The sequence below is a fragment of the Garra rufa genome, chromosome 24 (assembly GCF_049309525.1).
Source record: "Garra rufa chromosome 24, GarRuf1.0, whole genome shotgun sequence".
Taxonomy (NCBI): domain Eukaryota; kingdom Metazoa; phylum Chordata; class Actinopteri; order Cypriniformes; family Cyprinidae; genus Garra; species Garra rufa.
Window position 1 is genome coordinate 2,461,402 of NC_133384.1, and position 54,019 is coordinate 2,515,420.

The 54,019-nt window shown below is 40.2% G+C and overlaps 1 protein-coding gene across 1 annotated transcript; it reads right to left on the reverse strand.

Moving 5' to 3' along the window:
* Positions 1 to 19,772: 19,772 nt before the first annotated feature.
* On the reverse strand, positions 19,773 to 25,459 carry LOC141300949 (uncharacterized). The gene is made up of 2 exons (XM_073831227.1): positions 25,223 to 25,459; positions 19,773 to 22,226 (listed from the first exon to the last, which is right to left on the reverse strand). The coding sequence occupies exons 1-2, from the start codon at positions 25,392 to 25,394 to the stop codon at positions 21,556 to 21,558; spliced, it is 843 nt and encodes a 280-aa protein (XP_073687328.1). The 5' UTR covers positions 25,395 to 25,459; the 3' UTR covers positions 19,773 to 21,555.
* Positions 25,460 to 54,019: the final 28,560 nt, after the last annotated feature.

Sequence of the window (54,019 nt, forward strand, 5' to 3'; positions counted from 1 at the left end):
TCTGTGTAGTTGCCCACAACGCTTCGGTAACAGGACTTTGAAATAACAAACAGGAAAAATGATAAATCATGAATTACATCGCATCTAGCAAGCAAACTCCATCCAAGCTCCATGATCCATATTTTTATATATTTTTTTTTCTTCATTTGAACGGCTTGTGAACGTTTTTTTAAAAAGAAAAAATCGATTTTACTTTCATCTCGGAAAAGATATTGCACATGTTTGACAGTCGAGAATGGTCCAATCACATGAGGCCAAAATGTTTAAAAACAATATTGATTGGCTAAAATCTGAAGTTGGAGGGTCTGAGGTGCTGTGGTCGGTCCCCCGAGGAAAATTTAAGCAAGTTTTTGCTTAAAGGGGCACGCCACTGGAAGAGAATAAATATATATATTTATTATACAATTCTCAATATAATAAATATATATATAATTTTTTTTTTTTTTTTTTTTTTTTTTTTTTTCTCATAGCTTCATAAAATTCAGGTTGAACCACTGATGTCACGTGGACTATTTTAACAACGTCCTTACTAACTTTCTGGGCCTTAATCGTGGTAGTTGTGTAGCTGTCTATATAGTCAGAAAGCTCTCAGATTTCATCAAAATATCTTAATTTGTGTTCTGAAAATGAACAAAGTTCTTACAGGTTTGGATTGACACGAGGATGCGTAATTAATGACAAAATTTACATTTTTGGATTAACTAACACTTTAAAAGATAACAATGGTATCGTAGGGCTATTTACACTTGGCCTCATTTTGCGTTTTCTTTGATTGGACAGCTATCAGATCATGAAAAGAGCAGGTACAAATACTCTTCCTGTAACTACTGTAAATGTAAACTTTAATCATCATCTATTGAACCGGTTTCACAAATTCTTTCACCAGTGCTGATGATGCTTTCTCAACTGTTTCAGCCTTTGATTTTTAATTCAGCTAATGATAAATAAAATGCAGCACATATCTGTTGCTTTCAGTGACATTAATCAGTTGCTTTAATTCTTTTGAATTTATAATTTATAAGAAAAAAATTTCCAAGACATTTCTGGCAGGGTTAAATGGAACATTTTTAACAAAACAAACAGCTGTCTAATTTGAGTAAAGACAAGAAGTATAAATAAGCCCATAAATTATCCCCCCCTTACACTGGTTTCCTCACACTGGTGTTCACACTCATAAGTAAATGAACCAACCCAGTCTCATAAAAATACATGCCTTTATGTACAATTCTGCAACACCAAAATTACGCACCTAACTGCACATTTCGCGGCAGTTTCAAAGTGAAATATCCAGAGTGTGGCGCTAAAACACACGATCAATACGTGACCGTGGCATGTTTTTATTACGTTGGTACAGGCACCTATTGCTGCATATTTATTATGTTGCTTGATGTACGTATTGCAGCTGTTCAGAATTTGAATATCCAGGGAGTGTCACTAAAGGTTAATGCCCTATCGTGTTGAAATATCCCTTATGCCAAACCCATTCCCTACATGCCGAATTAAAAAAGAATTAACAAATGCAAAAGTGATATAAAAACACATTTGTTGATGCAGCCGTGCTATTTTAACTTCCTTATCCGAATATGAGCTGTTTTGTCGAATCGTAGTGTTTAATATGATGCATTTATCCCTTTAACCCTATGATTATTCAGGTAGGGTAAGGACAGTCAAATCTAGCCAAAACCAAAAGTTACTCACCTGCCCGCAGGTTGCAGTCCTTCAGGAATGACGTAGAAGACTCCCCTTGTGGTTGTTCGTGGTTAAGGTTTATTTAATAGTTATAAGTAAAATCTCACGAGAGGCACTAGTAACAATAAAATTATTATTTATTGGTTACAATACAAAGCAGTTAAATGCAAAAATAAAATAAAAAATCAGCTAAGCCATTTGTTATATAATCAAACTTTTCAACAGCAATATTGGAGATGCTGTTAAGCGTCCCTCGTTAGGGTATCAGGTGTCCTCTACGCTTAATGCAGTCAGCATCTGAAGAGTAGTTTACTCCTCAGACCTTTTATACAACTTTTTGGGTAATTACCATTACACATCAATTAATCATCATATTAGTCATCAATTCCTCAATATCCTGTATGTTCCAATCTTCCTGCTGTAGGCGTATCAGTCTCTGCAAGTCATTCTTAATGAGACGGTGGTCCTTCCTTTGTCTCTTACGTTGTTGTCTGCGTCTAGCACTCATCCGTTTCCTCTTCAAGGTCTTCATCAGCTTCAGCTCTACTTGGGGTTGCAACATGCTCTCTTCACCCCTGTGTACCCTCTTGTTAACCTTTGTGGTTGATTACACAGTAATAACTCATAAGCATGTCTTACACAATTGTTTCTTACTCATCCTTAACACAACAAATTTTGCAATTGCAAGCATCCTTATCTCTAAGCATATGGCATCAACTTAAAATAAGCAAATAACATAACTTTGAAACAGGTAAATAGCAATCTTATTATCAAAATCCAAAACAGTAGTTTCACAGGGTTCGTACCGGAGCTCTTCATCACTCACTGTGCAACGGCGTATCGCATGAGCTACCGAGCAACCTACACTGTAAAGAGTTTTCACCAGTTTCAACTTAAAAACTTAAGTTTAGCAGCTGCCTTAAAATTTTAAGTTAAATCAACTTAAGTCATTTCAACTCACAAGTTAAATCAACTCATTTTATTTTATTTGAGTTAAAATGACTTGTAGTTTTAAGCTGATTTAACTTCAAATTTTAAGGCAGCTGCTGAACCTAAGTTTTTCAGTTGAATCTGGTGAAAACTTTTTATAGTGTACTGAGTAAAAAAAACCTCATACTTATAAAGCTGTATATGTGACGACAGCATTCAAAAGTATATATATTTTTTAAATTGCGCAGGATGTTAAAATAGTTTTGACATAATAACATAATATTCTGCAAGTAATTATGAAAATTAGGCTTTATTAATCAAAACTCTCTACTCTGTAAATCATACTTTGTTTGAGAAGGAATAAAAGTTGTTGTGAGTTTTCCTGCCTCTAGTGTTCATTTCAAATGGAAACTGCAGTGATTCGTACATATAGGTATGTTTTTTCAGTTTTGCAGAAATGTACATGGGGCATGTATTTGTCAGAGTCATGTCTGTGTATTGTCCTGTTCTGTTCTGTTTTCCAAGTGTTTTTCCCCCCATGTTTCTAGTTCATTTGGTTTAGTCCTTGTTTCTCCCCCTTTTGGTTAGTCTTTTTGGTTCCTTCTATGCCCATATTTGTATTTCCCCCTCGTCATCCTGTTATCTTGTTAGTGACCACACCCCCGTTTCAGTGTATTTAAGAGTCTGTGTGTTCACTCCCCATTTGTCCGTCAATGATTTCTGTTACCTCAGTTTGCTTGTGTTCATGTGCTCATCTTTTACTCCCGGTTTTTGTTTGTTTATGTTAGTTTCAGTGTTTCATTTACTCCGGTTTCTCCTTCTCATTCTCCACTCCTCAACCCCGCCTGGATCGTGACAGTATTTCCATTGAGCATATTTTTTTAGGCTTATGCCTCTGGCAAAAAGGCAGTTAGCTGTGTGGCTTCCATTTCAGTTTTGTACAACAACAGTTGTGGCGATGAGAAGTTTCAAAAAATGACAAAACACAATAAAAATATGCCATATGGCATTCATGTTCTGCAGTGATACAGTATTGTTGCTTTGCAATTTCAGAATGCAAAGTAGACAGTGCCATTTGAGAACTGCAATGAAGGGAAATATTATTAGTGAATGACTTCTTCAGTTTCCTGTTCTGTTTCTGTTGCTATTATATGATTTCAGAAGACTTAGAATAATGCACACAAATCATGAGAAAAAAAAATAACGGCATGTAAGTTTATAACAACATAAAGTTTCATTTTTGGTTGAACTATAGACCTATTTATTTAGTTTATCCAAATTTCTGTCTATTTTAATATAAACACAGTACTGCAACATGCAGCACTGCAGTGTCTTGATGTTGTAACACCTGCTACTCTAATGTGCCCATAGAGTTTTTTTTTTCCCTTGAGGTTTGATAGCAAATAGATAAATAGGGTGTTATATCGATAGAATGTAACATGTACAGTATGCACACAGTTTGCCCTCAGGCTCCTTAAACTCTCCGTTGGAGTTCCCAAATGATCCGCAGTGCTTTGGGAATTCTCTGTTTCTTTAGCATTCCAAGAACTATCTGACTGTAAATTTGGTTTGATGATGCAACTGGATGATGAGTGATTGAAGCAAACTTTTATTGGATCCCACTTTTGTTAGACATGGCTATAAGTGTGCAACAATTCTCATCTTTCATTCTTTCTTATCGATTGATGCAGTTCTAGTTAAAGCCGAAATTCTGTTATGAGCACTGCAGTGCAGAATAAGGTATGTGTTTATTGATCTTGATCTTTCCTGCGCTGACTACCCTTTCTGTTCTAGTAGCTTTAATGCTGATCACAAAACTGCTAAACGCCCTCAACCAACACATTTTGTACTAGTGCTGCTTCCTCAAACAGATATAGTATCAATAAGCTTATATAAATTAATTTATTTAAATGCTGCAGAGTCACCAGCATTGCTTATTAATTTGGATACATTGGCATATGCTCTGAAAGGTCACTGATTGAAGGGGAGTATGTGAAATGTGCGCTGTCTGATACTAAGAGAGACTCTGTCATGTTTTATTTGGATCAACCTGATAAGTGAGTGTGTGTTTGTGACATTTTCTCTGCCAGTATTATAATAATGAGCATTGGGAGCGACAGTTTGGAGGTAATCATGACATCTTGGTTCTGAAGTCAAATGTTAAAAATATGACGTCATATTAAAATACTTTCTGACAGTTTTAAGTAGTTTTAGGAACATTTTAAAAATTCTGTTGATTTTAAGTTTTGTAAGCAGTTCAGTGGAAACGAGATTAGAACAGTATGGAAGCCCTCTCCAGCCATTGAATTAAAGAAAAGGGAACTGGAACTTTTTTTATCTCGCAATTCTGAGAAAAAAAGTCAGAATTGCATGAAAAAAAGTCAGAATTCTGAGATATAAACTCGCAATTGCAAGAAAAAAATTGTGAGTCTTTATCTTGCAATTCTGACTATTCTCGCAATTGTGAGTTAATATCACAAAATACTGAAAAAAACTTTTACGAGTTTATATCATTCAATTCTGACTTTATACTTGCAATTGTGAGTTTATATCTTACAATTCTGAGAAAAAAGTCAGAATTGCTTGAAAAAAAGTCAGAATTGTGAGATATAAACTCGCAATTGCAAGAAAAAATTGTGAGTCTTTATCTTGCAATTCTGACTATTTCTCGCAAACGTGAGTTTACATTACACAATTCTGAAGAATTTTTTTTTACGAGTTTATATTATGCAATTCTGACTTAACTTGCAATTGCGATTTTATATCTCAATTCTGAGAAAAAAGTCAGAATTGTGTGAAAAAAGTCAGAATTGTGAGATATTAACTCGCAATTGCAAGAAAAATTTTTTTCTTTATCTTGCAATTCTGATTATTTCTCGTAATTGTGAATTAATATTACACAATTCTAAAAAAAAAAAACTTTTACGAGTTTATATCATGCAATTCTGACTTAATAACTTGCATTTGCAAGTTTATATCTCACAATCTTGAGAAAAAAAGTCATAATTGTGTGAAAAAAAAAATCTGAATTGTGAAATAAAGGTTGAAATAACCTTTACAAAAAAATATTCAGACGTGGAAACAGGCTTCCAAAAAAAAAAGATTGAATCCATGTGAATGTCTTTCTGAAGAGGTGCATTGCAAGCCATTTATTTAAATTGAAGTGTTTGTCTCACACTAACAGAATATCTTGCAATTCTGACTTTATAACTCACAATTGCACGTTTATATCTCACAATTCTGTGAAAAGAAGTCTAAATTACGAGATAAAATGTCACAATATCCTTTTTTTTTCTTCTATTCAACGACAGAAACAGGCTTCCATAGAACACCTCTCTTAAAAAAAATGTTGGATGTAACCCATGTGAATGTCATTCTGAACGGATGCATTATCAGCCATTTATTCAAATTAAAGTCTCACACTAACAGAATATATCTCAATTCTGACTTTATAACACGTAATTGCAAGTTTTTAGGTCAGAATTGTAAGATATAAACTCGTAATTCTGAGAACATGTCAGTCTTTTTCCCCTCAGAACTGATCTTTGTAAGTTTATTTGCAAGTTTATATCTCAATTCGGAGAAAAAAAGTCAGAACTGCGTAAAAAAAAGTCAGAATTGTGAGATATAAACTTGCAATTGCGAGAAAAAAAAAGAATTGTGAGTTTTTATCTTGCAATTCTGACTTTATTTCTCGCAATTAAATGTTCACTTAATATCACACAATTCTGAAAAAAAAAAACTTTTGCGAGTTTATCTCAAGCAATTCTGACTTTATAACTCACAATTTCGAGATTATATCTCAGAGTTCTGTGAAAAGAAGTCAGAATTGCATGAAAAAAGTCAGAATTGTCGGCGCTGATAGCCTTGAGGTTAGTGCGCCGACATATAGCGCAGCTGTGCTTATGGCGACCGGAGTTCGATTCCCGCCTCGAGGTCCTTTGCCAGTCCTGCTCCCCTCTCTCTGCCCATTGATTTCCTGTCATCTCTCTACTGTTCTATCCATTAAAGGCATAAAAAGCCCAAAAAATATAACTTTAAAAAAAAGAAGTCAGATTTGTGAGATATAACCTCGCAATTGCAAGAAAAAGAGAATTGTGAGTTTTTATCTTGCAATTCTGACTTTATTTCTCGCAATTGTGAGTTAATATCACACAATTCTGAGAACAAAAACTTTTGCGAGTTTATATCATGCAATTCTGACTTTATAACTCACAGTTGCGAGTTTATATCTCACAATTCTAAGAAAAAAAGGCAAAATTGTGAGATACTTTTTATTTAAAGGTATGCAAACAAGCAAACAAACAGTCCTGCACATCTTCTTGGATGCTCCCTTCAGCATCGCTTGAAATCAGTGATGTCTTTTCCTTACCTAAACTACTCTATTCAGATCCTTTCACAACAATTCTATTGGTTTAGGTCAGACTTTGACTTTTAAAACATTACATTTATTCTGCTTTAACCATTCAGTGGTAGATCTATTTGTATGTGTAGGGTTTTTCTGTAGGATCAGCTTTCTTATGTGCTTCAGAACACATTCAGTTGACATTTTCCTCTATTTTCTGGTATAATGTAGAGTTCATTATAGTTCCATCTGTCATTAGAGTTCAATATAATTTCAAACTTTTCTGGTTCAGAGGCAGCAAAGCAGCCTCAAACCATTATACTTCTGATGTGTAGAGGGTGTTTGCAAAATGTTTCATTTAACGAAAAAATAAGAAAAATATAAATATATATTTTGGACTTGCTGTTACACAACAGTATTACAGTTGTCTTCTAACACAGTCTTTGGCATGTTTTTTTTCTTATAGAGAACAGTAAATGTCTTAAGTGTGTTAAGAATTTAACATTATTTTTTTGAAAATACTCTTATGATTTGAAGTACACTACTTGAAGTTCACATTCAGTTCAATTAAGCACTTTTTCCTGAAAAATATTACAATTGATTTTACAATTTACAAATAAATCTCATTGTTGTTTAATTCAGTTTATATGCTAATTTTTTTAACATAAATGATAGTTTTGAAAAAAAGGAAGAAGCTGCATGGCTTTTTGCTAATGACAGAGTATGAATGAGAAACAAATGCTGTGTGTTTTGATAGATATGCTTACTGAATGCATTTGTATGAAACCAATTAAAAAGATCCACTGCTGACAGACATTGCTGTTCAGCTGACTATTTGATGAGTTTTGAAGATGTGCCATAGGTATTAAGATCGTTGGTGAGTGAAAGACAATGTCGCTTTTTGGAGGCTTTACAGTTTCAGCCTTAAATCAAGTTCTAGTCTTCTTCCACCTGAAACCTGAGGTCTACAGGGCTGTTTAGGTCTGTCAGTGCTGTGGTCATTGCATTCAGATGTTGATGGTAGCCTTGACCACTGTTCCTCACAGTGTAATGAGGCATATGTAAGGACAACACCATCAGTTTTGTCCTTAAGGCAGGACACACATCATGGTATTATTATCTTTATGACAAGCTGTGACAATGGCAGCAACGCAGAGGTGTGAAGGGAAACCTGTATTATCTCCGAAGCCTTTGAGGATTCAGTGTATCCTGCGGACAGAAGTGGAGAGTGTCACATTGTGTGGATTTTATGTCCATTCAGCTGAGGCTCAAGAAGAGTTTGACGAATTGTTCTGTAGGAAACATGTCATGACACTATACTGGAGCAGAGAGCAACTTTACAAAGGAGAAGTAGGATTAATGCAGAGTATTTGACACATGCAGCAGTAAGGCCCTTGTTTGTCTGCAAAAAACAGCAGGCTATACTGTATAGAAGCTTATATGAAATATATTACACTTTGATTACACATACAGTATGATTTAACCCATATCAATTTTATAGTTTTGTTCATATAAAGTAATATATTTAAGTAGGTTGGTTAAGCAGTATTAAATAGTTTTGACTCTATTTAGATGTTGAATTTGTTTTTCAGTGTATATTGTATTTAGCAGTCCACTAATATAGGTTTGACAGCACTTTTAAAGTGAGACGAATGGTACTAAAAGCGCACTCAATTTTCTTCAAAATGATGAATGTGAATGTGGCAACATTATATTACGCTGGTTGTTGTATGTATCATGGCAGTTCAGAAATAAAATGTCCATTGAGTGGTGCTAAAAGGTTAACACTCTGTTGAATTTGAAAGTAACTTAGACTACCCTAAACATAACAGTGTAAACAAAAGCAAACTCAAGATAAAATGTTATTATTGAAGCACTCATGTTGTCAAGTCTTTGTGCTCTTTTATCATGACTTGTTTCACTGGACTTGTACACTGGACTCGTGCAACGCTGTACCGGGTTAGCTATCGAGCAAGTTTACAGAGCAAGTTGCAAATGTAAAAATGCTCCATGGCTAAAATGCTTTAAGGTCATAACATAGTATTGTGAAATGTGAATCCTATGTAAAAATAAGCCATTGGTCAATAATCTGACTCTGTAAGTGTAATTTGTGTTTGGGGTTTTACAGCCAATAGTGTTCATTTCAGCTGGAAACTGCAGTGAATTGTATGTATAGATACACTATATTGCCAAAAGTATTGGTACACCCCCTTCTAATTAAAAGGTTTGACTACTTTAGTAATTTCAATGAGTATAAATCTTAATATTTAAGCATGTAATGATGTTCTATGGAATTGTGTGCTTCTAATTTTATAGCAACAGTTTGGACAGGACCCTTTCTATTCTAACATGACAACGCCTTTGTGTATAAGGCAAGGTTCATGGAGAAATTATTGATTTAGTCAGTGTGGATGAACTTGACTGGTCTGCGTAACGCCAAATCCTAAGCCCAACTCCTCTGGTGTGACTTCAAATGCAGACCTTAAGCCAAAATCTCATTGCCAAACACCACTGATTTGTACACTATGGACAAAAGTATTGGGACACCTCCTTCTTTAAAACAGAAAAAGGCACTTCCAATATTGTGGCAACAAAGATGAAAGCATAATTCATGAATTTAAAAATTGCATTTCCATCTCTGTTGCACCAGTTTTGGAAGTATCTAAAAATGACTGTACCCATATGTACAAGTCATTGGTGTTTGGTAATGAGTTCTTGGCTCAAGGTCTGCATTTAAAGTCACACCAGAGGACCACTGGCTCACCCGTGAGTTTAGCCTATTTAAGTATAGCAGAAAGAAGGAATCACTGGTGATTTTATAAAGTATTTGTGAAAGAGACCTAGTTTTATAGCGTGTTTGCATTAAGGTCTGGATCAATTGAGTTCATTTTTCATGCTGTGTGGTTTTTTCACCATCAATACTTTCAGCACTGCAGAGATTCATAAAAACCTTTAAATATAAGGGAACATAGATTTTTCAAGCCTGGACAAGTCATTAAAACTTTTTTCCAAGTGTACATTTATGTTCCAAAATATTTCATGTGCTATTTGTGTATGCAATAATAAATATTATCCTGTATATGGTTGGAAAAGTTTATGTACAGTTGAGGTCAAAAGTAAAGTAAGAAAAATAAGAGGTATCATAAAAAATGCATGTTATTTTTTTTTAATTAGTACTGACCTAAATAAGATATTTCACATAAAAGATGTCTACATATAGTCCACAAAAGAAAATAATAGTTGAATTTATAATGATTTCCCTGTTCAAAAGTTTGCATACACTTGATTCTTAATAGTGTGTTGTTACCTGAATAATACACAGCTTTTCTGTTTAGAGATAGTTATCATAAGTCCCTTGTTTGTCCTGAAAATCCTTCAGGTCTTACACTATGTTTATTTATGTATCTATGTATTATTATTATTATTATTATTATTATTATTATTATTATTATTATTATTATTATTATTATTATTATTATTATTATGATGATGATGATGATGATGATGATGGAGAAATTAAATGTGTGTTCAGTCACATTTGCCTGCCTGGAAAGAAGGTTCTTAAGATCTGGATTTTAAGATTTTATCCATTTTTCCTTCTGGCAAACTGTAGCAGCAGTTAACCACTAGAGGTCCCTATTGTAATACATTCATATAAGGAAAGGTTTAGTAATGTACATTTGGGACATGAATCTGCAACATATGCTGATTTTGCTAATCCGACGTGACAGTTTAATAAGAAAATGGTTGTGAGTGTATGCCATCTATTGAGCATGATGTACATAAAAATACAGATAAAGAGCTGTAGATGCTTATTTGATTATGTGGAGGCAGATTTACTGCCGTTCGCTGAAGTAAACATTGTACATGTCTGTGCATATATTGAGCTATATTACTAAACGTAAGCTTGACTTTTAGTAGGGCTAAAGAAGAACATGTTTAAATGCCATCAGAGCAAAGGAAATTCATCTCAGCAAATTAGCATAACAGGAGTGGATAGAGAAAACAGTGTCTTTTCTGTGGCTCTGTGGTTATGTCTAGACAGTTTCCTCTGAAAATAAAACCAAGAACAAACATCACCCGCTGTGATGAGGACGAAGTGGCCCCAAATGCTCTCCAAACTTTTCCGAAACTTTTAAAACTAGCACTAAAGAACACCTGCTCGAAGGAATCTGAGTCTCTCATGACTTTCCCAACATCTGCTAAATGATTGCGGTTGTAAACCTGAGCGGTTCCTGCTTTACTCTCTATGGAAAGACTGTCAGTTTCATTCTTAGTTTTACCTGGAGGCAAGATCACAAGAGTTGTATATTCACCGTGAGGCTATGTCATAGTTTCTGGTTGCATTCAGTCATTGGAAACTTAAGCACGCTTCACTGCTTACAGGATATAAGTATAAGTATAAGAATTTGCTGTTTCTACAGGCTAAATTTAATTATGATTAGAATAACACCTGATCTCATGTGGCTTGTTGAGATGTGACCTATTACTTTTCTAATGCAGATGATTTTGCACAAGAAAACAGACACAAATCCCATAGAGGTACATTGATACACTGAATTGAGGGTTAACTCTTTTACTTGGGCTAGAAAGTAACCACCTAGTTACCACCCAGAATACACAACAAATACATATCAGTGCCATGGCATTGTGACAGTGGTTTCTGCATGAGAAAATAGCATTTGGATTTCCTTTTGTAAACATTTAGTACTGACTTTATTGCTAGGACATTGATGTAGGTTTTTGCACGACGCTGTCCATGGTGCTGAAGTGCTGGACAGCTCCTGATCTAAATAGCACACCTAATTTCTTTTGGTTTCCACACCTTTCTTTTGGAGACTCACCGTACAGATTGTGTTCACTGAGGTTTTGCATCAGAACTGGAAGGCTTTTACCCCAACAAAAATATACCTAGATTTTTGCATTTTCTAAAGAAAATGTTAGTGGTGGTCTGCTCCACAGTTGCTAATTTATTCTGAGTGGTTGTTAGTGTTTTGATATGCAGTTGCTAGAGTGTTTTGAGTGGTTTCTATGGTTGAGAGCCTAACTTTAAGTTTCTATGAAATTCTGGTTTCTATATATGACTCAGGTTCTTACTTCAGTGTAAACATATGGGATTCCTGTGCTTATTATATTGTTGAGAGTCTTATTTGTAATATCTTTATATCTAGTTTCTTTTAAAAGACAACATGTGCTCAACAACCACATGGTATGAGGAATCATTTATGCCTGTAGCAGAAATGGTGTAGAATATTTGTTCATATCACCATGAACTGTATGAGCAATAGTTCCCTTTCAGTCGGTTCCTTCGACGTCTCGTCGATAGACCGACGAATTGGGATCTCGCCTAGAGAGACCAATCCACTTCATGTGTGTACAAACGAGCCAATGAATATTGGCATGCATGATTGCAGCCAGCTGCGGCTGATCACAGCGTGAGCATATAATGCGCAGCAGGTGCATGCATCATCAAGCTTTCGCTTTGGAGCTGGACCAGTCTATGCAGACGAGTCATCAAAGCAGTCCTCTTCAGCAAGTCTCTTCTTTTGTGTTGGTGGCACGGCGCTTCAGCGGCGGTGGTCTTCCGTGTCGAGTGGAGCACACAGCTGGTTTGCACCACCCACCTTCTGTGTTGCTGCGGCCATCTCCCCTGTGCGCTTCAGCACTAAAAGAGTGAATTTCTCTAAAAGAGCAAATTTCAAGCGGGTGAACGTCTTTATAAAGACGAGGCGATTACATCATGCCTTTTTCCCCGTGTGTTTCTGGATGCGGCCGTTACCTGGCGCCGGGCGATGGCCACGATCACTGCCTCACGTGTCTGGGCACTCAACACGCTGAGGCAGCGTTCGTGGATGAGTCATGCCCGCACTGCGGGAGAATGACTATCGCGGAGCTGCGAACCAGACTCCGCTTCCTGCAAAGGGGCGGGGTTCCAGTCCCGCTGCCCAGATCGAACGTTCCTCCCGGCAAACGCCGGGCGGGCGTGACGTCTGGAAGCAGGGGGCTGGCCGGTCTGTCGGTGACGGTGAGGAATTCCCCGCCGGGGGTTCCCCCTTCCGCCGACGCTCCGCTGCCAGTGGAGCTTCCGAGAGAGCGGGCGGGCTCTCCCCTGGGGGCACCGCCCGTTACTTTCGGGGCTCCCCCCGACGAACAGATGTCGGTCGCGGCATCGGAGGGAGAGCCGGATTTCTCCGGGGAGGAGGAAAGCACGCTGTCGTCCGCTGGGCGGTCAGCAGTGCCGGATACCGACCCAGAAATGATGGCTATGCTTGCCCGGGCCGCCGAGAGGGTAGGGCTTGAATGGAATCCTCCATCACGTCCCGAGCCCTCCCGGCTGGATGATTGGTATCTCGGGGTGGCTCGCGCTGGTTCTCAGCGTCCCACCCCAGTGCCTTTCTTCCCGGAAGTGCATGAGGAACTCACTTCGACGTGGAGGGCACCTTTCACTGCCCGAAACCGTTCGAGTGGGACCTCCTCCCTCACCACCCTTGATGGCGGAGCAGCGCGGGGATATACGGGCGTCCCGCCGGTGGAGCGTGCGGTCGCGATGCAACTGTGTCCGGGCGCCGCTTCCACTTGGCGGGGCGATAACCCGTCACTCCCGTCCCGGGCCTGTAGGCACTCGTCGGCACTGATCGGTAGTGCCTATACGGCCTGTGGCTCCGCTGCCTCCGCCTTGCACGCTATGGCGTTGCTACAGGTGCATCAGGCTCAGGCACTGAAGGACCTGTACGAGGGTGGTCACGACCCGGAAGTTCTCCGTGAACTCCGTATCGCCACGGACCTCGCGCTACGTGCGACGAAGGTGACCGCGCGGTCTCTGGGTCGTGCCATGTCCACCATGGTGGTCCAGGAACGCCATCTCTGGCTGTGTCTGGCAGACATGAGGGACTCTGAGAAGACCAGGTTCCTCGACGCCCCGGTGTCCCAGACCGGCCTCTTCGGCGACGCAGTGGAGAGCTTTGCCCAGCAGTTCTCCGCTGCCAAGAAGCAGACTGAGGCCATTAGTCACATCTTGCCCCGGCGTGCAGCTGCTGCCTCCACCCGGCCGCCGGCGGCACCTCAGTCTGCTCGTCGCCGAGGGCGGCCCTCGGCTTCCGCCTCCGCTCCACAGCAGCCACCGCAGCAGCCTTCACAACGGCGCCGTGGAGCCGGTCGTCGAGCCGCCGCCCAGCCCGTCCAGGCTCCCAAAAAGACCACTGGGAAGCGCAAGAACAAGAGACCCTGAGACGGGCGACCCAGAGATGGAGGATGCTGCTCTTCGGGAGATGGTGATCGCACCACTCCCTCCCCCGGAGGAGGGCCGGGCGGAGAATCTTTTGTTTGTTTTTTTCCCGCCGCCGACCGTCAGGTCGGTGGTACCCAAATTCTCGACAAAAGAGCAGATTTCTCTATCTCTGGGTCCCTTCGGGGGCCCACGGGGAGTGCGCGGGTCACCCCAGCGCCTCACCCGTCCCCCCCCCTCGCCAGTGAGCAACGATGGGCGGTTCGAGAGCACGGCAAGACGGACTACTCACGCACCATCGGCTCCTGCGCAGGTAAGCGTCTCGCACACACTACATACAGACGCTGTGATCCCGCTTCGGACCGGCTACGAGACGCCCGGGCGGGGTCCCTGCGCCCCCTATCGCTGCTCCCCCGCGGGTACGTCGGTGGTCCCCCTGGTGCCACTTGCTCATTATCTGGGAGCCTGGAAAGAGCTTCCCAGCCCATCTTGCTGGCTCCTTCGGACCGTCAGACTCGGCTATGCGATTCAGTTCGCCCGGCGCCCTCCCAAATTCAGAGGTGTCCATTTCACCTCAGTCAGGGCCGCAGATGCTTCCATCTTGCGTGCAGAAATTGCAACCTTGCTGGCGAAGGAAGCAATTCAGCCGGTCCCTCCAGCCGATATGAGGTCGGGCTTCTACAGCCCGTACTTCATAGTACCCAAGAAAAGCGGCGGGCTTCGGCCGATCTTGGATCTGCGCGTCTTGAACCGGGCCCTTCACAGGCTACCGTTCAAGATGCTCACACAGAAGCACATCTTCAGATGTGTCCGTCCCCAAGATTGGTTTGCAGCGATCGACCTGAAGGACGCGTACTTTCATGTGTCTATCCTTCCACGCCACAGACCTTTTCTGCGGTTCGCGTTCGAAGGCAGAGCATATCAGTACACAGTCCTGCCCTTCGGGCTGTCCCTCTCCCCCCGTGTCTTCACGAAAGTCGCGGAGGCGGCCCTCGTTCCCCTCAGAGAACAGGGCGTTCGCATTCTCAATTACCTCGACGACTGGCTCATTCTAGCACAGTCTCGGGACCAATTGTGCGAACACAGGGACTTGGTGCTCACACACCTCAGCCGGTTGGGTCTTCGGGTCAACTGGGAAAAGAGCAAACTCACTCCAACTCAGAGGATCTCTTTTCTCGGTATGGAACTGGACTCGGTCACTCAGACAGCACGCCTCACGCAGGAACGTGCTCAGTCTGTGTTGAACTGCCTGAATATGTTCAAGAGCAGGACAGCGGTCCCACTGAAACAATTTCAGAGGCTCCTGGGGCATATGGCGGCAGCAGCAGCGGTTACTCCGCTAGGGCTGCTCCATATGAGACCGCTTCAACACTGGCTTCATGGCCGAGTCCCGAGGAGAGCGTGGCTACGCGGCTCTTACCGGGTTCAAGTGACACCGGCCTGCCGCCACACCTTCAGCCCGTGGTCAGACCCCTCGTTCCTACGGGCAGGAGTACCCTTGGAACAGGTCTCCAGGCATGCTGTGGTATACACAGATGCCTCCACCACCGGTTGGGGAGCCACGTACGACGGACAGGCAGTTTCAGGGGTTTGGACGGGCCCCCAGCTAACTTGGCACATCAACTGCCTCGAGTTGCTTGCAGTACGTCTCGCCCTGCTCCGACTCAAGGGGCACCTACGGGGCAAGCACGTGTTGGTCCGCACGGACAACATTGCGACCGTTGCGTACATCAACCGACAAGGTGGTCTACGCTCCCGTCGCATGTCGCAACTCGCCCGTCATCTCCTCTTGTGGAGTCAGAAGCATCTGAGGTCGCTTCGTGCCATTCACATTCCCGGGTCGCTCAACCGTGCGGCCGACGAGCTCTCACGAGCTGCGCTTCCCGGAGAGTGGAGACTCCACCCCCAGTCGGTCCAGCTGATTTGGAGACGTTTCGGCGAGGCTCAGGTAGACCTGTTCGCCTCCCAGCAGACGTCCCACTGCCGGCTATTCTTCTCCCTGACCGAAGGAACACTCGGCACGGATGCGCTGGCTTGCAGCTGGCCGCGGGGCCTTCGCAAATATGCGTTTCCCCCAGTGAGCCTTCTTGCACAGACACTGTGCAAGATCAGGGAGGACGAGGAGCAGGTCCTTCTGGTAGCCCCCTATTGGCCCACCCGGACCTGGTTCCCCGAACTTGTGCTCCTCGCGACAGCCCCTCCCTGGCAAATTCCTCTGAGGAAGGATCTACTGACTCAGAGACGGGGCACCCTATGGCACCCGCGTCCAGACCTCTGGAAACTACATGTCTGGTCCCTGGACGGGACGCGGAGGTTCTAAGTGACCTACCCCAAGGGGTAGTTGACACTATTACTTCGGCACGAGCGCAGTCTACTAGACATGCCTACGCCCTAAAATGGAACCTGTTCGTTGATTGGTGTTCCTCCCATGGAGAGGACCCCCGAAGTTGCCCGATCAGAGCCGTGCTTTCCTTCCTGCAGCAAGGGTTGGAGCGTAGGCTGTCCCCCTCAACCCTTAAAGTCTATGTGGCTGCTATTTCCGCTAACCATGACCTCGTAGAGGGAAGGTCGGTAGGGAAGCACGACCTGGTCACCAGGTTTCTTAGGGGCGCCAGAAGGTTAAATCCTACTAGGCCCCCCTCTGTACCCTCTTGGGACCTGTCTCTAGTCCTTACAGCGCTACAGCAGGCTCCCTTTGAGCCCTTGCATTCAGTCGAGCTGAAGTTTCTCTCAATGAAAACTCTGCTCCTGCTTGCATTGGCTTCCATCAAGAGGGTAGGAGACCTGCACGCATTTTCGGTCAACGATTCGTGCCTAGACTTCGGCCCGGCGGATTCCCAGGTAACACTGAGGCCCCGGCCGGGTTATGTGCCCAAGGTTCCCACTACTCCCTTCAGGGACCAAGTGGTGAGCCTGCAAGCGCTGCCCTCGGAGGAGGCAGACCCAGCCCTGGCTTTGCTTTGTCCCGTCCGAGCACTAAGATGCTACGTTGACCGGACACAAAGCTTCAGGACCTCAGACCAGCTCTTCGTGTGTCATGGAGGCAGGCAGAAGGGGAATGCCGTCTCCAAGCAGAGGATGCCCCACTGGATAGTTGATGCCATTACCCTGGCCTATCAGGTTCAGGGTGTGCCCTGCCCCCTCAGGCTGAGAGCACACTCAACGAGGAGTGTTGCATCCTCCTGGGCGGTGGCTCGTGGCGCCTCGCTGAATGACATTTGTAGAGCGGCGGGCTGGGCGACCCCTAACACGTTCACAAGGTTCTATAGCCTTCGTGTAGACACAGTCCCCTCCTGCGTTCTCACCTCAAACGGGTAGAGACATAGAGAGGCCTTGGGTCGGCTTGTTATATTGCTCCAGAGTAACCCAAGAGTAGCTCTGTTGAGTTCCTCCGCTGAGCGGACACCCGACGTAGCGGAACGTCAGGCGTCAGGCCCTTATTCGATGAATCCTGCAGAACCGGTAAAGGGCTAGGCTCTACGTAGAGACTTAATTGCATCTCTTACGTTCTCCACATTGCGCCCTAGAGGCTGTGTGTTTCCCCGGTAGGTCCTCTACCACTATACGAGGGTTCAATCACCTCCAATCTTCCATATACCCTGAGTTGAGTCATATGTGTATTGCTCCGAACCTCCGATCGGAAGGACGTGAGCTCCGCATATCCCCAGTGTTCCAGCTTCACTGAGATGGTGGTGCTATGTTATATGGTGACTGGTTCTTCTTGATGCAAGCCCCTGGCCAAAGCCAGTAATAGGACCCAGGAGGCCCGCTCAGGACACTGGAAGGGGCAGCAGCCACGGCGCTTTGTTAGGGATCCCAATTCGTCGGTCTATCGACGAGACGTCGAAGGAACCGACTGAAAGGGAACGTCTCGGTTACGTATTGTAACCCTCGTTCCCTGAAGGAGGGAACGGAGACGTCTCGTCCCGTCGCCGTGGCTCCTGTACCGCCGCTGTGGGCCGGGCCTGTCCCAGCTCCTCAGCGAAATCTTGATGATGCATGCACCTGCTGCGCATTATATGCTCACGCTGTGATCAGCCGCAGCTGGCTGCAATCATGCATGCCAATATTCATTGGCTCGTTTGTACACACATGAAGTGGATTGGTCTCTCTAGGCGAGATCCCAATTCGTCGGTCTATCGACGAGACGTCTCCGTTCCCTCCTTCAGGGAACGAGGGTTACAATACGTAACCGAGACGTTCCCCTTCTATATAAGGTTAAAAACTATTTTTGGAAGTGGAAAAAGAACAATTTACAGTGAATGACCGTAAATTGACAATCCCAGAATTCTCTGTGTTTCATTTTTCTTTATTTGATGTTTTTTTTGTTAAAATAACTTTTTCTTAGTTTTTTCTTGGAAGTTTTGTACATTAGGGTTGTATGTTACATCTAATGTTGTTAAATTAATGTTTTTTTGCATTATTTCAGTTTTATGTGTGTTACCACGATGGTGTTTAGTGTTTGTGTGAATGACACTGTGCACCTTCTATATGTGTTATTATTTAAAATCATCACATATTGTCATCACCACCTGCTTTTGGTGGTTATCAGTGTATTACAAAGGTACAAAATAGATTTCAGTACTTCAAAAGGTTGGTACATTACCATCATATCAGTGTAATTACGGTTTTTACCTGTAAATTTAACTGAAAACTGTAAAACACTGCTACCATATTTTTTACGCTAAAATTCTGGCAACCACAGCTGCCATTTTTGTATGGCTTTTTTTTACAGTGTACCTTTGATACAGATAAACCAGACTGAAGTTGTGAACATTTAGATTTCCTACCTGATAATAAACTGTAATTATCCCCAGAGACCGATCTGTTCATAATGGACATAGACCATTTTCTTCTGCAATTAACCAACTAATAAAACTGCTTTGTGACTAACATTCAGTTGATTATTAGTGGGGCAGACCTAGTCAGGTGAAAGTGACTGTTATCGAGTTTATTTTGTATATGTCAGCATTACATCAAAGCAAGATGGACCACATTTATCTGAACTTTTCACAATTAGTTGTGGCAGCTGTAAAAGAGCATTTTTAAAAGACTTCCACATTATTTATTTTATATGCAAAATATTTACTCAGTTTTAACAGTGGCCATTTACATTGAATAATTAAATGAGACAGAAAAAAAGAAAACTTACTTTTTTGTTTTTAGGAAAGATTTTGATGTGTAGCTATGTCAACTCTTTTAATGGTGTGATTCTAATAAACAATATAGTATGCTTTGAATTAATGTATGTACCTCTCATTGTCTTTTGTTCTTATTCTGCCTTTGCATTTGTATTTGTTATTCTTTTGTTGCATAATAAAAAATAAAGAGTTGCTGTCTAATTGAGTGCTGAAAGTCTGTAGCACATATAATATGTGAGACTCTGTCTAAAACCTGGTAAGGTCTAGTAACTGTGTTCAGTTGGGGTTGGAGCTAAACTCTGCAGGACACCGGCCCTCTATGACCGAGTTTGGGCACCCCTGACCTAAAGGCATGTTTGATATTGAATTTTAAAGTTCACTAATCAAATAAAAAAACGAGTATTCATACTTTTATTTCCAATTTATGTAATACACCCATTTACGTCATGCATTGATTAATTTATACATGAATCTAATTTCCATGTTCCAGCAGGCACACAGTGTCATTAGACATTTGGTATAGTTTTGGTTACAATGTAGTGCAAACAAAATCCATTGTCAGTTATACATTTAATGTCGGTTTTGATGTTTTTAGGTCGTGTTGTAAAGTAAGCAAATTCCAACATCCATTTGACTTCAAATACTGACATTTAGTAACAAATTACTGTCACCAAATTCCAACATTTTCTAAACAGCATAATAATAGAGAACAAAACTGAACAAATTCGTAAAATAATATATCCTACAAGACCCTGAGAAGGTGATGAACATGCAAGTAGAAAATACGACACAGTAGGGGGAGAGTGGGGTAAGATGAGCCATTTTTTACTGCAAAAAAGCACAAGTACATTGAAAGTATCTATAGTAATTTTCGGGATGTTTCCTATCAATCCGAATAATCAAAATGTTTCTATAACAAAGGGTTCTCTGTGTTCCTGTGGCTCAAAACCAACCAAATTTAGAATTTCAGTCTTTGTTTGCATTTCTGAAACAATATGTTGAACACCAAAGTTGAAACCTTCTCAAAAACAGACTAAACAGAGTTTGTAGTGTAAATGTTAACATTTTTGCTTTAAATGTGACCAATATCAGATTTCTAGTGTGAACAGATCATGGTTCTGAACTAGCCCTCGTGTGAACGTATGATACAAACAGGGTTTCCAGGTTATTACACCAAAATCTACCTAACTGCTTCTCAAAACTACTACAAAACTAGCCCAACCGTGTTCAGGGGGTAAATTCCACGTTAGAGTGGTTGGGTCAACCCACAAATTTGGAAAACAACCAGAGGAAACAGTGGAAAAAGTAGCCCAATTCCGCGAAGATATGGTGTATACGGATTTGGCAACGCTTACACAGCACACCGTCATACAGAAGTAAAAATGGAGGATATAAAGTAAATGATTATGTGTTTAATAATAATCTGATCTGCTGCAGAAGACAGCGAAATTATGCACAGGTAATATGAAAAATAAAAGACAAGGATGTGACAAAAGACAGAGTTTTGAAAATGTCATGATATGATCCCTCATGTTTTGCTCGTATATAGAGTTGTAACTGTAATGCTTGTAGTTCTTACGCAACTGATAACATTGAGTAGCATGTAAAATCTTTTAAGTGACTGTTCACTCAGCGGTCACATTGCAAAACATCTGAAGGCTAAAAGTAGGCGATTTAGGAGAAAATCTTAAAAATAATGGGCATGTTAGTCCTAAATTTAGGACTCCTAAATGTTTGCTCTAAGAGTTTTCACAAACCTTTCTGTGGAAAGAAAAAAATATCACAGAAATTAGAATTGTTTCCACTGCAAATACCATTAAAAATATTACAAACCATCAACCTTTAAGCATTAAAATCATTAACAAATGGTTTCCTATTACGTTTTTTGGACATATTCCATTAGGATTTAGTGGTCACCAATAGACAATGACCAGTTATCAGCAGAGATTAACAGGCACTATAACAGTTACCATTAAAACCAATACAATTTCTATTAACCAGTAAAAATTTAGTTAGTTTCCATTTTATTTATTTATTATTTATTTATTTTTTTTCTTTAGTAGCAAGGCTAAAATGACTGTTTCGGCTATATCTGCCTCCAAATTTCCCTTTGATTATTTCCTTGTTTTCATTAACAGTTTGGGTAAGAAGCTGTTCGCATGTCTTACTATCAGCATGAGTTTTCATGTGGACATCAAGGCAATATTTTGATAATTTCAATATTTTCATTGAGAACACATGAAAGTTTTTCCTCCACTGTGAATGTTTGTGTGTTTATTAAGGTTTGATTTATGATTGAAGCTCTTTCCACATAGTTTGCAGGTGTAAGGCTTTTCTCCAGTGTGAATCATCATGTGGGCATTAAGGCATTGTTTATGTGCAAAACTCCTTTCACATTGAGAGCATGCGTAAGGCTTCTCTCCAGTGTGAGATTTCATGTGGTATTGAAGTTTGCATTTTTGACTGAAACTTTTTCCACACTGTTGACAGGTGAAAGGTCTTTCTCCAGAGTGGATTCTCATGTGAACACTAAGGTTTCGTCTTTCAATAAATCTCTTTCCACACTGTTGACAGACAAAGGGTCTCTTTCCAGTGTGAACTCTCATATGGATAGTAAGGGTTCCTTTTTGAATGAAACTCTTTCCACACTGTTGACAGGTGAAAGGTCTTTCTCCAGTATGAACTCTCATGTGGACTTTAAGGTTTTCCTTTCTGTTGTAAGTTTTTCCACATTGCTGGCAGGTAAAAACACTTCTTTTTGCTGTCGTTTGTGCTTTTGTTTTAGTATGTGAGCAACTATATGAATTTTCTCCAGCCATGAAATCATGTTTCTCAAGCTGGAGATCATCTTCCTTTTCGTTGAGTTCTTGACTCTCCTCTTTCAGTGTCATCAGGTCTAATGCAAAAAAGACAAATCCAAATTAACACCATTTTTAATTGCTCAAAGCAAACATTAAACCCAGCAACATTAAGATCTTATACAGACTAAGCTATTAAAGCAGAAGTTAAATGTAATCTCAAAACCTATTCCCATTATTCAAAGTGATAATGATAAAAAGAGCAATTGTATAATCTTATAATAAAACTACTTATTACAACATATATATTACAATATATATATATGTTTATCATGTCTGTGAGGCATGCATTTAGCTTTATTTTTTTAAGCACTCCTGTTCAAGAATGAGACGACAGAAAGCGCATCATTTTTGTTTTCTTTATTTTATAAAAACACTGCAACATTTTTTGGTGTATTACTTTTTCCTTTGTGAGCAAAAATGACGGATAATTTTAAATTGCTTCCACTGAAAAAATGCAAATGATTGAGCTGGTGCCTCGATGACCTGCAAAGCGGCTTTATCTTCCACTCTCCACTCTGTCACTGTGTCAGTCACCGCTCTTTCGAGAATGAACCCAGCACAACTATGCAGACGTAATTCCCAAAACATAAGAAAAACGAAAGTTTCATACAAATTGTGAATGGATTATGGCATGGAAAGTGCAAAGCGCGCTCCCTTTATTATCACTAAAAGCGTCACAAATCTTAGTTCATAGAGATCTCACAACGTTCCGTTATAATCAATAAAGCTTTCTAAACTACACAATGAATCTTTTATTTACATCGCGTCTACACTTAGTCAGGAGATGAACAACGCTGGATTGTTTGCCAGATCTTCAATTGGTTTGCTTTCGTTTGAGGGTATATAGCACCGTCTAAGAACAGTCCAGTAGAACCGGGCCTATATGGCTAACCACTCCAGTTGCAGAGGGGCTGTTGCCCAGGCTTATACTTGTTAACTGTACCATCTTCATTCTTTTTATATTTGAATCCGTCCATAGGCTCACCTTGCTCCATCTCTCCTCTAGCTCCCCAACCACTTTCCTGACAAATAATTCGTCACATTGCGCATGCGTGAAATGCGTTAAAAAATTTGACGTAATTAACAACAACAAAATAATTAACGCCGTTAACGCGTTATTTTTGACAGCCCTAATATATATATATATATATATATATATATATATATATATTTTAAGAGCTGGACATTTTTATGTGGATCAAATGAGTGAGTTCAGCTTTGAGAATGAAAACCAACCTGTTTGTTCCTCAGTATCAATTTTTCTATCATATTTTTATTCTATCGTCTTCTTTTTAGTCCCTGTTATTCAGTCGCAGGATAAGCTCATATTTTGGGCTTAAATATGAAAAGTAATATTTCTCTGTAAAGAAATTTAAAGTAAACATATAATCAATGATTTTCGCCAGTGCAGTGTTTTTCCCCTAAAGTGAAAGCATTTCATATTAAAAGACATGGATTTTTGGTTTTACATACTTCCTAATAAAAAAATTAAGATTTAAATCATTTTAAGAATTACATAACGTATCATATGATGTTCAGTTATAGGTTACTTGTGTGTTAACTAACCCTGCCTACTTAAAATTTGGTATTATCTTATTATTTTATCTAATTATCAGCGAACAGCTATAGAGAAATTAAACAGAATTAAATGTAAAATAAAACAGCATAGTCTTCACTGTAAGAATTAAACTTGATTTGTTTAATATTACAGCTACAAATGCTTTTATCTTTTGTAGTTTAACCGTACAGACGGCAGAGGGAATAGTGTGAGCTGTTGTCGTTTTAGGAGCTGCATGGATCCAATATACTGTTACACACATATTTTCATGCTCAGCTGTTTTTGTTCACTTAAGACATAACTGATGATGGTTTATGTGAAAAATCATTATCAATAATCAAGTGCAGCATTTTGATCACATAATTTGACTGATTTGCACAGTAAGTTTTATGGAGTGAAACCACACCACTGGAAAGGGAATGGGCAGAATGGTGCACACTAATGGTTTTATCTTGATTATTGTATTTTCATAATCGTTGGAAGTTGACATTGTATTTCAATTAATTGCCCAAATTTCTTGCAAGTAAATAACTAAATACTTTCTGCCTCTTGACTTATTGGAACAGAAAATTGGCACAACAGAGACTGCTGCATAATTAAGTGATAAAAATTAATGCTTTTAATTTTAGAAGCAGATATTGGGTTTAATGTTATAGAACTAAAATGTTCGGGCTAATTATTTATTAATAGGTGCGTTCGACTTCATTTTCTTAAAAAAGTTCAGGTGTGTAATCAATCTTTATATCGAATATCTGATATTCAAACAAAACATTATTGATAAAAATGAAGACTAGGCGATATGGTAAATATATATTCTTATTGTATAAGAGTAAAAAAAAAAAACTGGTCAACCAGAGGCCGTTTTTTAATGGATGTTGTGAGAGGCTTCACTACACTGAATAAACTGCTTATAAAAATTGAAAAATGTCCTATAGCTAACTACAAAACCAAGATACAAATAATAAGCGTCATATTTCATTACATTAAAGTAACTCACATACTTGAAATGATCAACACAAAAGCAAAACGATTGTAGCATATAGAATAAATGATAGGGTAATTTTTTTTCTTTTATTTATTTATCTTATGTAGTTTCATTTCTTCTTTTTCTTTATTCCTTTTTTTTTGTGTATGTTTGAAATACAGTCTCATCGTCTATAAGTGTCCGACTTGACGGCCGTCTCTTCACTCCTCCCCCGACTGCAAGCGGCTGCTCTCGCCAGCCGGCGGCAGGCTAGTGTAGTGCATCTCGAACGCACCTATTGCTACAACCTAAAAGCATGATGCCATAATAACAAATGTCCAATGTGAACGCAGGATTTTATTATTTGTCTGGTCATGTGATCTCAACATGTCTGTCCACAAACCGCTTTAATTACGACGCTCTTAAACATTCTCACAAATATCATTCATTTCTGTAGAGCTAGACATTTTAAGGATCAAGTCAGTTCAGCTTTGAGAATAAAAACCAACCTGTTTGTTCCTCAGTTTCTTCTTGTTTGACTCTGAATGTTTCTTCAAACTTTGCGTCTTCACTCTCCTCTTTAATGAAATCCATCTTTGTTTGTTCCTCAATATCGTCATGTTTGACTCTGAATGTCTCTTCAATCTTCATGTCTTCAGTCTCCTCTTTAATAAACACCATCTTTATAATAGTGTGTCACGTGGATCTCAGTTGATTCAGGAGGGTTTTCTCTGTGTGCTTGGACACTTTTGTCCTGTTTAAGATTAGAGTAATTAACAGAAAGTAAATTATTCTCAAAAATAAATGCAAAAAAAAAAAAATCTCTATGTGTTCACTACAGCGGTCAGTGCACTGGTAAGAGACTCAGACTAATAGTTAATGGGAAATGACCAGACTAAAATAGATATTAGGCATTTATTATTATTATTTAGTTCTCTTCCCTCTATCGAAGACATATACACAACACGCTGCATCCGCAAAGCCACCAGCATCGTGGCTGACCGGACACACCCATCACATTCACTCTTCACACTACTGCCATCTGGAAAAAGGTACCGAAGCATTCGGGCACGCACATCCAGATTTTGTAACAGTTTCTATCCACAAGCCATCCGACTCCTTAACACAAGGGGACTGGACTGACACACACACACACACACACACACACACACACACACACACACACACACACACACACACACACACACACACACACACACACAATTTACTCAGACGTACTAAGTAACATCAGGACTGAACTGATTAACACACATGCACAATCATCTCAAAACTGTTCATACATGCCTACCTGTATGCATATATTTGCACATTGCACAACTACTGCAACGTATCACATTGTTTTGTTGTTTCTAGCTCTTGTTGCACATTGCTCGTTTGCACACCTGCAATTGCACATGCACTTTGTCTATTTTTTTGTTGTCAAACTTTTGTTGTGTTGTTGTGCTGTTAATTTATGTTGTTTTGCATGTATGTGGCACCTTGGTCCTGGAGGAACGTTGATCGTTTCACTGTGTACTGAACTGTATATGGTTGGAATGACAATAAAACCTACTTGACTTGACTTGACTTGACTAGTTTTGGCATTCAATTATTTGTACATAACATTTAATAATTACACTTTCATGAAAACATTTGCAGTTTGTAAAAGTTATCATTATACATGTTTGTGTTTGTTAGTTTGTTGTCACTGAATGAGTCGATTCGAATCACTGAATCATTTTACAACTGATTCGGTTCAGATGATTCGGATTCTCATTTTCTCGCACTTTCTTCTTGAACCGACTTGTATTTAAGGACCAAATGAGTCGCTCAATTTCTGTTATTAATATGAGGGTGCACTTTACTCACAAAATAACAAAACATTACAATGTTATATTTAAGATTGACTTGTTTATTTTGTGTAGCTTGTAAAAACGTTTAAACTGACAACAGTTGCACTGATTAAAAAACGTAAAAAGCACAAACCTTTCTTCAGCAGAAACACAACAAATGCAGGGCTAGGGGCGCCGCTTTATGACGTCACATCACCAGACCAAAATAAAAGTCCCGTTTACACACTGATGTGTTTTATCTGCATTTCCACAATTATTAGCATGGTAAATATAGAAACTATTATATTTTAGTTTTTACCAAATTAATGTACATTTACAACACTATACTTTGTGTTTTCTTACCTTGACATTTATACCTAAAACAACTGCTTGTTATTTATTCACTTTTTCCCATTATTTGGAAAGTCACTGAAACACTATCATGGATTTCTTTTCTTTTGCTGACGGATGAGAACACAAAAATGTATTTGCTGCAGTGTACTTTACAAAATCGACAAAAATGATCTTACTTTCTTCTTTTTGTAATATTGAAGCCTGTACTCCAGTAAGTTCTTTTTTGTTATTTAATAATTTGTATATTTTTGTAAACATTTTAGGTTTGGTTAAATGTAACTCTTTGACAGAAAGGACAACATATTTAATAGGTAATTATATAAAAAATGCATTTAAGGCTGAAAATTTGCCTGTCATTATCACAAATTAATCTAACCTGAAAAAAGCATAAATAAGTAATTAAAAGTATAAATATCACCATTTGTAAATATTTGTAAATTAATATTTTATATATATACTTTAATACGTATTTCACCAAGAAAAAATATGACATAACCATTGACATAAGTTTTACCCTGTAGATATCTATGCACTTTTTGGATTGTAGACAAGAAGCGCGTGAACAGGACTTTTATTTTGATCTGGTGTGTGACGTCATAAGGCTGCTTCGCGCTCCTGCATCAGTGTTTCAGCTGAACAAAGGTTTGTAGTCTTAACCCATACCTGTCAAGTTTTGGATTTGAAAATAAGGGAAATTTTCCGGCGCCTGCCACAAGCAGTCCCACCACCCCAACCGAGCTCCAGTATCCCTTACATTTTTAAATCAGGTGACAAGAAAACTAAAATCACCACTTGGCAGCCACTTATAAACTACAATTGGCTTTATGCACAGTTGCGCTACTTCCTGAACTTCAGGCACCTCCCTTGTTTCCTGTCTGCCATTATTGGACAAACTGATTAATCCAGGTGATCAGTTTGTCATGGCAGACAGGAAACAAAGGAGCTGGCTGAAGTTCAGGAAGTAGTGCAGCTGTGCATAAAGCCAATGATAGGCCTACCTTTGTTGACATTGACATGCTGTGAGCATTCATAGGCTAAATGAAAACACAAAAGGGTATATCTGAAGAGCATTTATTTAAAGGCTTATTTGCATATTTTCTGTTCATTTAACATTGGTAGGCAGTTATCGCGAGGCTAGTAACAGAGCGTTTTTTTTTTTTTTAATAATGCAGGTTAAAATTAGTGATGGGAAGTTCGGCTCTTTTGGCTCGGCTCCCTTAAAAGAGCCGGCTCTTACAGCTCCCAAATGGCTCTTTATTTAGTATCACTCTGGGCCTTCTATTTTAGCCCAATTTATCAATTGTGAATGTTTTGTGTATTGGTACACAACTTTTTAATTCCTTATTTTTCATTTTAGAAAATACAGTTACTATTATTTAACATTTTAATAAAACTTTAATTGAACTCAACCACAGCATAACCTAAATAAATGGAAAAGTCTTAACATATATAATAAACATATATAACAAAACACTTTTGTCTTTAGTGCAGGTTGGCATTGAGAAATATGAGATGCCTCAGCTTGGATGGGCTGATGCGATTTCTCCTCTCTGTAATTATTTGTCCTGTTTTTGAGAAGACTCTCTCTGAGGGCACCGGTGTTGCAACAATGCAAAGTCTTCCTACCATTACCTTAACCAGGCGTCTGCACTCAGCTTTGCAGTCTCCAACATCATTGAAATGCAGCCAGATGCTGCTGCTTTTTCGTTTTTCACTCATTTTTTCACTTTCTCCCAATGTACTCGCATTTAATGCCGTCTCCCCCGCTTCTCTCTGTCGCTCTGTGTACCTGGCCTGTACCACTACACTCGCTATCTTTAAAGCATTCCTTCTTTCACATAATGGTACGATCCCGCCCCTACTTACGGTGGAAGATTCGGCTCTCCCCGACGGGAGTCGGTTCTTCTCGTTCGCTACAAAGAATCGGCTCTTAGAGCCGACTCGTTCGCGAACGACACATCACTAGTTAAAATACCTGAGATTTACGGGAAAATACTATTACGGGAGGATGGCGGGAAAGAAGGGTAAAATACGGGACTTTCCTGGCCAAAACGGGATACTTGACAGGTACGTCTTAACCATTTAAAGTGTTTAAATTCATACACGTTCAAGCTAATTCATACACGTTCAAGCTATTTTATATGGTTTACAGGCGATTTAAACTCTATACTTATTTTGTGTAACATTGTAATATCTAATCTAATAATGAACGTTATTTTGTGAGTAAAGCTCATCCACAGATCAGTCTGATTTCTCTCTCTGTTAGTGATTCAGATCAGAAACACGAATAACAAACTCCGAGTCAGTTGAGTCGGTTGATTCACAAAATGATTCACTGTTTCGAATCGCGGCTCGCTGAGAGACCTGCTGCTCAAAACAGTGGAAATACAATGAGAACAAACTCAAACATGAGTAATGTCAACTTTGACAAACAATTGAAAATGTTTTTGTTGTAATGACAACCTTTAAATACAATAGCAATTTTTAAAGTGTGTTATCGATTAAATGTAATATGGGTCATTATACGAAAACGTGCCATTTCCCACTTTGAATGTTTGATTTTCAAAGTACTGTTTTGAAAATCTTTAAGCCCCTTTTTGTATGAAGTAGATCCTTACCTCTCAGGAAAATGTGCCGTGCCATCTCAGGCTATCTTATTTTTTATTTTATTTTAATAAAACCAACGTAAATGTGTGTGTTTGGTCAACCCTGTTACCGACATATTAATTACTTTTTGAAAAGGTTTTAAATACATATCTAGAACAAATCGGATATACTGTGAAAGATAAACCCCCCCTTGTTACATTAAGAGTTTTTGTGAATTGAGAATATTGAAAGTTTAAATTTTTTTTTGTGGATGAATACGTTCATTTCCAAATTACACTCTCCCAGCATCTTCTGTTTTAAGAAAAATGTATGGAAACAAAAATAAAACACCTCAATTCAATTTTGAGTGGATTATTAGCCTCTCTTACTAAACATTTACAATTAGTTGATTACATTTTTATTTTTATTTTTTAAATGATATTAGAATATTATACAAGTAACAGGGTTGACACATCAGTAACAGGGTTGACAACAGTTACCGTATTGGTTATACTGCTTGTTAGAGTTACAGTTATGGGTGTAATGGAGTCTTAATTGGACATTCATAAACCTTTAATTCAACATGACTAATCAGCATATTTTGTAGACAGCTCTACTGAGATATTTTAGCATAAAAATTATGAAAAATGATGATGATTCTGCGCATGTAAATGTAAACCAATTGTTTTATTAAAACATTAACATTACATTGCAATTAAATGACCAATTGAACATGTTTGGCCTTAACCTAATAAGCAAAAACCACTAACGATCACTTGGTAAAGGAAAGGACTCAGTAAAGGGAAAGCTAACTGTTGAACATGTTTGGCCTTAACAGAATAAACAAAAGTCAATGATCACTAATGATCACTTATTGTAACATTCCTGTCTGCCTACCCAACAAGTTCTGACCAGATGTCTTTCCGTATTTCTACGTGCCGTGCTGTCACATTAAGAGGAGTAGGAATCAATCTTAAAATGTCATCAAGTATATACCAGATGCTGTCCTCACGGGCTGGCCAGAAATATCTATTCGGGCCAACACAGTGCATGCACTTCACTTGGGCATATCCTTCATCTTTTGCCACAATGATTCCTGGGTAGATCTCCTTGTCATATGTCAGGACACACCATTTTCCGATAATCTGGTCGTCATTCCAGTTGATCTGAAGTTCTTCTGTCAGGTGCTCCTCTGACTGGATTGGTTGAGGTCTGACTGGTGTGCTTGAGGTAGCTGACAGTGGAGGGAAGGTGAAGTGGTGAGTGTTGAAACATGTGCAGGACAGGTTATTCAGTGTAGCACACAGACAGCTGACGTCTCTGGAGATCAAGTGGCCTTTTCTGTTGGTGACCACTTGGTGTATTCGCATTGTGCCAGGGACCGATGGGATGTTTGCTGGAATGTTACGGTATGCATCCACAATATTCTCGGTTTCCACATAAAAGAGCTTCACTGTTGTGCCAGTGGTCAGTAGAGCTCGGTAGAGTGTGATGGCATCAGGGATGTCACGCCCTTGACTCACAAGCTGATCTGCCAATCTTTTTAACACTCCCCCAACACCATCAGGAGCACCCTTGCCGTGGCTCGCTTCAAAGAAATTCCAGGTGCCACTCTCAAAGCCCCTCTTGCTCAACTCAGTACTGAACAGGAAGTAATTACATTTCTGCCTGTACTGAGTACAAGGGCCATCACTGAAGAAGTGGACCACAGACACAGATGGATGATGGGCTTGTATGTAGTCCAGTACTGGTTCAAGATGTTGCCAGATTGCTGGGGGACCTTTTTGCTTGGATTGAGAGATGGTGCAGAAGCAGAGAGGGCTAGCATTGTCACCAACATATAACACACCTGTGTGCATTGTTGCCTGTTGGTGTGAGGCACCGAAATGTACAGCCTGGATCTCAGCACTGTATTTGCACGAGTAGTTTTCCGAGAAGTCCACATATATAATGCATTCATGTGAGGACAGACTTCTCTTTAGTTCTCTGGAGAATGAGAACTGCTGCTTAATGTTGAACACATGCTTCTTGAACTTATGCAGCAGGCACGTGAAATGCTCAATGAGTTCCTCTAAAGAGCTTTCGATTAGTTTTTTTGCTGTCACTTTGAATGACACAGCCTCATTTTCTTGTGGTATTCTGTTCTTCTCTTTCTCCTACAGTACCCACTGTGTGTATGTTATACGCATTGATGCATTGGTAACAGTATCCAGTGGGAAGCTTTTCAGTTTGCATTTGGGACACTCTCCACACATGCACTCCTTACTGCTGGTGCTGCAAGATACCTCCTCTATTAGCTTCTCAAGGTTTGAGTTGGGAAGCAAATTTAGTTGCTTCAACTTGTCAACCACAAAGCCGAGGTTTTCATGGATTTTGCACATGCAAGTATCTCTGTCTTGAATGGTTGGATGTACAACCCAGAAGGGACGAAGTCTGCAAAAGAGAGTGTAGGACAAAGCTCTGTTTGCATTTTCAGACAGAAACTTTCTGTGAAGGTTTAACAGTGTATCAACAAGAAATCTCTTCTGTTTTTTTACTTTGTTTCGCGTTATTGTCTGTTTTCTCCCAGTGGTTACACGACTGACAACATCCCGGTCTAAGAAGGCTCTGATACTTGATTTTATATGTGTTGGAATGCGGAGCTTTTCTTTACGAGAGAAAGAAAGTGCATTTCCATCTAAAGTCTTCCACCTTCTTCTTGGAAGACCAATGGCACTCTGTCCATATTTCTGCATGCGGTACTTTTTCACAATCTGCCCAGATACCAATTTGGAGATAATCTGCCTCTCTCGTTCATCATATGAAGTTGTATATTTGCTTTTTATGTCCCTCAACAGTGCAGAATGAAATTTGAGGGGTTTTCGAGCTTGCGACTGCACAGCTGCGGTGCTCAATTGATGTTTGACTTTAGAAGAAGGGGATGTTGTTTTATACTTTAGGCGGAAGTATCTTTTTTTGTACTTATTTGTCTTTTGTTTTTCTTTTTCCAGGCTTTGCTTCAATTTCCCCAGGTCATGGTGGAGCCTCTTTCTCTCCTTCTTTGACCTTAAACGCCCCTGATCACGTTGCCTGCAACACAATGAAGCACTGATTAATGAAATACTTGTATTGACAATCAATTTATCATAAATAAATAGGGAGATGCATGCACACACACACACACACACACACACACACACACACACATGTTGGGTTTACATGTTTTATGGGGACATTCCATAGGCGTAACGGTTTTTATACTGTACAAACCGTACTTTCTGTCGCACTACACCTACCCTACACCTAAACCTAGCCCTCACAGGAGATTGTGCACACTTTTACTTCATCAAAAAAAAACTCCTTGTGCATGATTTATAAGCCTGTTTCCTCATGGGGACCTGAGAAATGTCCCCACAAGGTCAAAATCTACTGGTATTCCTATCCTTATTTGGTCCCCACAACGTGATGAATACCAGGTACACAAATACATACACACACACACACACACACACACACACACACACACCTTAAATTGAAATTTACAAAATTGAAACATTGAACAAAAGCCTTAACTTCTATTTACTCTAACTCTAACCTTGAGGACCCTGGTGCTGGCTCTACACCTGGTTCTGGACTTAGAGGTGGCGTCACGCACTGATCTATGATTGCTGCACTTGCTGCTTTGGCTGTTCTGCTTTTCACTTGTGCTGCTCTCCAGTTCCGCCGCTTGGCTCTCCTTTCTCTGTCATTTAGTTCACTAACTGACCGCTTTTTCCCTGTGTCTCTGTCCTTTCTCCATTTTGCCCTCTCTTTTTCTAAATATGCTTCTCGTCTCTCAGGATCAGCATCTCTACGTTGTCTGTATCTGCGCTGTTTCTCAGCTGCAGAAAGAGGCATCCTAACAAAATCAAATCAAATAAAAATACATAAAACACTTTAACAGCAACCTTGTTAATTTATTGACTTCTCATAATAAAAATAATAATGACTTTTGGTTTATAAAGCACATTTATAAAACCCAATGCACTTGTGTGCATCAGTATAGATCAGTAACCTCAACACATTTTAGCCTACCTATCAGTAGAATAAATAAAAAACATGATTTTTAGGGATAAAAACTGTAAAAACCTCGAAAGGCAGATGATGTCACTTCCTGGAAATGATGCAACTTTTGGAAGAGTCCATTATCTTTAAAGAGGTGTTTTCATAAAAAGTAACAGGGTTGACGAGAACCTAGGGACCCGACTAAATTGTGTTTTTTTATTTTATTTGACACATGTTAAGAATAAAATCCATTCATGACTAATGAACTGACACTTAAGGCTTTCTACAAGTATATGTTTTTTTATGATAGTTTGACTTTTTTGGCCTCGATAGCAAGTAGAAGTAGAAAAATCATACTGAGGGACAGGCCATTTTCAACATTTCTGCAAGATGCTTTGCACAAAAATGTGATTAAAATCCTTTAAAAACTAAAGAAACAGCAATTAATTTATTCTTATATTATTAGACATTTTTATGGAAACTAAATTATAAAATATTTTATTTGTTTAATGGTTTATTAAGATTTACAGAGCTTTTTTTTCCTGAGGGACACAAAATGGCACGTTTTCGTATAATGACCCATATACTTATCATTAAATGTTAATCAAAACGGAATAGTACGTTAAAAGGTTTGAGTGTTTGTTCCCTTACAAAAAAATCCTGCAGGAATCCTGCAGGAAAAATCCTGCAGGACCTACACACCACATACCTGCACATTCCTACAGGATCCCACAGGATTTTGTGACCATTTTCCTGTAGGACTCCTTCAGGATTCCTACAGGAAGCATGCAGGATACCTGCAGGAATCCTACAGGAAACAAACAGGACTCCTACAGGAATCCTACAGAAAGCATGCAGGACACCTTCAGGAATCCTACAGGAAACATGCAGGAATCCTACATGAAAAATGCAGGAATCCTTCAGGAATCCTACAGGAAACATGCAGGAATCCTACAGGAGACATGCAGGACTCCTTAAGGAATCCTACAGCAAACCTAAAGCATTAGTGTTCAGTTTCTATAGGACTAATTCTGCAGGAATCCTGATGAACAATTATGCATACTCATCCTGTTGGACTGCTGAAGGGATATTCAGGGCCTCCTTATTAAAGAAAACATGTTTTGAAAGCAATGTTGTGTGTCTCAAATTTAAATACCCACGAAAAAATACACAACCTCCAAAAATATTAATTATTTATTAGTCATAAGAGATAAAATAAAGATAGAGATAAAGATAATAAAGATGAAATGAGTAAAGTGTGAAGAAAATGAACACACTGGACAGAACGTGGTCCATCATTTTGAAAAATCCAATAACTCTGGACTCTGCAAAAAAAGAGACACTTTTTGGTCTTAACTTAGTTAATAAAGTAAGTATAAATATAATTACATGTATATGTTATAGTGAATTTTCACTCACCTCTTATGTGGTTCACCACTCAGTGTTGCAGCATAACTGTCCTTATTTTGCCTAAAAAATATGAGTATACAGTGCATATGTATAAATGCTGAAATATAAGGTACTGCAATTAAAAAAACTGTAAATGATTATCTTGCAGATTAGTTGATATGTGAAACAAAATGTGTAATGAATAACACGTATATATAAAAAATGTAATTAAATTAGAATGTAAAACCTGCTTAGGAGTTTATGTTCATCGTTCATTTTTTCTCGTAAAGCAGCCCGAAGAAACTTTCATGGAGTTGCTGGAAATTTCTTCACAACAGTGTCTGAAAGAGAAATGTAAATGTGACCCTGGACCTCTAGTCTTGAGTAGCATAGTTATATATTTCTATTATATTTGCCAAAAAATTACAAAATTATTGATTTTTCTTTTATGTCAAAAATCATTAGGATTTTACTGTAAGTAAAGATCATGTTCCATGAAGGTATTTGGTAAATTTCATACCAACTTTAAAGGCGATTTTCTCAATATTTAGATTTTTTGCACTCTCAGATTTCAGATTTTCAAATAGTTGTATCAATGGTAAACTTATTTATTCAGATTTTTATTTCAGAGGATGTATAAATATCAGTTTAAAAAAAATTGAACCTTATGACTGGTTTTGTAGTCCAAATAAACCTCAGGTACTTGTTATGAGAGCAAATATACAGTACGTAAAAATTTCAACGCTTTTATACCTATAATAAGTTCCACTTTTGTGGGATCCAAAGGAGGCTTGGGTTGTGATTCCTTGTTAGCATTTCCAGTTTTTCCAGAAAGGCTGTGTGTTGCTAACGTTGTCCTTCCAAAAACAGCCACGGCTAGGTCTTTAATCATGGCTGACCATGATGTGCCCCCTCAACCACATGCTTGGAAAGTATCCCTTGCAATGTTTAATTTTTTGTGGATTTCAACCTGTGCAATACACATTTAATAATAATTTGAAAACTGAACAGACTGATTAAATGCTGTGAAAAGAAAATCTAAAAATAGTATTCTCACATGGTCCAGTTCAGAAGAACTAAGATGTGATAAGTTGGCTGGTTGAAGGGCAGCGCTGGAAGCTGCACTTGTTAGGGAGGTTGGCACAGCATGCTTGTTCATGCTTCTTTTGGGCAGCAACTCCCCAAATCTGTTAATAATCTCTAAATAAAGAAAACAGTGTTAAAGTGAAATCATTTATTCATAGCAAAAAATATATAATCATGTATATAAATAACTTACCATTTTGCAGTTTAAAGTTCAGGGCCTTTAGTTGTTGATTCTCTGCTCTCAAGGCCTTGATTTCTTTTCTCAGATCATTTAATGAGTCATTTTCTTTGTTTTTTTTCCTCTATTTTTTTAAGCAGCAGTGTGTCATTTTGTGTTTTTTCCACCTAAGTTGAGAGACAAAATTAAAGTCACAGGACAGCAAAAACACATGTATTGTCACTTAAACAATGTTGATAATATTTTATCAGGAAGTTAGATTTTACTTTTTTAAATCTCTTCAGGACTTTATCTGGACTTGATGGTGGGGTGCTTTCTGGACTGAATATTATTTTCTTTTTTATTGCTCTCTTTTCAGGCAGCTTGCACTCCTCTTTTTGCCTTCTCTCTGTCTCCATCTGATTTAGGCGTTTCAGTAGCTTGTCTTTATTTTCTGTACAGGAAATTTTGTTATTTCAAATGACTTTTAACCAGAAAAAAATATAAATATGCATACATCCACCAATCTCACCATGCAATTTAAGAATAAGTGCAGGAGAGCTTTCATCTTCATACTTGACATCCACAACATCCCCCTCGTGAACTTCAGATTGAAGAATGTCTTTTCTCTTTACAATGTCCAGAGAGGCTTCCATTTCTGTCCATTCAATTAATGACCACATTGTGTCTATAATATGACAGACAGACAGACAGACAGACAGATAGATAGATAGATTGTGTTCACTACACCATTGTCCTAAGGTGTCTTTTTTATGTTCAAGTATGTTAATTGATGGGAAATTAAGTTTTACTTACCGAATTCACCAACAGACGGCGCAGTTGCTCCGGTATTCTCCTATTCCGGTATTCGAGACCGACGAATTGGGATATCGCCTGCATAGACCAATATACTTCGTGTGTATACAAACGAGCCAATGAATATTGGCATGCATGATTGCAGCCAGCTGCGGCTGATCACAGCGTGAGCATATAATACGCAGCAGGTGCATGCATCATCAAGCTTTCGCTTCGGAGCGGGACCATTATTGTGGAACGAGCCAAGAAGCAACACTTACCTCCTTTTTTTCTCTTTTGTGTTGGCGGCACGGCGCTTCAGCGGCGTGGTCTTCCATGTCGAGTGGAAGCACACAGCTGGTCTTCACCATCCACCTTCTGTGTTGCTGCGGCCATCTCCCCTGTGCGCCTCAGCACTAAAAGAGCAAATTCCTATAAGAGCAATTTCTGAAAAGAGTGAATTTCTAAAGGAGCTCCACGGGTTGTGCGTCTTTTTAAAGACGAGGCAACATGCCTTTCTCCCCGTGCGTTTCTGGGTGCGGCCGTTTCCTGGCGCTGGGTGATGGCCACGCACACTGCCTCATGTGTCTGGGCTTACAACACGCTGAGGCAGCGTTCGTGGATGACTCATGTCCCCATTGCGGGGGTATGACCATCGCGGAGTTGCGGACCAGACTCCGCTTCCTGCAAAGGGGCGGGGTTCCAGTCCCTCTGCCCAGAACGAACGTTCCTCCAGGCAAACGCCGGGGGGGCGTTGTCGCTGGCTGTGTCTGGCTGATATGAGGGACTGCGATAAGACCAGGTTCCTCGACGCTCCGGTGTCCCAGACCGGCCTCTTCGGCGACGCTGTGGAGAGCTTTGCCCAGCAGTTTTCCGCAGCCAAGAAGCAGACTGAGGCCATCAGTCACATCCTGCCCCAGCGTACAGCTGCTGCCTCCACCCGTCCGCCGGCGGCACCCCAGTCTGCTCGTCGCCGAGGGCGGCCCCCGGCTTCCGCCTCCGCTCCACAGCAGCCACCGCAGCAGCCTTCACAACGGCGCCGTGGAGCCGGTCGCCGGGCACAAGGACAAAGACCAGTGGGAAGCGTAAGAGCAAGAGACCCTGAGACGGGCGACCCAGAGATGGAGGATGCTGCTCTTCGGGAGATGGTGACCGCACCACTCCCTCCCCCGGAGGAGGGCCGGGCGGAGAATCTTGTGTTTGTTTGTTTGTTTTTTCCCCAACCTGACGGTCGGTGGTACCCAAATACTCGACAAAAGAGCAAATTTCTCTATCTCTGGGTCCCCAAGCGGGACTGCGGGCGTCCCCAACGAGCGACGATGGGCGGTTCGAGAGTACGGCGAGACGGACTACTCACGCACCATCGGCTCATGCGCAGGTAAGCGTCTCACATACACAACATACAGACGCTCTGACCCCGCCCCGGTCCGGCAACGAGACTGTGAGGCAGGGTCCCTGCCCCCCTCTTCGGTACTACGGTGGTCCCCCTTGTGCCGCTTGTTCATTTTCTGGGAGCCTGGAAAGAGCTTCCCAGCCTGTCTTGCTGGCTCCTTCGGACCATCACTTTCGGCTATGCGATTCAGTTCGCCCGGCGCCCTCCCAAGTTCAGAGGTATCCACTTCACCTCTGTCAGGGCCGCAGATGCTCCCATCTTGCGAGCAGAGATCGCTTCCTTGCTGGCGAAGGAAGCGATACAGCCGGTCCCTCCAGCCGATATGAGGACAGGCTTTTACAGCCCGTACTTCATAGTACCCAAGAAAAGCGGCGGGCTTCGACCGATCTTGGATCTGCGCGTCTTGAACCGGGCCCTTCACAGGCTACTGTCAAAATGCTCACTCAGAAACACATTTTCAGATGTGTCCGTCCCCAAGATTGGTTTGCAGCGATCGACCTGAAGGATGCGTACTTTCATGTCTCAATCCTTCCGCGCCACAGACCCTTTCTGCGGTTCACGTTCGAAGGCAGGGCATATCAGTACACGGTCCTGCCCTTCGGGCTGTCCCTCTCCCCCCGTGTCTTCACGAAGGTCGCGGAGGCGGCCCTTGTTCCCCTCAGAGAACAGGGCATTCGCATTCTCAACTACCTCGACGACTGGCTCATCCTAGCACAGTCTCGAGTTCAGTTATGCGAACACAGGGACCTGGTGCTCGCACACCTCAGCCAGTTGGGTCTTCGGGTCAACTGGGAAAAGAGCAAACTCTCTCCAACACAGAGAATCTCTTTTCTCGGTATGGAACTGGACTCGGTCAGCCAGACAGCACGCCTCACGCAGGAACGTGCTCAGTCAGTGTTGAACTGCCTAGACACGTTCAAGAGCAGGACAGCGGTCCCACTGAAACAATTTCAGAGGCTCCTGGGGCATATGGCAGCAGCAGCGGCGGTTACACCGCTAGGGCTGCTCCATATGAGACCGCTTCAACACTGGCTTCATGGCCGAGTCCCGAGGAGAGCGTGGCTTCGCGGCTCTCACCGGGTCCAAATAACACCGGCTTGCCGCCAGACCTCCACCCCGTGGTCAGACCTCTCATTTCTACGGGCAGGAGTACCCATGGAACAGGTCTCCAGGCATGCTGTGCTACACACAGATGCCTCCGCCACCGGGTGGGGAGCAACGTACGACGGACAGGCAGTTTCAGGGGTTTGGACTGGCCCCCAGCTGACTTGGCACATCAACTGCCTCGAGTTGCTTGCAGTACGTCTCGCCCTGCTCCGCCTCAAAGGGCACCTACGTGGCAAACACGTGCTGGTCCGTACGGACAATATTGCGACCGTTGCGTACATCAACCGGCAAGGCGGTCTACGCTCCCGTCGCATGTCGCAACTCGCCCGTCATCTCCTCTTGTGGAGACAGAAGCATCTGAGGTCGCTTCGTGCCATTCACATTCCCGGGTTGCTCAACTGTGCGGCCGACGAGCTCTCACGAGCTGCGCTTCCCGGAGAGTGGAGACTCCACCCCCAGTCGGTTTAGATGATTTGGAGATGCTTCGGCGAGGCTCAAGTAGATCTGTTCGCCTCCCCGGAGACAGCCCACTGCCAGCTCTTTTTCTCCCTGACCGAGGGCACACTCGGCACGGACGCACTGGCATGCAGCTGGCCGCGGGGCCTCCGCAAATATGCGTTTCCCCCAGTGAGCCTTCTCGCACAGACATTGTGCAAGATCAGGGAGGACGAGGAGCAGGTCCTTCTGGTAGCCCCTTATTGGCCCACTCGGACCTGGTTCCCCGAACTCATGCTCCTCGCGACAGCCCCTCCTTGGCAAATTCCTCTGAGGAAGGATCTTCTGACTCAGAGACGGGGCACCTTATGGCACCCGCGTCCAGACCTCTGGAAATTACATGTCTGGTCCCTGGACGGGACGCGGAGGTTCTAAGTGACCTACCCCAAGGGGTAGTTGACACTATTACTTCGGCGCGAGCGCAGTCTACTAGACATGCCTACGCCCTTAAATGGAACCTGTTCGTTGATTGGTGTTCCTCCCGGGGAGAGGACCCCCGAAGATGCCCGATCAGAGCCGTGCTCTCCTTTTTGCAGCAAGGGTTGGAGCGTAGGCTGTCCCCCTCAACTCTTAAAGTCTATGTGGCTGCTATAGCTGCCAACCACGACCTCATAGAAGGAAGGTCGGTAGCGAAGCACGACCTGGTCACCAGGTTTCTTAGGGGAGCCAGGAGGTTGAATCCCACTAGGCCCCCTTCCGTGCCCTCTTGGGACCTGTCGCTAGTGCTCACAGCACTGCAGCGGGTTCCCTTTGAGCCTTTGCAGTCAGTTGAGCAGAAGTTTCTCTCAATGAAAACTCTGCTCCTGCTTGCATTGGCTTCCATCAAGAGGGTAGGAGACCTGCATGCATTTTCGGTCAACGATTCGTGCCTAGAGTTTGGCCCGGCGGATTCCCAGGTAACACTGAGACACTGGTTATGTGCCCAAGGTTCCCACGACTCCCTTCCGGGACCAAGTGGTGAGCCTGCAAGCGCTGCCCTCGGAGGAGGCAGACCCAGCCCTGGCTTTGCTTTGTCCCGTCCGAGCACTGAGATGCTACGTTGACCGGACACAAAGCTTCAGGACCTCAGACCTGCTCTTTGTGTGTCATGGAGGCAGGCAGAAGGGGAATGCCGTCTCCAAGCAGAGTATGGCCCACTGGATAGTGGATGCCATTACCCTGGCCTATCAGGTTCAGGGTGTGCCCTGCCCCCTCAGGCTGAGAGCACACTCGACTAGGAGTGTTGCATCCTCCTGGGCATTGGCTCGCGGCGCCTCGCTAAGTGACATTTGTAGAGCGGCGGGCTGGGCGACCCCTAACACGTTCACTAGGTTCTATAGCCTTCGTGTAGACACAGTCTCCTCCTGTGTTCTCACCTCAAACGGGTAGGCACAGAGAGGCCTCGGGTCGGCTTGCTATACTGCTCCAGAGTAACCTAAGAGTAGCTCTGTTGAGCTCCTCCGCTGAGCTTGACAGCTGACGTAGCGGAACGTCAGGCGTCAGGCCCTCACTCGATGAATCCTTTAGAACCGGTAGAGGGCTAGGCTCTACGTAGAGACTTAATTGCATCTCTTACAAAGTCCACATTGCGCCCCAGAGGCTATGTGTTTCCCCGGTAGTACTTCTACCAGTATATGAGGGTTCAATCACCTCCAATCTTCCATATAAACCTGAATTGAGTTATATGTGTATTGCTCCGAACCTCCTATCGGAAGGACGTGAGCTCCGCATATTCCCAGTGCTCCAGTTTCACTGAAATGGATGGTGCTGAGTTATACAGTGACTGGCTCTCCTTGATGCGAGCCCCTGGCCAAAGCCAGTAACGGGACCCAAGGGGGCCCGCTCAGGACACTGGAAGGGACAGCAGCCACGGCGCTTTGTTAGGGATCCCAATTCGTCGGTCTCGGGTGTATATTAAAATAATATACATTAGTTACAATAGAAGTCATGTGACCGAGAATGCTTAATATTCACACATTTTTGCTTATAACTCATTTTATCAGATATTTGCATGAAATTTGAATAGAAGAATAGTTCTTTCAAATGAAATCATTAAAATGTACTGTTTTAACTGGAATGGGCATCAGACCCATGGTACCTCACTGAAAACAATTATAATTAATAAGCATCCATTCATATTCATAAACATTTATTTTCAGAATACAAGAGAAAACATATCAATACACATCACTATTAATTGTAAATTCATATTAATACAAGTCCACAATAAATACTCATTGTCAATCACAAAAGTTCAACAGACATTTTTTGTGTGTGTGTGTGCCATTTAAGTTATGTTGTGCAACTTGGACAATGAGTGACTACCCAACCTTAAACCATTTACACTAAAAATGCAAATATACATTCATATTTATAGTCATCCATTTAAATGATTTTTTTAGACTTTTTTTTTTCATACTAACAATGAATGATCGGTACGACAAATATACATGCAATCTGTGTACTTCTGCTGACTGAGTTGATAACTGGTAATTGACAGGCTATTGTACAACCAAGTCATCCAAGATGACGTCTGCTGCCATCGCATAGATGGACACATCAAATTCAGTCATCAAATTCATACCCCTCCCCGCTCATGGCCCAATAGCCAACAGTGTATTTCTTTTTTTTAGCATGGAAAGTTTCAATTTTCCCATTGAAAATGACCCTATTGCCACCCAAATCCCACGCATGACATACAAATGCCCCCACCCCTCTGCCACCCAACAACTCCTTGATCAAGCTCATTTTTTCTTCTGAGAGTTCTGGAAATACTTCATTGATCTTGTCTGCACCTATTTCTTCAATTTTTTCTCTAACACTTTCCGTTCTTGTTTGCTTCTCTTTCTTTCTTTTGTGGCTTGACGTTTGTGCAATTCCTCCTGCAGCTCTCCTTGCTTCTTCCTCCTCTTTCTTCTTTGCAGAAAAGTTGCAACTATACAGCACAATTTTAGTGTTTTGGATGAAAAAAAAGGTTGTTTTTTGGTTGGTCACATGTAAATATTTTCAAAATAACTATACGTGTATTTATATAGGCCTAGACATAATAAATCCACACAGCATGTGAACAAAAACTTATTTTGGATGCGATTTTTTGCTATTAATCGTTTATTAGTCATTTATTTATTGTAAATAATAAATGCATAAATTAAACAAATTAAACAATTTAATTTAATAAGTATTGAATAATAGTGATTTAATAATTATATTATATATAATTAGCTGTTTGCTGAATTATTATTAAATAATTATATAACAAATGCATAAACATTTATTATCATATATTTTTTAAAGTACGCAACTAGCCGTTGCTATGGCGATGACGTTATAACTGAATCACAACATTCTCCAGTCGCGAGCAGAGCTAACTTTGCATTACTTGAGTTCGCGCTCACATCCTGCATAGTGTTTGATTCTCATTCAGCACTTTTACACATTTACAGCGACTTATTCAAGTGAACATCGATTATTACACTCCCAAAACTCAGCATGACGCGGCAATGAATAACCGTCAGCCCGTTAATGCTTGAGAGGAGGATGAGGAGGAAGAGTTTGGAGAAGGACAAGGCTACGTTTAGTGGTCCAAAGTCCAGTCCAGCTTTAGTTCAAGTCGACATGATGGCTGAATGTGCGTTTACTGCCATAACCAAAGACAGTTTCATAAACTACTGTCAGCTCTTGATATTTTATGTCAACTACAATTATCTTTTTTGAAGATTACATTTTGAGGAATGAAGCCAGTATAAAGTGCTCTGAGAGGAAGATACAGCGTTGGCTGTGAAAGGAGACGCTTGGAGGATGACTTTAAGGTATTGTTATTATTTTCCTTACTGTATTTATCTGGTTATTTCACTAATACATAATTACTAATTGTTTTAATGCTGTGTTGTGACCTGAAAGATGTCACGTGTGAGTAAGGGAAGATCTGGGTCCAAAATGCAGGGAAAGATTTTAATGAACAATAAACAAACAAACAAATCAAAACCAAAAGGCCAACACGGCACACACAACAGGAACTGAGCAGGAGCAGGAGCAGGAACAATCAAACATGAACACAATACCTGAGACAGACATGGAAGACAAATGCAGACACGATGAATAGTGGGAAATGAGTGTTCTTATAGACCAGATGTGATTGTTAACAGGTGTGCGTGTAATCAGTGATAACGACTAGACATGAGTGTACAATTAGGGATGTGTGTGCAGGGAAGGGAAAACAGCGACCTCAGGTGGCTGAGGGGAGCCCCACAGCCCAGATCATGACAAAAGATCCACAGCTGTGTTTGTTTGTTTGTTTAGTGATAGTTGTTCATGAGTCCATTGTTTGTCCTGAACAGTTAAACTACCCTCTGTTCCACAGATTCTGTGGTTTTTCAGCATTTTTGTGTATTTGAACCCTTTCCAACAATGACTGTATGATTTTGAGATCCATCTTTTCAGTCATATGCAACTATTACAAGGTTCAAACTCTCAGTGATTATCCAGAAGGAAAAACAATGCATTAAAACTTTTGAATCTGAAGATCAGAGTTAATTTAACTTATTTCGTCTTATAGGAATCACCTATCTTCTGTTTTTTCTGCTTTTGAAAGGTAGTACTAAATTAATATATACTGTATATAGGCAAAATAAAAATAAAAATGTACACATTGTCATTCTGTCAAAAGTTTTCACCCCTGACTCTTAAAGCAGTGTTTCTCTCTGGAGCATCAGTGAGCGTTTCAACTATTATTTTCTCTTGTGCACTATATGTAAACATATTTAATGTGAAATATCTTATTCAGCTCAGTACTAAATATGCATTTTGTACGATCCGTCTTATATTGCTAAAATAATGAGCATTTTGCAGATTCTCTAAGGTGTATGTAAACTTTTGACCTCAACTGTAGAAATGAAGATATATTCACATTTTTAATATGTTTACATATTTTTGTGCTCTTGTTTGTATACATGTGACATTGAAAGAAATCTCAAAAAGCCAAATCTTCTCTAAGTATTATGTATGTGGATGATTTCTGTTTTTTGTGCAGTCCACCAGCGTTAGTGAGGGAAATGATAGTCAGGAGAAAAAGAGCAGGAAGAGTAGTTTTGAGGTGAAAGGCAGCGCAGGTCAGGCTCAGCAAGTGCAGGACCAAACTATGGCACCAGAAGACGAGAGAAGCGCTGATGGTGAATCAATCAACTCTTCAACTCTGAGCATCAAGATCTCTACAGCACACAGTAAATATGGGTCACCATTAATAAGGACTTTATTAGAAATTAGAATGATGTGGAATGAATTACCAAAACCTAAAATCCACATTGAGGATTGAGGCTGGAAACTGATTTTTATTCCAAGTTTTAAACGCAGATGAAACCAAGCAGGCAGTTATTACCACCAGCCAAATTTGTTCCATTTTTTAGACCAAAGTCTTTTGCGGGACGTGAACTGTGCTGTAGCAGACGATGCTCTTCAGGATCCTCGTTCCAATCAGCAGAACATATTGACTCGATATAAAGTCAGCCGAATGCTTGGCGAGGGAAGCGCTTGGAGAACGGCCTTGAGGTATCGTCCTGTGCATTTCAAGTCCTGATGGATCACACGTCCACATGTTTAAATGGAAATTTGAACCACTTTGTTGTTTTTGAACAGGTGGCAATAAAATTTGTCAAGAAGACGAAGAACATGGATTGCATCAACACTGTAAGTAGGCTACCTTTTTCATAACAGTATGTCGAACTGAACTGAATCTATATTTACTACAGTTGATGTCAAAAGTTCAAATCTCCCTCTCAGAATCGGCAAAATGTTAATGATTTTACCAAAATAAGAGGAATCGTATCTATTAAGCACTGAACGTGAATAAGAGATTTCACATAACAAAGGTTTGCATATAGTCCACAAGAGAAAATAACAGTTGAATTTACAAAAATGACCTTGTTTGAAAGTTTACATTCACTTGTTTCTGAATACCATGTTGCTACTGGAACGATCCACAGCTTTTGTTGTTTAGTGATTGTTTATGAGTCTTTTTTGTCCTGTTCAACTGTGTGCTGTTCTTCAGAAAAATCCTTCAGGTTCCACAAATTCTTTGTATTTAAACAACAAGAACAAACAAGGGATGAGAATCAAAGGGATGTAAACTTTTGAACGGCTTCATTTTTTATAAATTCAACTATTTTCTCAGGAACTATATGCAAACATCTTTTATGCAAAATATCTTATTGAGGTCTGTGCTAAATGAAGAATAACACACATTATGTATGGTCCATCTTGTTTTGATAAAATAAATAACATTTGACAGATTCTGAAATGGGGATGTAAACTGTATAACGCTTTCATCTAACAATCCTAAAAATGATCTTTTCTCTAGCCTGCTCATCCTACACCTCTTGGTCTCTCATGGGAAACCTGCTACTGTATGGTCTCTGGGAGTGGTCCTGTTCGTAATGTTGTGCGGACACTTTCCCAAAAAGAAGGACCTGCTGGAAATAGGTCGGGATAAATGGTTTGAGCCTGACTTGTCAGACGGTAAGATGGCATTCTTTACTACAAAAAAAGACCAATTGTAAAGTGGGAAACTAATTAAAATTAAAACTTTTTTTCTCAGCCTAGGGGTGACACTTCTGGTTTATTATCCACTACAGGGAAATAATGAGAAGAATTACAATGTGCACTGTTTGCACTTTAACCTAGTGTGTTCAAAATTAAGATAATACATTAAAATAATACGTTAAGACACACCAATTTGCAATATCAAGTAGCAAAAAAAAATATCTAGACGCAGATGAGACCAGAAGCCAAACCAATAAACTTTACAAATTCATACGCGAAGACAAAGGTGGATAGTTTAGAGCAGTCAAATTTTTAGCTTATTTCAAAGATATCCTCAGGTGTGAAGTTAAAGTTTGTAACCTGACTCTGTCCCTCATCATTTTGCACAGATTGCTGCTGATCTGATTCGACATCTCCTGCAGCAAGAGCCAAGCCGGTGGATTGGATTGGATGAAATCCTTCTCCATTCATGGTTTAAGCCACAGATTTTGCTCTATCTTCCTTCAGCTGATGTGAATGGCCAGCCATCCATGCCTTAGTGTCTTTTGGAGCTGGAAAGCCTTGCTAGCACCTGGACAGTCCCAAAATGCCTTGTCAACTGTCATCGTGGTCCAAGAATTTCCAGTATGTATGGGGTCAAATTTCTGCCAAAAGTATTGCAAGTCATGGATATTATTATAATAAGCGTGAAACTTATATTTAAAAACTAGTAAAATGTAATGCACAAAATTTTTAAATGAAAGCATGGTTTTCAGAATAGCAAACAATGGTCACGGATCGAAAAATAATATGCGTAAATCGAAACTTTTAACACAAAATCATACAAAAACATTCTCGTTGGTTATTTTTCTGTTTTTGTGCTTTCTGTTTTTGACTTTGCTTTTGTTTCCACGTTCTGCGCCTGCTTTTCCAAATGTTGCGGTTGGAGTTTCATGTAAATCAGGGCGGGCTCAAGCGTCATCATTGGTTCATTAGTTCTGGATTGACAGCTCCTCTTCTAGCCAGTCAGTCGAAGAGGGGCGTCAAATGTCACTCCAGCGCACCTCATTAAGCTGCCGACGCTCACCTTGCTGTTCACTTGCGCAGGTGAATGGATAACCCTCAGCTGGGGAAACATCTTTCCACACAGGACACTGTTATACGCCTTATTCAGCCCGCCGGCATTTTGAATCGAAAACGAGGCTGTGAGGGACAGCATCCCAGCAGCGTCCACTGTGGCGTATTGTTGCGTACCGAGATGTAGATGGTTTAGTCATAAAAATAGAGAATATATCATTTCACAAATTTCCACAGGACAAAGAAAGGACGTAAGCCTCTTTCAGACAACGTGTTAAGTCATACAAAAAACAGTTTTTATATTAGATAGTAGATAGATCTACTTTTATTTTTATGCATAGAGATCAAAAGATAACATTTATTTATTGGTTTGCCGTAATCGCAAATCGTAAAATGATATTCAGATATCAGAAGCGTTTAAAGGACAACGAGCCACAGTCATTTTCCTAAATAAATGCAATACTGTTACCTGAAAGTTAGGTCATATGTCCCGTCGAACAGTCCTTGTTTTCTGGAGCTTGTTGTCCTGTTAAAGGTGCCATAGAATGGAAAACTGTGTTTACCTTGGCATAGTTGAATAATAACAGTTGAGTACATGGACATGACACACCATGAGTCTCAAACACCACCATTTCCTCCTTCTTATATAAATCTGATGTTTGCAAAAGACCACCGAAAAATAGGTCAGTTCCAACATAACACCGACTATTGCACAATAGTCCCGATTGTTAATAGTTACGCCCCCAACATTCACATCGCCCAATCATCATTTACGTCATTACATCAGTAAAATAAGGCCAGCCACTGAAGGGACACTTTTAGCTTAATGCTAGCGGTGGTCTGTTACAATGCAGTAAGATTTCACTTACCACATAAACGGAGAGATTAATGCGCTGATGATGGTGATTGATTTCCAGATCCTATTCACCGCTGACAGCATCTAATCTTGGTAAATCCTTGTGTCACTTCAGTATAACGTTACACAGAGCACATGCATCACAGTAGACAGAGTAAAATGTTGTGGACTTAACGCTAGAGCTCCGTAATTAGATAAATATTTCCTTTATGTGGCAGCTACTGAGATGAGCAGCTCTGTGAAACAGCCAATCAGAGCAGACCTCTTTATTAATATTCACAAATATTCCAAATAAGGCAATAACAGAGCATTTGATTCTAGGGACAAATCCTAGGGTTGTTAATGGAGCTGTTAAACCATTTCTGGAGATTTTTTGCCCTTTCCTCTGCCATATACTTTCTATGTAGATATCAGAGAACAATTTATAATATTGTTTCAATGCATTCTATGGCCCTTTATAAATTGTGAAATGATGTATTATTTTACGGTTATACGATTGGCATCCCGATACACAACAATACGCCACAGTGGACGCTGCTGGACTGCTTTCCCTCACAGCCTCGTTTCGATTCAAAATGGCGGCTGGTTGAATAAGGCGTTTATGTGTTTATACTGCGGGGCAGACGAACATTCTAGAGGTGTGCATTATTTTCAGAGAAACACACGGCGAACGTAGTTCCAGGCAACACTTAACAGCATTACATGTCTATATCACTTTACCACCAGTGTTGGGTGTAACGCGTTACTAAGTAACGCGTTACTGTAATTAAAATACTTTTCCACTGAAAAAGTAGAGTAACTGATTACTGTTCATTTTTAAGTATTTTAATTACAGTTACGTTTAATGTACTTGCGTTACACTGTAAAATAATTAAACTCGCTGAATATCATTATTTAATTTGATTAATTAATCTTCTAAATGTGAAAGTAAACTCTGCCGCTTTAAAATCGTTGAAGCGCAGGTGCACGTGATTTCGCGCAAGTTTGCTGCATACTCCTATGGTATTCTTAAAGAGGATGTTGGACTCGGCTGAAGCGAGTGGCTGTTTTGCGAAATGGAAATATGCCCATTACTTCAGTTTTCTGAAACAAGCAGACAAGAACATTACAGTAATATGTAAGCTATGTCCTGGGGAGAAAAAACTATCGGCCGCTGCGCTGTCAATAGCACGAGTACTCAAGCACCTGACACGGCAGCATAGACGAACACTTCTGTGTGATCCTTCATATTCGACGGATAAAACTGCGGCAACTCCTGCTAAACAGGCAAAACTTGATTTTACTTCGGTAGCGCAGAAAAGTGTCTGAATGAGCAAGGTTACAGTTCACTTTGTGGAAACACATGACATGATTACAAAAATGGTCAAATGTTTTAAATATTAAAATATTGGATAGTATTATAAAAGCTCCTTGAAATTCTAAATAACATTTTAGATTTGTTTAAATAAAGTAAAACATTTATTGAACTCATTGTTTTAAATTAAGTTTCACGTTTACAGGTTGATACATGTCATGTTTAACTTTTCTTAAGTTTCTTAAGAATAATATATATTTTTTGTTATTCTGGAATTGTGTTTCTTACCGAAAGAAGGTTACATTTCTTACAAAAAAGTTTATTATTATAGAATGTTTTCATAGAATGTAATATAGATTATTAAAAAAGCTAAAATGCTAAACTATTTAATGTTTGACTCATGTTTTATTTAATTATCTATTATTTAAAGAGTTTAATTTCTATTTTTTGTCCACTCAAGGTTTATAGGGATTTTAAGAAGTATTTAGTTAAATTACTTATTGAGTATTTAAGTTACTTTTTAGACACAGTAATTAGATAAGTATTTTAAATACATCATTGATGAAGTAATTAGTAATTAGTAATTAATTACTTTTTTAAAGTAACTTACCCAACACTGTTTACCACACGATTTCAGTTATTTCAAAGGTCCTTACAGCTTAAAACAGCAAAATCACCAAAAATCCAAACACAGTAAACAATAGGATAAAACGATAGTCGATTTTTGCCACAAAATTATGTTTTATTATGTACGGCAAGCACATACGTTATTTCTCCCATACTCTCTCCCTCACAGACGCACACACATACAGTTACACACACGTTAGCATACGCATAACAACTTAAAGACTACATGACAGCTATCACACACAAAGTGGTCTTGAAGAAAATCAACTTAGTTTCACTATTAGTAGAGACACTGCTGTCGATCTCTTTTGATAGACGCACAGACCAGGGGCAGCGCTAGACCCAAAGCTCTACTGGGGCGCATTAATATTTTTGAAAGCCAGTTGCATGTACAACACAATTAACTAAACAACTATACTCACACTGCAACAAGCTTTATAAGTAAATGTTTACATTAATGCTTTATGAACATATTTATTAAAGCATGTTCACATAAAGATTCTAAACATTTCATGCAGCATAGGGTGCATCACAGCTACTATTATGTTCATAGCGTTCGACCACTGGTTTCGTCATTTTTTCATAGCCCACCTCAACTGCATGCTGACACTTCTGGGTTAAAGGCTGCGTGATGTGCACGTTGCAGTTAAATACTCAAACACAGGAAGGCATGGATATCTGCGTACATGGGCCAGTTTGTCGTCGGTTGATTTGACTTTGGTCCGTTGAATTCTACGAAAATAATGCACAATCGAGGAGTAACGGCAACTCTGCTTCGTGTCAACGCCCCGTCATCAATTATTCCTTACCTGTCTGTCACTGCTGTATGCCAATCTGGCAACCCATAAGCCTTAAATGAGTAAATTAATTAATTATTAATTATTGTAATGCTTATGCAATGACTCGGCTAACTGATCACTGAAAACTATAGACCAATTATAGGTTTGTAAAGATTCGGGAGAGATAGCTTTTATGGCTAGAGAACTACACGGATACGGTACAAAAGAGCTCGATTTGAAAACAATTATAGAAGATTATATTGATTAGATGTCATTTTTTAAATGTCCTCAGCTCATTACAAGAGCTTGTCCCCCATCGATAAGCACTGATATTCAACTAAATTGACCTTAGATAGTGGGATAGTCTTACAGATCCAAAACAGGGATGATGTTTTTTATGGGTAAAGCCCATCTTTTTTTTTTTTTCCTTTTTTTTTATCAAGTTATAAAGTCCGAATTAGGAGATATAAACTTGCGTCTGCAAAAAAAAGGCTGAATTGTAAGATTAAAATAAATGAATGTTATGTAAAAATGTTAATAGTAATAGGTTTAAATAATATTTCATGCTGTAACTGTAGGGCTAACACAATATGCCCCCTGTTAACAACATGTGAATATTATATAGACCTATTGTTTAAATCAAATTCTTGGTTTAAAAGTAAAGTAAGCAGTTTTCATCCATAGTTTGTCCGTTTAAACATCTGCGTTTATCTTCAAATGGCGTCTTTGACAACAGTGTTGTATAAAAATGATTTGCATTCAGATTTTGACATCAAAAGGCACAGAAATACATATTTTTCCCGGTGTTTTTCTGCAACCACTATGTGCGCACAGCTGCAAGTGACTTAACTGTGAGATCTACTCTAAATTGGCCTATAGTTTTACAGAGAAGCAGTTACAGAGGCACGTGCATTTGATATACACAATGATTTATTTGTTTACATAACTACATATGTAATTCCTTATAACTATCATATAGATGTTTTAAATATATAAAGTTTGAATATAGTGAGTATACGAGTAAGTAAGTAAAACAGCCAGTAGGTGGCAGCAAGTTACTATTTTTAGAGTAAGACATTTAATTAAATTATTGATTTAAATGGCTGATTCATTTAGTGAGGAATAAAGTGGATTATTCAATAGTGGGTTTGAATTTATGTCACGATTTGGTCAGTTAACCGGATGCGCAGCCATATTGGTGATACTCGGATGTAAACAACAGCATGGATTGCAAGTAGTTAATATACTACTAAATAGGTTGTTCTGCTAATTTATGCTGTCTAAACCACACAAAATCACGTGGAAGCAGCTAAATCACAGAGAGATGGACTTAGTGAGCAGGAAAGGGCATATTTTGACAAACTAAAGTTAAGATACGTAGTATGAAAGGGTTAATTATGCTTCTTCACTTTTTGAATTTGAGACAGTGTGTGATGTGAGGCGTAGCAGTACTGTGTCGGGCCTTCATCAAAAACAGAACTAATCCAGGCATTTGTGCCAGGTTTGGGAGAAAGGTATTGTAATAATGTAAATTATGTAAAAAATAATGTGTTTTCTGAACCACCAAACATGAGAACATGTTCTATTTCAACCCAAAGACTTTGTTAAAGATCATAATAGGACCCCTTTAATTAAGATATTAGACTAATATTTCAACTCCTGGACTGGAAATGATACGAACAAACGTGAATGTTATCAAGATTCTTCTCCAAGAAATTCTAGTTCAGTTTCAACCACAAACGCCTTTTGTTCCTCAGACAGTTTTTTTAATTTTGTCAGTCTATAGTACTCCAAATGTTTTTCCCGGTCCGACCGATTAGTACAGCCTAAAACATGACAATAATTGACAATTTTCAGCAGCAATAATTAGGGAAATATGCGAGTTTCATTTGGTTCAGTGGTATTGTTTACGTTCAGTGGCGCCAATATGGCCGACTGGCTGCTCCCTTTCACGATGTGAACGTAGACTAAAGATGGTGAAGATAATGGCGACGGGTTATGGCTAGGATAGTTTGGTTTAATGTTAATGGATGGCCAGGCAGACGTACATCAGTGACAGACAGACAGACACAGTGTGCTGCATGGAAAGATGTTCCCAGCTGACGGATGGCCATTCTCACCTGCTAGTGAACAGCGAGCATCGGCAGCTGATGAGGCGCGTGGAGTGACGTTGACGCCCCTCTTCGACTGATTGGCTCGAGGAGGAGCTGTCAATCTAGAACTGGTGGACCAGTGATGACACTTAAACCCGCCCTGATTTACATCAAACTCTAACCGCCACATTTGGAAAAGCAAGTGCAAAACGTAGAAACAAAAGCCTAGTGACAAACAGCATAAGCATACGAATAAATCGAAATATGAAAAGAAAATGTCTGAGAGCACTGAGAGTAAGAAACATTACATTCAATACATTTTTGATGTACACTTATTATTTTTTGATCCGTGACCATTGTTTGCTATTCTGAAAACTTTCGTTTTTAGTTTTTTGCAATTTACTTTTACTGACATTTTTTAGATTTTAGTTTTATGTGTATTATTATTTTTTTTCTTTTATCCGTCACCGCAATACAGCAGGAAATTTGATCTTATAAGAATGGCACACTTTATGTATTTATTTATGTTATTATTTTATTTTTATGTATGCCATATTTCTAAGTCATTATATTTGTCATAACAGTAATTGATGTACTGTTTGAAATGTTACATGATGTGTTGAATAAAAATGATCACCTGTCATATAATGTTGCTGATTTATCATTTTTATTGTGAGGAAATTTGATTTATTTATTTATCTTTGGGTAATCTTTGAAGACTCAAAAATACATAATTAGTAAATATTCCTGTGGGTTCAGCTGCTGACCAATCGTGACTCGAAGAGGAAAGACATTTATGTTCACCAAGGCTGCATTTATTTAACCAAAAATACAGTAAAACAGTAATATTTATACTATAATTATTATTAGA

What these genes read in the sequence shown, in the direction of transcription:
- LOC141300949 (XM_073831227.1), bottom strand. Translation starts at nt 25,394, where the DNA reads ATGGTGTTTATTAAAGAGGAGACTGAAGACATGAAGATTGAAGAGACA. An exon ending in AGAAACTGAGGAACAAACAG is followed by an intron (nt 22,227 to 25,222) that starts GTTGGTTTTTAT and finishes TTTTTGCATTAG; the next exon opens with ACCTGATGACACTGAAAGAG.